This window comes from Pyrus communis, chromosome 14 (assembly GCF_963583255.1).
Source record: "Pyrus communis chromosome 14, drPyrComm1.1, whole genome shotgun sequence".
NCBI classification, from domain to species: Eukaryota; Viridiplantae; Streptophyta; class Magnoliopsida; order Rosales; family Rosaceae; genus Pyrus; species Pyrus communis.
Window position 1 is genome coordinate 20,134,911 of NC_084816.1, and position 72,089 is coordinate 20,206,999.

Genomic DNA, 72,089 nt, shown 5'->3' on the forward strand with positions numbered 1-72,089 from the left:
GGCAGTTCTCTTTCTGGGGGCCAGAAAGACTTACATAAGCATTTCAGCCTTCTTCTAACCACTGTCGTTTTTTGTTATTTTTGTTTGATTTATTTGCTGATAAAAATAAAAAAATAAAAAAACTATGCGAGAAGCCAAAAGGCTGTATAAGTGATCACTGAACATATAGTTTTTATACATAAAATGCTACAGATGTCGTATTATTATTGACTTATAGAAGACTTGAGTTTATTTATTTATTTATTTATTTATTTTTTTAAAGGAGGACAACTGGTGGCGAACCATGCACAATTATCTACTCTTTTGGGCCCGAAGGAGACTAGTTGGAATTGCACCTTATCCGTGGCCACAATCAACTGATTAATAGCTTACAAAATATCGAACACAGGACCTCCTATTATTTTTAAGGAACTGTTGTTTGCACTTTTCCACAAGGCCACTTGTCATGATTGAAGGAGTTTTTTACAGCGACAACAAATGCATGTGACATATGGTGTAAAAACTACATTAACTAATAACAAAATAAAAAGGAAAAAGAAAACTCTAATGTAATTTTTTTATTTTTAACAAACAGTATTATTTACACTAAAGAAAAGGATGGTGGATTAGCCTCACAATAAGTTAGCAATAATGTGATTCAAATTTGCATTTGGCGAGAATCGAACTTAAGACCTCTAACTTACAAGCGAAGAGGAATAACACTAGACTGTAGTACTAAGTTAATATGGAGATTTTAGTTCAATAGTGTTGAAAAATTAGTTATTATTTATGGTTTTCTTGTAGGTTTAGATATTATAGTTTCTCACCTGTTATGGATTAAGATTTTGCTTTAATTTTCACTATAATATATAGTAGTGCTTGTATTAGTTTATTTCAACAAGTGATTGATAATGTAGTATTTCGAGTTATGTAGCCGTTTCAACAATCTATTTAATAAAATGATGTTTGTCGTTGTATTTCGTTTGTTCTTTCGTTTATTTTCAAATAAACATTTGTTTTGTTTAAAAATAACAATATGATAAAGAAGACATGAAAGTATAGATATTCAGATTGGACTGGTAAGGCTAAGATTGGCTAGGGGAGTTGCAGCAAAGAAAAGTGCAAGCTTTGAACCCAGAAGGGCACTTGAGAGGGAGAGCATTTAATGCAAGTGTACGAGCACAGCAACGAAACCTAAAGGGGTTGTCGTGCATCAGTTTTACTATTTTTTAGCACACAAATGTGGCATACTTGAAGATATTTAAGCTCCAAAATCTAAAAGGCTGCAATATGCCAAAAATAACAATTATTATAAATATATAATGTTTTGTAAAGCAGTGGCATTAACATTGTCTTCTTTGTATTTTCCTATTTTCTCTGTGTCCTTCTAAAAGTCATTTGGAAATACTTTCTTAAATGTCACTTCTCCTCAGAGGTGAAGCCAGAGAGAGAGAGAGAGAGAGAAATAAAGAGAGAAAGAGCCATGGTTGTACTTGTACCCACTACCTCCTCCTTCTCCTCAAAGGTCTACTTCTTTCCTGCAAATTGTGAAAATTGTACTTGCTTTTCCTTGTCTGATGTTTATACTTGATTTTCCTTATATATTTTGTAGAATATGATGAACAAATCAATCAAGGAATTCACTCATAATACAGACTTACCTCTTCCTGCACTATCTCTATTTCTGCCACTCACTCGTTTCTCTATATCGTATCATCATTTTCACAAGGCAAAAGCTTCCATCGATCCTATATAGCTTCTCCTGCCTCCTCTGATTCGTCTTCCTCCACCATGACTGCTGCTACCCTCTCTCTTACCACCAACTTCAACATCTCTCACCTCTTTTCAAGACTCACCTCCACACCCTTCGTGACCAACTTCGCACTCTCAAGAAAGATTCAGAGAAGCCCATGTCTGAATATCTGTTGCATGCTAAAAGTATTGCCGACTCCCTTAACGTCGCTGGTTCCGCCAATACTGAAGATGAACTCATTGAATGTCTACTAGACGGCCTTGGTCCTAAGTACAAAGAGTTCACCACAGCCGTTCATCTCCGGCCTTCCCTTTCGTATGATGATTGCTATGAATTGCTTATTCAAGAAGAGAATCCTATTAAAAAGATGTCCTCTTTATCGCTGTCCAGTGGTGTTGCCCTTGCTGCTTCTCGCCGTTCCGCTGGTGTGTCCAACAACAGCTCTTCTTCTAAACGCTGCTTTGGGCACAGGCATGGTCGTCCGCGTGGCCAATGGCAACCTCGTTCTGCAACTTAGAATTCTTCTCGGTCCACCCATGGTGCCTCTTGCGACAACCGACCTCCTCCCCACACCATCGCTGCTTCCTACCTTTGAATATATATGACTGCCCTTGTCAAATATGGTCACAAAGCCCGCCAGTGTTCCACATGAGGAAACTTTGCCTATCTCGCGACTATTGACACTCCCTTGGGTGGTCGATTCCGACCCCCACATGACCAGTGATCTCAACTATCGGCTTGTATATATTTTGTATGAATATGACAAACAAATGAATTCACTCATAATACAGACTTGCCTCTTCCTGCACTATCTTTATTTCTGCCACTCTCTCGTTTATACTTGATGTTTCCTTGTCTAATATTTATACTTGGTTTTCCTTGTCTCGAATGTGGTTTATCTCAGATTTTGATGGCCAGTGGTATTCTGGGCTCCACCTCCAAGGGCTCCCATCTCCTTTTCCTCTTCCAAGGGTGGCGGTGGTGGCGGCAACGGAGTCGCACCAGGAGGCGGTGGTAGCGACGGAGTCACACCAGTAGGAGGAGGTGGTGGTGTTGGAGGCCGAGAACGAAGGATGGTCGACATTCTTCGAAGAGTGAGACAGACCGGCCAAACAGAAGAGGAAAAACTTCTGATATCAATTAATATCATGTCTACCTCCTTCGGCTAGTTTCAGGGTATTCTGCGTGATTTTATTTGTGTACTGAACTTGCCGGAGGACACTTGGCGGGAATATTGGTGTGATCATGAGTTATACTCTCAAGCTTGGATTTCGACTTACATAGCTATTGGAGAAGCGCATGACAGGTTGAGTTGGATTGTACTTGAGAAATGACAGGTTGAGTTGGATTGTACTTGAGAGAGCTGGTGCACACTATCTCCAAGTGTTTGACAGAGATGCAACTAGAGGAGAGTTTGTTTTACTATTTGAATTACGAAGAAGTGAACTCGGTGGAATGACAGCACCGGAGAATACGCTTCAGGCAAGGATTGGTGAATTACACCTTGATCTCGTAGATGGGGACAACTATGAACTCTACTTTGTTAATGGCGCTCACACCTGGTCTAGGAGCTTGTTTGTGGATCAAATGCGTGTTCAAGGTTGGCAACTAGCACTCCGCGATCTAGAGAGACGCACGCATGGTGCTGGTTGCCAACCTCGAGCACGCATTTGATCCACAAACAAGCTCCTAGACCAGGTGTGAGCGCCATTAACAAAGTAGAGTTCATAATCGTCAACATCTACGAGACCAAGGTATAATTCACCAATCCTTGCCTGAAGCGTATTCTCCAGCGTTGTCATTCCACCGAGTTCACTTCTTCGTAATTCAAACAGTAAAAAAAACTCTCATGCAGTTACATCTTGGGATTTATGAGAGAAACAAACTCTCAGCGTTGTCATTTACCAATTGTCTTAGTTAGGAAGATGCATGCAACAAGTTAACGCGAGTTGTTCTCGATGGAGAATCTACACAGTATCTTGGGATTTATGAGAGAAACGAAAGAGCGGATTATGTGCTACTGTGTGAAGTGCTAAGAAGTGAAGTCAATAAACTGCTCGACTTGGAGAATATAGTGAAACCGGCGATTCAGGCAAGGATTGACGAATTATATGCTGGGCTTTTAGCTGTGCAAGACTATGAATTCTACTTTGTTACTGGCGCTCACACCAAGTCTAAGAATTGGTTTGTCAATCAAGTTCGCACTCGTGGTTGGGGAACTGTATTCGCAGACCTACAAAGAGTCGTGGTGATATATCAAGCGGGATGAACTTGATGACACACAAGTTTGAGCTTGATGACAAGTATTAACTAAGAGATGAAAATTGTTGCTTTTTTATTTATTCGGTGGTGGCACAGTTTATTGGGGTGCACAACTTTAATTAGTATGAATTATGCAAAATTAGGTTTTATATTATATATTTTAATGAATTAAGATGGCCTGTGCCATCCTTTTTGAATCCAAATACTGGCTGGATCCTCTTTGTGAGGATTCTAGAGATCTATAAATCGTGTTTGTTCACTGTATATTGTGCGGTCATAAATTATTTTAAATATTTTTATTTAAAATTAAACACAAGCAGTATCTGACAAAAAATGACTGCACGATGTACTATGAACGGATATGATTCACAAATCCTCAGGATCCTCACCAACAGATCCGGCAAGGATCCGGATTCGAAAAGGATGGCGCGGACCATCTTAATTCATTAAAATATATAATATAAAACCTAATTTTGCATAATCATACTAATTAAAGTTGTGCACCAAAATAAACTCTGACACCACCGAATAATAAAAGGGCAACAGTTTTCATCTCTCAGTTAATATTTATCATCAAGCTCAAACTTGTGTAATCAAGCTCCTTCCGCTTGATATGTCACCGCGACTCTATGTAGTTCTGAGAATACAATTCTCTAACCACGAGTGCTAACTTGATTGACAAACTAGTTCATAGAATTGGCGTGAGCGCCAGTAACAAAGTAGAATTCATAGTCTTCAACAGCTACAAGCCCAGCGTATAATTCAATCCTTGCCTGAATCGTCGGTTTCACTATATTGTTTAAGTCGAGCAGTTTAGTGACTTCACTTCTTAGCACTTCACACAATAGCACATAATCTGCTTCTTCGTTTCTCTCATAAATCCCAAGATACTGTGTAGATTCTCCATCAAGCACAACTCGCGTTAACCGTTGCATGCATCTTTCCCAACTTAAGACGATTGGTAAACCAATGTTGGGTGAAGATATTATGTTAAATATCGTCTTAGTAGCACTAGCAGGTGTGGGGCCACTTTCTATAATGCAATTTTAACTCGAATTGTTCAAGTTTCAATACTTTAAGTAGAGTTAGTGAAATAATATTGGTCACGTTCTAATTTTCTTTGTCTCGTTTGTTCGTTCACAATTATGTTGGATAACGACTTTGAAATTTTTAAGTAAACATGTCACATAACTCTCAGGGACGGGAGACGGATGCGTTGAAATTGTCTTGGCAAACAAATGATGAATCTAAGATTCTCGCTCGGGTCCTGATCTGACGGACACATGGAAGAGGTGAAAGACCATGCGTGCGTCTCTCCTTACTGGAATTGGAGGAATGAAGAAAAGTGAAAAAGAAGAAGAAACGAAGCATCTCTGGCTACTCCTGAAAATGTTGTGCGAACGATGAGTTATATAGTCTTTCCCAATTAAAGCTAGCCATCCTGCCGCAACGGAAACTTGTTCAATTTTAACATGTCATCCTTTTGATATCCACATGTATCGCGACCGTGGCTGAACTGTACAAGTTCTTAACTTGATGATTTGAGACAGCGGAATTTATCCAACATCACACACACGGGGAACATTGAAGTATCAGCGAATCTGGCAAAACATTAAACATAAATTAGTATCATTGTCTTAAGATCTTTTAGCCTAATGCTTCGCTGCTAAAACCATTCACAACAACAGTTCAAACTCCATATGCATTAAAGTCCCCGGGATATAAACTGTCGTCGCTAAAAGCAGCTCAGAGCTCTTCGTAAGATACGCAGACTCCTTTCTCTTCTCTGCTATAGGCGATGCAAAGAAATCCCTCTTTATCCTTGTTTTCCTCATCAATGGCGGACATCAAGGCACCTGTAACATCGGAACAATTGAGAGTTCTTTTAACCACAACTAGTTTGGAATGTTTTTCCTCCCGGCCTCAAACAAAAACAGGTTCCCCGCTTCTGCTCACCAGTCGGAGGTACACTCTTTTTGAAATAGAAAAACATTGGCCTTTCTCTTCCAATGTGTCCGATACATATCCGAATATAGTCAACCAATTCTCTAACAGGCATATCGCCATGGACTAGGTATCTGCAGCCACAAAAAAAAAAAAGCACGCGTCACTTGATACACACAAATGAGCTAACCAACAAGAAGCGTGTGCGTTTCCCTATTCTATATGCAAATCTATCATATGGTAATATGCAGTATGAAAATTGTTTGGTAGGAAAGCCTTTGCTACTTGGTAAGGCAATTCATCCAAACCATGACATAATTTAGGACCAATCCTAGGACTTCACCTATTGTAATAAAATACGTTTGTTCCCCTGCAAACAGAACTGAAAATATGAGGGGTCTATGTGCATCTCCTTACTGGTGTAATCATGTGCAAAGAGAACTGAACATAGTAAGGTTTAGACTCTATATATATACTGCACTTAGACAGATTTGTGCGAGATGTGGTGGCCGAGGTAAGTTCATGGAATTATAAGTTGAAAAACCATTTATTATTACTAAACAGATAACATAATAGTTGTTACTGACGGAATTATAAGTTGATGGAATCATAAGTTGATGTAGTTATAAGTTAGCAACTTAGTGTTGCCTCTAATTAAGGACTCTTGTCTTTTAATGATGTATAATACTATTTATCGTCCGCAATTTTCCTGCAGAATTTAAGAATTATGTGAGTTTAATAATAATAATAATAATAATAATAGATTAGTACTAAAATAACAAAGTGTGCCAACAATCACCAAAAATATCATAACATAACAACTTCATCAAAAATACCATCCTTACAAAAATACAAAATTTACTACACAATATAGGATACAAATAGTACAACCACATAAAACATGATTCAGGTTACAAAAATAAATCCCAAAAACAACATTAGCGATCCCCTTGATCATGCCCGATTTTTATCCCCATCAAGTTTCCGTTGCTTTTTTTCTTCTTAAAAAGAGGCTGTGAAGATGAGGGCCCTGCTCCCTTTCCTTTTGCAATTGAGCATGCCCAATTGTCACACACACTTGGACATGCCCAATTGTCATACATAAGGAGGAGCTCAGAACCGGATGCAAGATACAAACCAGATGAGGCCCTGCAGGACTGCAACTTATATTCGATTCACCAACATCCGGCAGACCAAGTTGAGGTGGGGGCAAATGTATCCTGCCACTAGAGGCACACACAATATTGAGATTTCTATCCTTGTACCTGCCATCGCAAGATTTTTGGTTCAACTGATGTTGCAAATAACAAAGAGGCAATAGCTATGAGACTGAAGATATTTTTCCTCGACAAAAACAAATACGTAGAGTTTAAGTAGTTCACTAAACCTTGTTTTGCAGAAGAGATTCATGCCATCTTTTCCTCCCAGCTATCATCCAATTCTCAGTATTTGCATCCTGGTGCACACTCACTAAAAATTATTAATGTGCTCAAGTTGTAGTCACCGAATTCATAGTGCACCTTAACAAATGACAGTGGAAACATATGCGCTAATTCGTCGATTGGACATGCAAGAGAGCACTCGAAGAGAATATTGGTGTGGGAATGATGTGTACTCTTACTGTCGGCATTGAACCTGCCTCGGGAAGTAGCGCGCAGTGGATTGAGCCGAGTTGTGTTGGATAGGAGTGGTGCACAATATCTTCGAGTCCATGAAAGACTTGTAACTTGGACAGAGTGTGTTACTATCTGAATTCCGGAAGAGCGAAATCAGTGGATTCCTGAAGCGCTTGTTTCACCATATTTTCCAAGGCTAGCTGACCATTGATTTCACTTCTCCGTATCCAACACACTAGCACGTAACTTGCTTATACATTTCTTTCTTACACCCGGAGATTGTTAGAAGTCGATAAGCACGGGAAAAATTTTTTAGATCTCGACGAGCGAGAAAATGAGTCTTTAAGATGGCTCTTCTTTTGAAATCACGCCCACGATTACCATCGTGCCTTGTGGGTTTACAACTTTTTTTCAGTCTCTTTACTTTTTTTCACAAAAATGTCAAATTTCTCGGGAAAACATTGCTGCATTTGAAGATTCCATCATTTCCAACATAGGTACGAATTTGCTCGACCTTTTAGCTTCTAGGTTTTATTTTTTGAACTACTTTGGCGATCTAGGTTGCCAAAAGGTCAGGCAAAGTCGTACTTATCTTGGAAATGATGGAATCTTCGAATGCGGCAATGTTTTCCCGAGAAAGTTTGACATTTTTGTGAAAAAAAGTAAAGAGCCGGAGAAAAAGTTGTAAACCCACCATGATAATAAACTTGGGGCGATTTTGTAAGGAGACACCATCTCAAAGACTCATTTTGTCGCTCCTCGAGATCGAACAATTTTTTCTCTAGCTTATCGACTTCTAACAATATTCTTGAAGAAGACATTGTAAGAACTTAGTATTTACAAACTAGGAACAATGATTATGAGATATTTTGATTTTGGTGTGCGACTTGGAATGCATGTTGGGTTTATATGGAGAAAAAAAAGAAGGATGAGGTTGTAGATATTGCCAAGTGGCACGACGTGATTAATTAAAAATCTTATCGAAATATATTCACATGGATTCTAAGCAGAGTGACACGTGGTGCGACAGAATTGATTAAAAATCTTATTGAAATCTACCCAAAATGATTTTTATCAGATAGTGACACGTGTGTGTGACATGATTGGTTAAAAATATTATGAAAAATATATCCACAAAGTTCTTACATAATTATGACACGTGACGCTACGGAGTTGGTTAAAAGTCTACTCGAAATCTATTCACAAAAATTATGCCTTCGGATAATGACACGTGACGTGACGAAATTGGTTAAAATTCCTATCCGAAATTAACATAAAATTGTCTTTATTATTTTATATATAAAAAATTATGTTAATAGTTAATACCAATAGCACGGGTAATTCAGCTTATAAGTATAGATATACCAGTTCGATGGATCTCTAGGCCGAATTGTACACATTGGACACGATGAACACTTGAAAAACCTACCTATTGCAAACTAATCTCAACTAAGCTGATTTTTCAACCATCAGATAAAAAAGAAAAGGAAAAACGCAATACAGATTTACAAATTCCATGGAAATGGAAAGGGGAAACCTAAAATTTTCTCCGTAAGCATGTCCAACCATTAGAGCGGAAATTATAAGGATCTAGAGGACTTGAATCCAGGAGAGGAAATTGGGTTGACAACAATCATGCCGGAATACAAAAGGAGGAGCTCAGAACCGGCGGCAAGATACAAACCAGATGAGGCCCAGCAGGACTGCAACTTATATTCGATTCACCAACATCTGGCAGACCAAGTTGAGGGGGGCGAACATACCCCGCCACTAGAGGCACACATAATATTGAGAGTTCTATCCTTGAACCTGCCATTGCAAGAATTATTTGTTCAAATGAAAATTGCAAATAACAAAGAGGCAATGGCTATGAGCCAGAAGATATTTTCGTAGATAAAGACAAATACGTGGAGTTAGTTCACAAAACCTTGCTTTGCAGAGAGAGAAACATGCCCTCTTTTCCTCCCAGCAATCATCCAATTCTCAGTATTTGCACCGACTTCATATAACACCTCATCCTGGTGCACAATCACTAAAAATTATTAATATGCTCAAGTTGTAGTCACCGAATTCATATAACGCCTTAACAAATGACAGTTGAAACTTGAAACGCAACCCTAATTCCACATCTACCAAAGTTAGTGGGATAAACTAAAAATTACACTTGAAGATAACAGACAGACGTCAGTTCATGCAGTGACGAGCAATTCTGATGGTGATTCATATGTCTCTACACAAATTTTATTATTTCCTTTCAAGTGAAACTCAATGACATACACCTTACCACCTCAGGTTTTTAGGTGAAACAACCAAGTACGCTGCAATTACATGAAATTCTTGTACACTTAAAAACAGTTGAACACCGAGTAAAAAGTCATAAATTATCAGCATTCTAAGATTTGCCAACCGCAATCTAACTTGTCCAAGAGGCTCAGGCAGTGACTTACATTGTTAGGAGAAACTTCATTTCCCTCAAAATCCTTCAATCTTTCAACCCTCCATTTCATGGTAACTGGCTGGCCAACCCTAAGGCCACCAGAAGAGAGAGTAAGAAAACCAACAGCCAGGACTGGATCAAGCACAGGCCTTTGTAAAGCAAGAGTGCTTCTGAAAATTAAGTCCTGTCTAGCACCCTCAGACCCAGAAGATTCTGCAGACACAGGTGGGTGTGCTCCACTGGTTCTATCACCAGAAATTCCATATCTAATATTTAGTATACTATCCGACTGAAGAGCCTTAGCATCATCTGCGGGAAAAACGAAATTCGCATCATCAGTTCTGTCAAATGTACGAAAATCTTAAGTATGAAAAGATTCACAACCAAATCCACATTTGCAGCAACGAAGACATGACAGTGACTTATTAGCGCTTGTTTTAACTTAAAGATAGGAGCTTAGAAACATGCAAATATGTATAACAGAAAGGAACAATACCTTCAACATAAGGCTTCGCTAAGCATATACTGAATAGCATTGCTGCTTTAGAATTTGGAGAAACTACTAGTGGAAAGTAGGCTGAAGTTGGTCTCCCATCACCTTGTCCGGTATTAACAAACCCATCTTGAAGATCAAGCCAAGCATCAAAGATGGTCACTGTGGCCTTCACTTCAGAGTGTAGAATGACCTGGAAGTAATCAAGTCAAAGAGGAACTAAATACTCATGAAGGAATTGATATTTATAACAAGCACACCAGAATATGAACGGCCAACCCCCAAGGACTCTGCAGATATTTCATACAAATAAACTCTCATGTTTCATGGATTTTTAAGCATTTATTTTGGTAATTGCAGTCCAACTTCGTACCTTTCCGGCATAAACTGAGATTTAATGCCATAACTCTTATTTGTATTTTACTTTTTATTGGTGCAGTCATATACAGGAAAGTCCCACAAAGGAAATCATCCAGGTTCGGAGCGGGAAGCATGCATTCTACTGGAGCTACCCACTTCGATCAATTAGCCAATATTTTGACCAGATATGAAATCACTTTAACCACAACCTAACTTGCACGAGATTCAACAACCAAAACTACTGGAATAGAAGAATAGTTTTTTAATAACTGTATTAAAAAACAAAATTATAACTCAAAAATATCTTTGTCTAACATGGTAGAAGGCAATGTGAAATCATATCCAGCCAATGCACAAAAACATCATTCATGCTAAGATAGTGGTTACAATAACTGTTTGTGGAAACAGACACAATTTCCATGTTTCAACACATAGGATGTCACACATGACACGTTGTATTATCTAATCACCTAGCCAGGGATGCACAAGTAAACTTACATACCTGCAGAAGCAAAGTATCATCATTGCATTTATCTGTTACTCGCATGCTCACATGGAAAGGATCGGTAAAATGCACAGCTAGGGTCCTGCACAAATTAATAATCAATAAAAGACATCTACAAATTTGAAAGCTAAGAACAAAAAGTAGACCAAAATCAAAGAAATATCAGCAAGGATGATGTAAAACGAGAAATACCTCTCAAATATCTGATTGTGAGATACACCAAATTCAAGTTTGAGTGCTATCATCCTCATTCCATCCACAATGCTCTGTCTCTGGGGAACCACTGCAATAAGACATGATGCATTACGTACAGGTAAGCAGTTGGACTCAATAAAGAGTATTTACACGTATAACACATATATCCACAACCTGAAGATGATCCTACTGTAAGCTTTTCACTGATAGCACGAACTGGAATCCATAAAATAGACGTTGAATTGCTTGCCCAATGTGGAAACTCTACTCTATCATCACACAGAGTCAACTTCTCAAAACTTTTATCGACAGCCAAAGAACCATCCTTTAGAGTATCATTGCAGTCGGTCACACCAACTGAACTCTTTGATGCATCAACATAGCTCTCCATCTCAATGAAATGTGAATCTTCAATTTTAAGACCAGGTCCAGTATCAACATACAAGACAGCACCTTTGAGAGAGTAGTTAATGGGTCTTACAATAATGCCTACCCACTGAGGTTCATTTATCAGCAAACCAGAGGAAACAGCTGCAACAAGATCAACCAGAGGTCTTGGTTTGAATACCTGAAAAACAAAAGGTCATTTAGAAGGTACAATACCATAAGTAAATCTTAGAAATCAACTGAAAAAATTCGTCTCGAATTTATGTACCACTTTTATTTACAATAAAATTAAAATACAGGGATAAACTAATAATTTGGCATATGATGGGTAACAACAAGCTATAAGTTCAGAAGTTGCACCTTCAAGATAGGTCTAGGAGGCTTTTCATAACTCATGAAATCCACACTGTCTTCAGGGCCACCCTTGGAAAAGCTATGAGATCTGAATCTTAATTGCCCAATTTGCCCAGTGAGAACCCCCAAAACATATGAACCTGGTTTCTGTGGGGGTAAATCCAGGGTAATGGTATTCCGACCAGGCTTTAATACAATTGCAGTAGAGCTCATTAATGCCTGAAATATCAGATGAAATAATCATATATAATGTTCACACAACAATTAGACCTGAAACGGTGAGATGAAAATGCATTGTAAGTCCAAGAAAGCTTACCTTAGCAACCTCATCAGTATTAAATATTGCATTCAAAGTGAGACTTAGTGAATCAAGAGTTATATCATCAGGAAAGCCACTCCAAAATGTTACTGATAGAGTACCAGAATCTCCATCACATAATTCTAATGGAGGCCCAGGATTGCCAGAAAATGTAATTAAAGATGACACATCTAGCGGCACCGGTTGCTCCATTTCGCCATGTGCAAGACGAACCACCTCTAACTGAAAATCTTGGCGTTCCTTTGTCAAAAACAAGCCTTTATCCAATGAAAGCAATCTCACACAAGATGATAGATAGCCAGCTTGATCATTGAGTATTTTCTGACACTCTGCTAAATTGGGGAGGACTTCTGCCAATAAAACCTGCCATCCTTCACCAGAGTAAAGTGCACAAACCTTTTCATATGACTTTGCTGCCAGATCAAAGTTTCCGTGCTTAAAAAAGACAGATGCTATTTCTCCATCAAGAACAACTCCATGTCTTTTCCACCAGGATCGATGATAATTGTCAGCAGCGCCTTTAGTTAGTTCAAGATATTTTTGCTGTCAAAACAAGACAAAAATATCAACAAAAAATTATGTAGCATGTATAGAGGAACTACTAATTTGAACAATCCTGCATGGATAGTAAACTAAAAGTGAGCAAGTGTTCATACCTCAAACTCCTCTGTAGATGACAAAGACTTCAACAGATTAGGATTAGAAACTGTATTGTGCAGAGCATATTCAGCAGCAACATAAATTTCAGCAAGCCTCATAGGTCGATCAATTGAGCTCTCAGAAATTCCTGGTGAAGAGTTAGTACGTGACATAACACTTGTTTGCACTTTTTGTAATGATGGCATCTTAAATGACACATCTGAACCTGAACTGTCATCATACATTGCGACTCCGTTACCACTCAAACATGCCATTTTTAATACATAAAAACAATAAATGAAATGAGAATATTTAGTAAGAGTATTAATAAACAAAGAACGATTAGAAACAGATGGCACTACATTTGCTAAAATTCTTGAATTTGCATTACCCGTCACTAAAATTTTGGCGGCCATCAAACATTTCAACCATATTCCCAGCAGAAAGGGAAGCTCTCCTCCGATTAGCCTCGCGTAATAGTAGAGAAGGTTCAAGAGGCAATGGTTTTCTCTGAATACCAAAGTGCTTTACTGATGGAGTTGACTGTAGAATCATCTGCAAAAGATAAACGAATACCTTTTTTCATCAAAAAGAGAAGAAACAGAAATGAATAACTTAGGTGGCGGAAAATGCTTTTGCATGAAAGTCAAAAAGCCAACTGAACAGTAATAAGAATACTATGGCAACTTTAGAAGATAATCATCATTAATCAATAATTAAAGGTCTAATTTCCTATACACCACCTTCGTTTACCCCATGTAATAAGGATGGGACGACACTAATACCCCCTTGTATTGGTTTGATAAGGGTGCTAGGCTCACAAACATATACTAAACCCTAAACCATTTCAAAATTGAGAAATTTGAGGGATTAAAAGATCTATTATGAAATTTTCATAAAATGGGTCAAATCTTCTGCTTTTGAAGGTGTAAAAAGATAATCATCACTTGAAAGTTAACGCTGATGTTTTTTGGTATAAAAGCACATCAACCTACTGGAAAAATATAAGGGAGTAAGAATGTCAGAAATCTGTAACAAGGAGTGGTTGCATAAAGCCTTTTAACATGACCAAAACTTCCAACCACAAGACACGTCAAATAGGAAGAGAAAATGAATGAACAATAAACAATAAACCTTCCAAGATAAAAGTTTATGCTGATTTATACTAATGTAGGCTAGACAGACATAAATTGATGTAGTCTCAATTAAATAAGTTTACACCTACATATGTTATCCGGAATTGAATTAAAATATTAGCTTAACATTAACTGAAGAAGTTGGGGTTCCACCATAAAACCAATTGGCAATATGGGGAGTAGCCCAACTACTTATAAGCACATGCAAGGTCCCTCCTCTCATCAATGTGGGATTTATTCTCAACATTAGCTAGTCCTATTCAAAAATAAAAACTTCAGCTAGTCTGATGCCAACATTGACTGTATTAAGAACTTACCTTTTCTTTTGCCAGCACCTCAGATGAAGCATCTGCTGGAACTGAGGGCCAAACTGCAGGCTTGGGCCAGGGAAGCATGCTGAGTGAAGCACTGTTAATTGAGTTAAAAGTAAAGGAAAACTAGTTCAGAAAAACATCTGCAACTTTTAGGTACGTTAAAGCTAATTGCAATGATTACATGTTCAAGCCTGTATCTAGAACGCTATAAGTTGTTTTCATCTTCAAAGATTCAATTGGTACCTATTTCCAGGACTCCTTTCTATATTCGTCCCATATCCGATTAAATATGCAAGCCTCATGAACTGCATAAACATACATTACAGCCTTTTATTAGTAAAGTGCAAGCATATTAAAAACGAATTTTCTAGTCAATGTTGTTTGCCGGTTGAACAACGGATAACATTCACTTGTATCAATGCACTCCAATAAAGGTATACGAATGGATTAAAGAACAACACAAAATGATATTTTAAGTTCCTCTATTGCATATGAAACACAAAGTACTTTTACCTTAACCCTGCATAGTGAATAAAGGTCACCTTGAAGGCGGTAGAATTCCTTTTCTATATCAGGTGCTGCAAGTCCTTCCTTATAATGTGAATCAGTTTCATTGACTAAGGACATGCACGCCGTTATCACCCAAACTTCACGCATACAAAATGGTAGAATACTCTGAGAACAACTCCAAAAAGGAGAAAACAGGAAAGGTGAGGATAAAAAAAAAAAATGAAAATAGAAGTCAGATATGATCATTCAGAATCATACAAACTTCAAGATATGAAAAACACCTTTAAACAAAATGAATACCAGATACCTCATGTACAGCCAGAAACTTTGAGAAGCTTATAATGAATGAGTATCCCCTTGATGCTACTTCAAACGGGCGATTCAGCTTGAATAAAAGCTACAGTTAACCATCTATTAGATATGCAGTTCAAATTTTGTTTCAGTAAATTAGGACATCAATTTCTGCATAAACTAGATTCTGAAGGCACCACCTTTCTCTCAAAGTAGTTTTTTCTGAATGGTCGTATTATTTTTCTATATTAAGTAAATGGTCACGGAACCTTCTTTTATGTCCACGGTAAACTTGTATTCATCACTTAAACCACCGTGCAGTCAATGTAATTGTATTAAGTTCTCATTCTTCATTTTTATCAATATAATAGGCACAAGTTTGAGTATGGAGTAATTTACATCTTACGAAACTATGAAAGGTAAAGCCACAGCATTCCATGAAGTACAACATTAGGCTGTTGATGTTGAAAAAAAAAAAACTACAGATGGAAATCATTTTAGTGACATAACAGGATAATTTTAATTCATTTTTTTAACTGATTTAAGGTCATAGGCTTGAATTGAACAACTGTCTCACATACCTTTGATTGGCAGGCAAACAGATACTGTCTAAATTCAAATTCTCTAAATGAGTCATCTTGAACAATTTGTGTCAATGATTTGTTTCCAGAATTGAGCAATGCTGCCTGATCATCACCATGGTCAACTCCTCCGAAGTCCTTCCGTATTCCATTCATTTCAACTGCATCATATGAAAATGATTCATTATTGGTCTTGTATCTAGGGCAAAAAAGAAAGAGAAAAAGTCCATTATTGATCGAAATCTTATAATTTAAAAGCACTAAGCTTATAATGGAATGAAGATTTTCCAATTTTTAGTTTCATTAAGTGGCGGGAGAACTTAAAAGCTCACATTCATGATCTCCCACTCACTGCTCAGCAGACAATCATCCTCACCAATCGTTGGACCAAAATCAAAATGCTGACACTTATTCAAGAAGAAAAAGTCTTTATTGAGATTTGTATATTAGGCGATGGAATTTAAAAAAAATGAATTATGAGCATGGCTCCCACAGAATATGGATCAAAATAGAGTGCATGTTTGTGTGTGCGTTAATGATGTAGATTCTTGTTTCCTTTGAGGAGACATGAACAACTACAGGATTGCAATAAGCAATTCAATGAATCATTTCTACCCGATTTGACTGCACAAGAATTAAGACATGAAGAGAAGATTACAAAAAATTAATAATAAATAAATAAATAAAAACTGGTTTAGTGTGAAGAAGATAGACTCGTTAAGGAATTCTTCTTTTACAGGAAACAAATATTTTATGAACATCTGGCAGTCATAGAATAAAAATAATGAATTGTCTCATTATCACAAGTAAAATGACTAGTACAGCAGTCAACGGTTGCTCATATCTACGATACAAGGCCCCCAATTCATGAAGATCGCTATACCTTCACAAAGTAAGTTTCAAAATAAAGTAAGCGTGTCATAAAGTAACACTAACTATACTTGCTGATCAATTATTAAGGACTTATAAAAATGTAGACAAATAAAAGTTAAAAAGATCCCCCATGCATGTACTTGAAGGTGGCATTTGCAGTTCCATGTGAAAATAGGATTCTCATTAGCAAACATATGTAGAAGCCATAACATGTATGTCAACACCAAAAGTGATAAATAAGATATATGTGTAACGCACCTGTTTCCAAATAACAAATTTCTAGCTCATCATATTCACGTAAAGAATCTTCATGAAGATGAGCCATCTCAAACATAAAAGCCAAGCTTTCCTAAAAAGAGAATCAATTATGGTAAGACGCCAGAAGATGATCAGTAACATAAATTATATGGATCTAAAAACACAAAGGTTTGTGGTTCTTGCGCCTCATAATTGCCTAAAGTAGGATTTGAAATGTACTTTTATAAGACCAAAAAGTATTCACTATTCAGTAAGCTTTTGAATACAATTGATGTATGCAAGAAATCTACATTTGAATCAACAATCTTTTAAATCCTTTTTGCCCAAAGCAGCCTTAATCAAATTCTTCAAATCCAAAAATTGAGAAAAATGGAACTACCTTCAGAATAAAAAAATTGCAGAAGTTCCAAACTGGCATGAAGCGTTGTTCACTGAGCTTGCGTATCTCGTCCTCATAAAATTGTACACGCCTATCTAATGTATTTCTGATGCACTCCACTATCTTGGATTCCAAATCTTCCCAAAAGTTTGCTTCAGGTGAATATAGATCGAACTTGCAGCACCTGAGCAAAGCACAAGTTGATCAAGTAACATGATATTAGGTGAACTAAACTTTAAACAAATACATCAAAATATCATTCAACTTTATATTATAACCTGACACTTATATTTGATGGTCAACTCATGTTTTACGGTAGACATGATACCAGATGCAACTTACTGAAAAGAAATGAAAGAAGATATTATACGTATAGGTATTTTTAAAACTCAACCCGACCCAATTATAAATATGCTGGTGATGTGATCAGTCTACAATACTGAAAGAAAACAAGATGCTTGCCAAGTCCATCTTTAACAACCATGAAGGAAACAGATGAAATCGACAAAAAAAACATTCTTTACCCTTCTCCACATTTTGGCTAAAAGGTGTAAGTATATGTTATCAATTTAATACCAACGTTGTTAAATTTGTATTGTTTAATCTGTTATAGATGAAAAATTCTCAATATCGCATGTTGACTTAAATAACAACAAAGCAGATGATGTAAAGGATAAGTGTTGTCCAAAAATACCGACTAATCTTCTTATTAGAATTTTGAATGCATTTTGGAAATGCGCTCTCTGGAACACCTTAATAGAGGGGAAGAAACTAGGAAAAGCTCAATGCTCACCAATATTTTGAGTATAAAATAATCACAACACTCACCTCTCAATACTACTCAGTCCATCAATTAAAAAAGCAATCATATTTGATTACAACAGCAATAAACTCACCTTTCTCTCTTCTTGGAACTGAAATCAACTTCAAGTTTGGCATAAACTTTACTTGCCAATTTGGTGGCTTGATCATTATTCGGGTGAGCCTTGGATATAAAAACAATAAACCATTCCCGTTCATCATTCTGGACAATTAACTTTAGGCGCGGTTTAAGGATGGTCTTGAACTCATCAAGATCCTAATGAATAAAGACAAAAAACTGTTAGTTAACTATAAGATTAGCAGCATACAATCAAACAGATCATGGTTTGGTCTTATGATAACGATAATACTACCAGCGCATGGAAATATTGATAGAAAAATGTTGTACCATACACTTAAATGAAACAAGTTTCATTCCTACATTTTCTATCAAAACCTGACAAATGCTCAAAGACACAGAGCTAGCTACTTTCTCAATCTGCATAAGTTAGTAAGCAAAGTACCCTTACAACTATCTAGTACAAAAGATGTAGACAAATCTGACTTCAAACATTTAATAGCATAATAGTTGTTGTCTTTAGAACACAATAGTCATGCATATATTTTATCAAAAATGGATAGCTAAATGGTTCCCCATTTGACAGATATTTTTGCACAGATGATTTTAAAGTAGATCTAAAATAATGGAAGCTTTTGGATCACCGAACCATGTTTCTCATTGAGCTCCACGTGTTCTTTGTACACACAAAAACATATATCCATCCATATAGAAATACACACACTAGGACAACTCCTCAGCTTTAAAATAATCCAGCAACATAGCAAGTAAAAAAATGAGTAAACCAGCCATTTTATTCAACATGACAAAGCATGTGGAAAAGAACTACAATTGAATTTATAAAAGAAATTACTGAAATTGTTTAACGTAATAGAAGTACAGTTGGCATATATAAATATATATATATATATATATATAAACTTTTTTAGAAAGAGACAAATTTTTTATTTTCTTTTTATTAATAACTTGAGGTATCAAGATCTTCAATCAAAGGCACGTGTAGACCCTACAACCAGAATGGCTGGGACTAACAATTGGAGGTTTCCCCATAGGAGTGTATGCATCCGAGGGAATTGAACCAGAGACCTTTGTTTACTAAGCTTCTTATCTTGGCCCTTACTGAGAGTGGACTAACCCATGGTGTTTATAGATACAGATATTATACATTGGTTACGAAATAATACATCAAGATAAGTGAGGTGAAGGAGATTGTATCTTACCTCACAGGTGACAAGGACCGCAGTTGCATATGGCTCCCGGAACCAAAATAATGATTGCTCTTGTGGGAACCGGCTACGAAGCCTCGAGTCTGTGGTTAGTATGAATTCAGCAGGAAGATTCTCTACAAATACAGGATTACGGGTCTTGTTATTTAAGCAAGCCCTTTTAAATGGCAAGTGCTCCTCAAACCCATTCTTGACAGTAGGCCACAAGTCGCTCACATCTTCAACTGCAAATGAGCTCATGGTTAAACTGTTAGATGGGAACACGAAGCAAGGCCAGTGACATAAACCATTACTGCAAAAAACACATATTAGCTATCCGTTTCACTCGCTGTAAACTCAATACAGACTAAGAACATGACAGGAATATTCGCAGAAATTGTCAAGGGATCGGTCAAGTAGCAATTAGGCTGTTAATGGGTTCCCACATTAAGCATAATCATATACTTTTGTAAGATAAGCATAACCATACATGGCTGAGAACACAACAATGATCACAAATAACTAAATATAACTTGTCATTAAATGAATGGCGAATGCCGCACAAGCTGTTCGATAAAATACAAAAAGCTAATAAATGATTTCTAGTACTGGAACACCGAAACAACAAACTTTGCGCATTGTGCAAAAAAATCGTTCCCATTTATGGAAATTCAATTGAAGAACTACTAGTTCCCGAAAACACTCCGAAACTGACCAACTAAAGGCATCATTTTACAAACAGTAGGACGAAAACTTTGCATTTTCCGCATCACTTTAATTGCTAATTAGCTATCCCCGTACTTAAACAAATACGCATTTTTTTTCTTCTACTAGCAAATAGCCCAAATTAACACCTTTAATTACTTACACAGCCCCCAAATCTCAATCAAGAAGATCAGTAACTTCAAATGAGCAATTGATGAACAAAAAGCAGAACAAGAATGGTTAAGCTCGAATTTGAAATTACAGAAGAAAAATGGAACCCAGAAATTGATTAGTATTGTCGAATTTGGAGATTTACCTGCAATCACGAGATGATCGAGGGAATTCTTGATCGTCTGGAACTGAGCAAGGTAGTTCGCCATGTTCGACCTCGATCTATACCAGATGTGTGAAATTCTTCATGATCCAGATATATATATAGAGAGAGCGAGAACGAGACCTATACGTACATATACATATACATATACATGTAGAGAGGGAGCGCTCTGAGTGAGGTGATGGTTGGAAGTGTGGGTTTGCTCTCTCACTTTGTAATGGAGAGTTGGATCGAAAATTCTGCAGTGCAACTGTGCAACCCGCTTCTGCACCGGTAGTTCCGTTTATTTTCAACGGTTAGATTTGGATGCTTTGATCTAATGGCTCATAATAAACTTGAAAAGAAACTTTCTTTGTTTTTGTTGTAAGTACTGTGTTTATTTAAGAATGTGACTCTGTAATTTAAATAGAATTTCAGAACAATTTGGAGATCAAGTTTTTATAGGTTTTGTATTATTTGTAAGGCGATAAAATAATTAGTATAAATAAAGATATTAGGCATGAAAAATAACAATTACAATTTATCAAGTCCTCTGTTATTTCTCCTCTCTTCTCTTTGTCACACCCTCTATACTTTTTCTCAAATAGTTAATTTCACAACACGTCATCAGTATGAATAACTTTCGATGTTGCACTTAGAGTTAGAAATGAATTATTTTGGAAATCAATCAACTTAAATTAAGTGGGAAGTTTAGTTTCATGTTGTTGTTATTTTGATTAACTTGTTACCTTTATTGAGTTGACGTAGTTGATAATTGATGTCTCTTGCATATTCTTTAAGAAGTATTCCAAATTTGGTAAAGTTGCAGTTTATGTTGATGACTTGAATCTCACTAATCTTGGAAGAGCATAAGAAAATTGCATCACACCTGAAGTTGGAATTTGAGATAAAGGATACCACAACTTAAAGTCCGAGTGTTGTTTCTAACGGTAGTCTGCTTTACTTGTCGAACCACACCCAAAAGGTGTTGCTTTTTTTACTGTACCTATGATTACCCAAATGCTAGATGCAAATGAGATCCTTGAAGATGTTTAGAACCCAAAGTTCCACATCTAAATTCAATTTGCGTTTTATTGTACTTAGCTTATTACATTAGGCATGACATGTCTTTTGCTGTTAATCTGTTGGTAAAGATAGAACATTGTTTTTTCTAAGTATATTCATCAATTGCTAGTTAGATTCGTTTATGGTTAACTCTTTTTTCCTCTTACAACACATATTGTCCGACAGTGGTTGTAAGTACAGTCAATATTTAAAAGAAATTTGGTTATTTTTCTTTCTTATTTACGAGGCAAAATTCGGGTTAATTATACAAACACCTCTTGAGGTTTTTCATGTTTTCACAAAAAAATTCCTTATGTATAAATCAGTACACTAACACCGTACAAGGTTTTAATTCACTTCTACATAACCCCTTTAAGGACATATTTACCATTTAATTAATTATTTAAAATGAAAAAATCTTATTTATAACAGAAAAAGATTAATATTACATTAAACATTTAAACAAACAAAATAAACCCTATGCATCTCCTAAACCCTAGTCCTGCATCTTCTTCTTCCCCTCCCTCCCATATTTGTTTTCCAGCAACCATCTCTCTCTCTAGTTCTTTATTTGGTTTCGACCATCTGCTGTTGTGGCTTTTGTGTGTGTGTGACAATAATGGATATTTTTTTTAGTCGAACAATAATATTAGTAAGTTAGATGTTAGACGGGATTCGAACTCACGTTATCATGCAATAACACAACATCTTTCTACCATTGTGGTAAAGAGCCACTTGCGTGACCATAATCGATTTGACATTCTTGAAACATTTATGTTAATTAGGAGTGTTAATCACTCTCTCTTTCCCAATTTCAGCCTTTTCAAATCGGCAACCGACCGAAAACAATTATAAAAAAAGAAAAACTGAAATTTCTAGCCTTTTTAATTCTCGTCAAATAAAAAAAAAAAACAATTGAAAACAATGAAGCTGAGATAATGGGATCACCCCGGCTTGCATGGAAAGAATTATAGCCTTCAGTTCCCCTTTTTTTATGTTTAACTTAAAATATTAATTTGATTTTTTTATATTTATTTATAAAAGTTGTTTTTTATTTTTAAATAATTAATTAAAAGGGTAAATTTGTCCATGTGGAAGTGATTAAAACCTCAGAAGTATTAGTGTAATATTTTAAAACTAAAGTGCTTTCGTAAAAAACAGAAAAACCTCATGAAGTGTTTGTGTAATTAACCTGATAAAATTCACATCAACAAAGAATATGGGTCTTTTTTCATATTATCATTGTTTAGCGTTTGCACAAATAACATAAAATTAATTTGTCACGCCGACCATGAGGATTAAAAAATGTCTAACATTTGTTTATAAATTAATGAACGCGTGTTAAGAGGCTAGTGTACTTTAATTTCCCAAATTATCGTTAAACCACAATAGAAAACTGCACTTAATTTACATATTTGCCCAAATATTTCATACGTTCCCTAGTCCCTTATATTATCTTCGGGGCATTGTAGAAACTTCACATTCGCAACCATACAAAATACCCATCGAAGTAATTCCAGATAGGCTTTAGCGGATGAGTCGCGCCAAATCGTCTCTGCAACTCCCAACATCAAGCTCCAGCCATGGCATTCCCTATATCCTCCACCATCGTCTCTCACAAGCTATCTCTCAATGTTTCCATTGCTCCCTCTACTCGAAGGCAGAATCTGAAGCCAACCCATTTCATATTTGGCTTTAATCCGAAAACTCCAGAAAGATCGGGCCTCTCCAGGGTTCATTGCATGTCCAATAACATTCACCCAAAGGTTGGTCTTGATCCTAGTCATACAGTTGATCTTTTGAAATTCTCGTTTTTGGATTTTCGAAACCTCTCAAATTGTTGTGAAATTGTGATTTTTATGTGAACTGTGATGCCTACATTGTTGGAAATTGGAATCATTGTAGTAATGTAGGTCTTTTATGTAGTTTTATTTTATTTATGGTAGTTTTGGTTAGTTTGAATTTGGGTTTTGCTACGGCGATATTGAAAGAGAAAGTCTACATTTGTAGTTCTTGGCCTCGTTTGTTTGAGAGGATTGGCTTGGATAGAACTATAAGACATTTTAAAAGAAGAATGGGTGAAAAAGTTTCATATTTTGTCCAAGTTGAAGGGTACTCATGAAGAAAAGATATTTCTAGTTCCCCACTAATCTCCACAAAATGATAGGTTTAAAAATGAAAACTTTTCTTCATGAGTAACCTTCAACTTGGACAAAATAGGACGACGTCATCCATTTCTTCATTCAAAATGCCTTATATATAGTGAAGAGTCATATCTAATCTAATCCCTAATCCCTAATCCTCCCTAACAAACGAGGCCCTTTGGTATTAAAATATTCTGTTCTTCTCCTCTTTAGTGTTTTTATTAAATTCAGATTCTTTGAATTCATGCTGAACTAAAGGCGGTTATGTAAGGGCTGCATCCCAATTGAGAGTGCTAGAATTTAGGACATTGAAATTTATTGAGGCAAATTTGCACTTTATACAATTGGAAAAGCTTTTTAATTGGTCCCCTTCACCAGATTATAATGTAAGTTGCACTCTTAGCACATGCATTCAGGCATGTAGTTTCACTAGTGGCAGGGGCTGTAGACTTCATGCCGGCTTAGTTTCCCCTATTTGTCCTGTGACGGCTCTTGTGAGTCATCGCATCCACCACTTGAATTTACGGTATGGGGTTGGCTCAAGTACTAGAATGTTACCACAAATTCTTGGCGTGTGGAACATGCCAATTCCTTTTCTCTTAAATACTATTTTTTGTCTGACTTTTTTTTCACTGGATCTGTTATGAAATGTTTGGTATCAATGATTACTGCATGGAGCTAACTGAAGTAAGTTTTTGCCACATCATATTTACTTTGTTTGATATAAGATGGTCATAAGTTCAATAGTTCTGGTGAAGAACACAATGCAGTAAACTATATTCTGGAAGAACGTTCGTTTCTTTTTACTGGGGTATGCTTTATAAGTATAAATTTTTTATTTGTTTCTGTCCGTTCTTGTAATTATTATATTTTCAAAAGTTAGTGTTATGCTATTATACTGACTTTTACTTGCCATGACAAGGGAGTCAAATGTAGCTCAGTCACTTACCTTTCTCAGTGGCTTAAGACTTTTAAGTACTCGTTTGTTAGGAATATATAAAACTATTTCTGTTTGTGAGGTCTTTTCTTCTTTGACACGGGCTTTCAGTCATGCAGGAACTCAAAGATCAGCATAGTACTCTTACCAATTCCTCCACATCAACTTCTCCACTTAAAAACAAATTTGAAAGTCTGATTGCTGTGATCCTTGTGTTTGTCCAAATATCTTCTCCACTTCCTTTGGTTGGTTGGGACGTTTTGCCCGTATTGTCACCTGCAAATGCAGTTCTTTATTCACCAGACACCAAGGTTCCTAGAACAGGGGAACTGGCTTTAAGGAGGGCTATCCCTGCAAACACGAACATGAAAACCATACAGGTAGGTTCTTGTTGATTACTGATTTAAATAAATGATCTCTTACCTTTGACATTAATCTGTTTTGGATCATCTTACTTCCATTTCTAGGACTCTCTGGAAGAGATTTTGTACCTGCTAAGAATTCCACAGAGAAAGCCTTATGGAACCATGGAGGGAAATGTGAAGAAAGCTTTAAAGGTATCTACATAATACATAGTTATAATTTAAAAGAAACATTTTTAGATGGAATGCATATGATGCGTTAGTTACAAAGGGAAGTAACTGTTAACAAGGGATAGGTTATAGTTTCTTGCTATAGATTGGATTGTTATCGAAATTAGTGTTATTTAAGAGATTTTTCTTTCTTTTCTAGCTGTCACGGCTATTCTCTATCATTTTATTTTAAAACGTTGTTATATTTTGAGATGTCCGATCCACCAAAGGCCTCAAGCATGCCCACCGGCCAGAAAACTAAGCATGCCCACCGGCCAGAAAACTATGTACTGCTTACTCAAATTTTCCCCTATATTGATTGTATGGTGAAGAGCTTTAAAATATAGAAACCATGTTCTCTTTTCAGTAGTTCTATTCTGCAATTTGTAAGTTGAATTTTTGCAACTTGCTACATGGCAATGTCTGATGTGCATGTGCCACTTTCTATCATGCATCTACTGTGGTATCTGTTCAGTTATTACTTATATATTACATGTATCTATGTTTTTAGCAGTAGGACTTTACAATTTCTGAATTATATTTCCATATATTAGATAGCAACGGACGAAAAGGATACAATTCTGGCAAGTGTACCAACAAACTTGAGGGAGAAGGGTTCCACATTATATGCATCTCTTATTGATGGAAAGGTATGTGAATGTCCCCTTGCAAGAAAGAAAAAAATCATTACAAGGCTATTATCAAAATATCAACTTCTCCTGTGTCTCATGAGCACGTATGATATCTGACTGAAATAATAGAAGAAGAAAAGCATTGAAATGATTGTTATGAGGGTTTCATTGTTAAGTTTTACAATTTATCTTTTTGGATTTTTTTTTTTGGAATTGTAATATTTCACTTGACAATTGTTTTTATGTGATATACTGTCATTTTTAAGGAATTGGTCAGGTGCCAAATTCTAATTTTGTAAGGAAAAGCTTGTTTGCATTGTTCTAAATATATTAGATTATTACTCTTTCTGCATTCTTGCTGCTCATAATAAACTATGGAGAAGAAAAGAAACAGGATGGTTCTGCATGTTAGTTCTCATAACTAGGACAACTTGGTCATTATCCGAACTATAAGAATGTTTTTTAATTTGCCTTAGTTTGCCAGAACGGATTGCAAACTCTTCTTCAATGTATAAAGGATAAGGACCCAGATAAAGTATCAGTGTACCTTGCATCTTCACTGGATACAATTGCAGAGCTGGAGTTATTGCAGGTACCTACAACCAATCAATAACATAAGATTCAGTCGTTTTCCTTATCTTATTTTGTTGGTCTTATTGGACCCCGGTGTTTTTTGTTCTTTCGGTTTTGCCCTCTTTGGTTAATAACTTCTTTTGATTATGAAAACAAAACATTAGATCCTCCTTTTTATGCTTGATAACTATATATCTGAATCAACAAATGGAAGCCTCATCTGAAACTACAGGAATAATTCCTAGAAGTTATTTTAGGAAACATGCAATTTCTATTTTATTTGGAAACATGCAATTTTTATTACATTTTGCCCATGTTACATGGAAGAGATAGTTATTTAATTCAGACAATATGACATGCCTAAAATTACAATTTGATATTGTTCACAACAGGCTCCAGGCTTGTCATTTTTGCTGCCCGAGCAGTACCAGAGATACCCAAGGTCGCTCTTTTCTCAACAGTGTTTTCCTTTTTATGTATCGTTGTCTGTTTGGGGGATCATATTTTAGTCAAATAAAAATTCAAAATTAAACTTTTTAGTACTTATCAATTCAAACACCTCTTTACAAGACATGAGGGTATATTATTTAATTTTTGATAAATTTGTCATTATAAAAATCATGTTGAAATTAGTTCGTGTATCTGATAGAGTTTCTACTAAGCCAAATAAATTGATGTTAGTTTTGTTAGCTTGATATCTTGGTCCATTCTTTACTAACCTAAGTTAAGATTCCGGTTGGATTTTAAGAATCTAACATGGTATCAGATCTCTGATAGTAGGAGATGGAGAGCCTAGGTTGAAACTTTCAATCCCCTGTTCCCCACTTCTTTGTTGATTCGTAAGGTGCAGGATGGGGCTGCACCTGTGTTTATATCTGTATTTTTCTGCCTTTCTGTGTGCCGGATGGGGTTGTACCTGAAGGAGGGTTAGCTTGCAATATATTGTTGGCCCATTCCTGAGTTCCTCAGTAACAACTTAAGTTTTTGGGGCGGAGTGCTCGTCTAACACTTTTGAAGCAGGTTCTTTAGAGCTTCTTGTTTCATATGTAGCATAGGTCCCTAGAGTAAGGATATAATGATGCTAAGTGACAGAACTTAAAATATATGAGTTTTCCAGTAAGTCCATAGGAATTTCATCAGTCTGCTTTACTAAAGTTAAAATATTATTTATACGTCGCAAAACTATGCTTGAAAGACCTCCAAATGTGTGGTAATTTGGTAAATAGACTTTGCAAGGACATCATCTGTGTTGTAAGTAGAATATCAATATTTTGTTTTGAGACATGTAGGCTTATAGGGAGAGGAACTGTTGAACTTACAATTGAGAAAGGTGATGGTTCGACATTTTCTCCAGAAGCTGGTGGTGAAGCAAGAAAGACTGCTACAATTCAGGTATAAAATATTGCACATTTGGGTAACAGATAACTGTATGCCCTATCTGGAATCTTCTAATATTATTCTTTCTTATATTTTTTGTTTTGCATAAGTTCTGGTTGATATTAATGCAGTTTCTTGGTGAATGAGACAAAATATTCTACTAATAGTGTTATTTTGGAAACTATTTTCACTCCATCGAGACTTGATACACTTTATATACTATATACTTGATATAATATTTGGTTGTGGATGTGTTGATGCCTATAAGTTGGCCAGAATTCATTGACAACTGTTATAAAATCTGGAAATATGAGGAATGTCATATTTGGCTTGTTGTGTCCATTTACTTTCATGTTTATTTGTTGAATTTGATTACCATTACTTTTAGCATTATAATTTATACCAAGGTAACTTTCATACATCTTATAACAGATTTTGTAAGTCAGTGTATTAGAATATGAATCAGTTTTCATTTATCCTAGGATTTCAAGTCAAATACATTTATGTTACATACTTACATTACATGCTTGATAACAATGACTTAACAGGGCAGGGATTAACAGTAGGAAGCAATAGGTATTCATCTGATCAGTAAACCTTTGTACAGGTTGTTATAGATGGATATTCATCACCGCTAACAGCTGGAAATTTCGCAAAACTGGTAAGGTATTTGAACCTCCCATTGACTAATTTATTGTTTATACCATGATTGTAATTCTTGCTTCTTAGGGTGACACCCTGAGCCAACAAGGCTCCCTGCTTTGTGGGTCCTGCCGGGGTGTTGTTTTTTGTTTTTTGGGCCGGGGGGGGGGGGGGGGTGGTGGGGGGGTGGGGGACGTTTATCATACTACCCTTGCTTTGCAAAGAGTCTGTTTCCACGATTCATATCTGTGATCTTTCAGTCAGAAGGAGAAACCTTTCCCTTGATCCAAGGCTCACCCTCATTGTAATTCTTGCTATATCATGTATTATCTTACCACATGATATTACATGCTGTGGAACCGTCTCATTTATCTTTTTATGCTATAAACTATCAATGAAAGTCTAATTATATCAAGGCTTTCGGTATTGAGCAGTTCAGTTGATGCCATCTAAATTTAAGTCTTCGTTTGCAATAGTGGCATAGTGATTATGAATTTGTATTGAGTTTCATATGATTTTACCCAGATGAAGCATGCATAAACAATCCAAATTTCTTCAGGTAATTGATGAGGCATACAATGGGACAATGCTCAGCTCTACCGACCAAGCTATTCTCTCATACAGTGGCCTTGACAAGAACAGTGGTATCAGTGTTCCTCTAGAGATAAAGCCATCTGGGCAATTTGAGCCCTTGTACAAAACAAAATTAGATGTGCAGGTATCTTTATCCCTTGTACTATTACAACTCCGTCAATTTTGATCAACAAAATGATTTTCCTGTATGCAATTGTTTTCGTTAGTTGATTCACATGTACTTTGTTTTTGTTTGTTCTTTTTCTCTCATGGAAGGATGGGGAGTTGCCAGTTCTTCCACTATCTGTTTACGGAGCAGTTGCAATGGCACATAGTGAAGTCTCCGACGAGTACTCATCACCATATCAGTTTTTCTTCTATCTGTATGATAAACGAAATGTAAGTGCAACACAGCACCAATGTTTAAATTAATTAAACAACGAACTTGGGCTTTGACAATCTTTAGAGTAACCATAAAGTGTTTTGAACGTCGAATCCATCACTTGTTTCAGAATTCTTCCATCTGAAAGTGACTTTGTTGTTTCTTCATGTCCTATAGGCTGGCTTGGGAGGATTATCATTTGATGAAGGAGAATTCTCAGTTTTCGGGTATGTTTTTTGACTACTAAACTGTTCTTGTAGGTAACCAAACTCGGGTTTAAAAAAAAATGATTCTGGGTTCTTTACTTTTCTGTCATTAGTTATTGGGGTGTGCTATCCACACACCGCAAATTACTTCTCACACATCCCTTGTTAATTTCTGTCCGTTGATCTTCAATTCATCCGATCCAATGGCCGAAAATTAGAAAGGTGTGTGAGAAGTAAAATGGAGTGTGTGGATATCACACCCCTAGTCATTAGCCATTACATACATTTTTAATAGGCCTTTTTAATGTGTAGATACACAACTGTTGGGAAAGATATTCTTTCACAGATAAAAAGTGGAGATGTGATCCGATCTGCAAAACTGGTCGAAGGTCAAGATCGTCTTGTATTGCCAGAATGACAAGTGATTATTTTTGTCTTATCAGACCAGGAATCTCCTTCATTCTTTGTATTTGATGTATTTCAGAAGGTAGCAGACTGATTTTCTTGCTGCAGATTGTGCTGTCAAAGTTTGTGTAATCTGTTTTTTTCTTCCATCTGAAGTTGAAGGTTCTCTTGTTAACATTGGAAAAACTTGCCCAAGGGTTTGACATCTTTCTTTGTTTATTCTTCACCCGAACCTCCAATTTTTTCTCCTTTTATCTAGTAAATTTTCATTTTCTTCCCTCTGTAAAGATTTGGAAAATTAATTTTAGTTGTTTTTTCTTCTTTAACGTCATTTACCTTATGTCTCGTTTGTTGTCTAGGATTGGATTAGATTGGATAATTTGGACAGTTCACTAGATTCATCCGGTATTGAATGAAGCAATGAAAGCCGGCTTTTAAATTTTTGTATAAAGAGAAAACATTGAAGTTTTGTTTAAGTTGAAGGTAGTAGATGAACGAAACATGAAGGAAGCTTATTTGTCCCGATCAAATTATTAGGCAAGACTTTAATTCTTGGAATGATCTACACACTCAACATGCCTCGTCATAATTAGGTCATTTAAGCCGAATGCATATGGGGAAATACATTTTGGCTGACAGTTACATTATTACAATGTGAGCATCCAACATCGACTATATTAGCAATAGTTAAAGACGCGCAAGATTGTTTAAACTATTAAAACTTTGATTCTTTAATGTGCGGTTCACGTTCATTCGACGAGACAAAACTTAACCAATCATATTCCATGAATGAAATAACAAAAACTTTGAGAAACAACAAAACAAGACTATACATTTGTGTTAAGGAGGACCATGGAAACTTGAATGGCATACAAAATTGCAGCCAAAAATATGCGTTGCAAAGTTATCTGGAATCTATCTGGATTGACTGGTATCAGATTTTAGAGAGATGTGGCTTTCATTTCCAGACTCTGCATGGGCTGAGTTCATGGGTCCAAGGGGCCCACAACCATGTGGATAATAAATTTGGAGGAGTACGTTGGGATACAGGGGACCCACAAAAATTACGTTGAGTAAGTGTCTGGGAGACTCATGCTGTCCAAGAATCTCGCAGGAACCACGAAGCAAGGCTGAATTTTGGCCTTTGTGTCCGATGAATTCCGTATTACAAAAAATAAAAATAAAGGCCTAATTACTTTTTGGGAAGTTCTGTTTACGCCCAAAAATTATCTCTGGACATCAATTTTTTTTATTAGTGTTATGGTATTAAGGAGTTAGACAGTTAGTGGTTAAGTGAGATGAGTCGGTGGAGATTAAACTTGCACTAGGGACATAGAAAAAATTATTTTCCTACGGTAAAACTTCATCTGCATAAATATAGAAGATTTTAAAACAAAGATTTGACTGAGTTTTTTGTGCTTGAAACTTGGAATCGGAAATAACTCAAAACAAATAGATATGTTAAGGAACAAAGTATTAAACCCTCAAAGCTTGTAGATGCTATATTCATACATTACAACTTCAATATTGGCATCACAAGTGTAGCGCTTAATTAAAAAACTCTTGTATAGAAAGTGAAAGGAAAATGGATTTTTCACCGGAAAATGGAGCTTTGCATGGATTCGAGCATGCAAAGCTCGAATCTTGGCATAAGGATAAAAGAGTAGCACGACGTCGTTCTATTGGGAATATTCAGGTCAACGTCCAATTATTTGCATCTCTCAAATTTGTTAATTTATCCATTTTTTCTGGTTAAACAAACAATCATTTTTTTCATGTGGCCTGCATTTCATCACCATATTCTCCCTAAAAAAATCAACATCCTGAACATCGCACCGCACCATAAAAATCTACACCACATTCTTTTCACCAATTAAAATCCTACACGATTACATCCCTCTTCAAGATCAACCTCAAAACCTCCATCCACCGTTCATCCCAAACCATCTACAAGCCCAACGGCTGCCTAACCTGAAATCATACTCCCGAACGCACTTGATTATAGGCCTCGCCACCGCTACCATATGAAAACCAATCGTATTTCCCCATTCCAACGCGGCGAGATACAAATTTCAGACTCTACTAGGTGCCCCTCTCCCTCCGACTCAGTCCCAACGGTCAGCCATGGCCGCCATACACTCCATAGCTGCTCAGAGCTTCCCCTCTCTCCCAAACCCCAAACCCAGAAAACCCATTGCCGCTCACGTAAAACCCATCTTGACCTCCGGTTTTCCCACCTCCAAACTCCCAAAAAACCCAACTTTCACGATAAACAAACAGAAAAGCAGGTGGGTTTTGAACTCGGTGGTCGAGCGAGAAGAGTGCGATGTGATTCCGGTTCAGAGCTCCGACCGTACGGACCAGCAGGAAAGGGTGGTGGCGAGCAGGGTGGAGAGCGAAGGCGGGGATCAGGGGGAGTTGGTGAGTCAGGTGGGCGGGTTCGGAGCGAGTGAGGGGAGGCTTTCGTTTGAAGGGGCTGGTGGGTTTGGGTCTTCTGGGGTTGGAAGTGAGAGGGAGAGTGAGGAATTTGAGAGGCTGGTGGACAGGACTATCAATGCCGCTATTGTGCTTGCAGCTGGTACTTTTGCTCTCACTAAGTTGATCACCGTCGACCAGGATTACTGGCATGTAAGTCCATCTATCTAGTACTTGATTACTGTTTAATTATATTCAAAGAGATTAATTGCCAATTTGCCATTTTATTTGTTTTCATGTGTTTGTATGTGAGAACTTGATGTGAATTATGTTAAGGAAGATGTGTTTTGGACTTGGTTCTTAGTAAAGTTTAGTTCGATTTCGTTTTTCCTTCTAGTTCTTTGAAGTTGCTTATTTTTCTATGGTAATTAACATTGGGCACTTTTACACTCAGGCTTTATCAATTGCCTGTAGTGCTTTTTTTACTTTGAGTCTAAAGATTTAGAATTTGCAGTTTACTTGGTGGATTAAAGTTGAGCTGATCAGCTAATAGCTATGCCTTTGTGGAGCAGGTTGTCTGTCTTATGATAAGTTGTGAATGTGTTGGATTGATGATGTATATTTAGATAACCTGTTGTTATCGTTATATGACCATCATGAGAAGGCAAGAGTGAGGGGATGTTCTTTTGAAGGACCACAATTATTCAAACTTGTTAAATCCAAAGGGAAACATGATCTGAAAATGTTACGTTGTATCAGGGTTGATTTTTCACTATAGAATGACAATCATGGGGAGAAACTAGGTTACTAGGTCACAGAATAGTAGAGATGGAACAAGCATGGTGAGATAAATGAGTTGCTTGTGAGGATGGAGAACAAAAATAAAACTGAATTAGATGTAAATGATTGATGGGGGACATGGAGATTACTGCCATTTCTGAAGTTGAATTTGGTGTAGAGGACCTGTCTCTTATGGTTAGAGCTGTATTAAGGATGAAGCAATTGGCTCTGGCCGTGTAGTTTGAAGTTATCTTTAGAAAATTTCGTCATAGGTTGTGATTTGTGATTGAATGTCTCAAACCATTTATTTATATAGGGTTGGCTCTGCTTCATTTTATAATTTTCGTTTCTATGTCCATTGCGCTTTTAGCAATTTTTCTGATGGGATTTATGTGTTGGTACTCTTTTCAGGGTTGGACTCTATATGAGATCCTCAGATACGCACCTCAACACAACTGGAGTGCTTATGAGGACGCTCTCAAGACTAACCCAGTTTTAGCCAAAATGGTGATTAGTGGTGTGGTGTACTCTGTAGGGGACTGGATTGCACAGGTGTGTTGCTGTTGTGAAGTAAAAATTTTAATTCCTACTGCTGGTGAAGTTAGTTCTTGACAGTGCATAATGCTTGTTTTATTTTTTTATTTTTTTTGTCAAAGCATAATGCTTGTTTTATGATTTTTGTAGTGCTTTGAAGGAAAACCTCTATTTGAGTTTGACCGTACACGAATGCTCAGGTCAGGTCTTGTTGGATTTACTCTCCATGGTTCCCTCTCTCACTACTATTACCAGTTTTGTGAGGTAAAGTTCTTCTGCAGTTGTTTGGCAATTTTTATTGTAGAAATTCCTATGGTTCCTTAAACAACTGAAACTTATTTCAGGAGCTTATTCCCTTCCAAGACTGGTGGGTGGTTCCTGCCAAAGTAGCCTTCGACCAAACTGTATGGGCAGCAATTTGGAACAGCATTTACTTTACAGTAGTGGGATTTCTGCGTTTTGAATCTCCCATCAGTATTTTTAGTGAACTGACAGCGACATTTTGGCCAATGCTAACAGTAAGAGAACCTTCTGCCTTTTTGTTTTTAAGAATTACTATCTTTTCATGCTCTCTTTAGTGCTTAGAGTCAAACGACTTGAAATTTAATTTATTCTATATGTCCTCTAGCTTGTGGATATTTGAAAATCGGGACCGTCTAAAGTCTTTGATCAATTTGAACCTTAATCGTTGGTTTTATACGATAATTATAGCAAGGTTCTGTCAGTTGTCAATCAAAAAATGTTTATGTATTCAACTATATATTGGCATGCATATTTGTGTCAACTGTTTCCTGTCCATGTAGTGTTAACACTTTTTCCGTTGTGATGTAGTTTTAACCTTGGAATAAGAGTTGTGTGCCATTTATCTTGTCAATAGGCCTAGCCTTTAACTATGATCTTTGACCTTACCTTGGGTTGTTAGAAATGTTGTCCAAATGAACGTTAATCTATTTTGTCCTAATGTTTTATCTAGTGGGTATTGTTTCAAAGAAAATTAGAATTTTATCTTTTACAGAATTACATATATTGAGTTTTTATCTTTAAACAATAGTGTTTGCTTTCACTGGCCGTGGCTTAGAATCTGGCAGTGTGTATATATGGTAAAACTTTGTCGACCGTAAACTCCAAAAGGTGTTTTTTCATTCCAAAACATGCATTTTCCTTACTTAAATCGAAAACACACGAGGAAAAGCATGGATATTCAGAGAAATAAGTAGTGTTTGTCTTTTATGGACTGGGTCATGTCACATGGTTAAGAGAAATGTAATTGTTCGACCATTGACATATTATGGAATGATTTGTTTTGCAGGCAGGGTGGAAGCTTTGGCCATTTGCACATCTTGTTACCTATGGTGTGATCCCTGTTGAACAACGGCTCTTATGGGTGGACTGTGTAGAGTTAGTCTGGGTGACTATACTCTCAACGTAAGTACCTAGTATTGATTCTTTTTGTATTTACACTAGTAAGTGGAAAAGATCAGTGATTATGACTTACTTTCCTCCTCAAAGACAGCTAAATAAGTACCCTTGCTAAAATTCTTCATGCTTTCTTGCTTATTTAGTGTATATATGATACGCATGTTTCTACGGGAATAACGGTTGTCTGGCTGAACTGAATTGTGCACTGTATTTTGATGTTTTCTTCACAAATTTGAGGTATATGGCAGATAAAGTGTCTACCTTTTTATTTAGTTTAGAGTGAGTCTGGTTTCGAAGGGTCAACCCTAACGGATACCTTTTTTCCCTATTTAGTGGGGGCCGGGGTGAGGGTGTACTATGCGTCGCTCTTTAGAGGAGACATGCTACGTCCAGTCCACATTTTGTTTTGCTCTCAAATAATATAGGAAACATTTAACCATGAAATTCTTTTTGAATTCAGAAACCTAGGTTTTTGTTGGGTAGTTACAAAGTTCGTTTTTGAGAACTTGTGTTCCTAATGTTGTGCTGCAGCAACTTTTTTCATGTCTTGGGTGGGTTTCATGTCTAACATGGCTTATAATTTCTGTTTGCTAGTTACTCAAATGAAAAATCAGAAGCAAGGATTTCTGAGGCACCAGCTGAAGATATTTCCAGTTCGTCGAACACAAGTCCTCTTGAGGTACTATACAAACTCTTTTGCACTGATTTTCTTGTGTATATAAGAGCTGCAGATTACACTAGTTGCTACAATTTTTTGATTTCTTCCCCCTACATCAGGAGTAAACAAATTGAAAACGGCCAGAAAATCAGAGACGGATACTTCCATGAGGGAAATTGTTCAATGAGTGTGAAAAACTAAAGATCGACTCCATGAGGACCGTGACGTTGAAGGTGAAGTACCTAGCAATGTGGAAATGTGCCTGGGCAGGTTGATTATATATATATATATATATATATATATATATATATATATATATCAGGTGTATACGTTAAGTGCCACCAGTTTCGTTTACATATGCATCGAGTTCCTCGTATATAACTTTAGATCATTTACCTAATGTATCTCCCAGAAAAACAAATTAGTGTAAACAGAATATTATATGTATAGTTTGGGAAAGATGGATGGAAATGTTCCCAATTTAGATGCGTTTCCATGTTCTTGATGCGTCTTCTGATTTGACGGTATTGGTTTTTGCTGGTACTAGCCTATCAACACGAGCCTCGTTGTGAGATAGGAGGTTTTACTACTGAACAGTTGTGGAAAAAAAATTGTGGAAGAAGTGGATGCTAGGATTAACGTTCCCCATTGAATTGAACACTGTGTGTCGCAATTAGCTTCGGGGGAAGATCATTTAACTTCCCCGTACAGCAGTTTTACAAAATAATGCACCATGCGTCGCTGCACCATCTGTCGCATCTATGGAAGGTGATTATTCAAGCAAAATCGTCATGTTTCAAGTGGAATGCCTTATTAAAAGGAGTCTGATATCCACATACCTCATTTTACTTTTCACACATCTTTTTAATTTTTAGCCGTCGGATCGGATGAATTGAAAAAGATCAACGGACAGAAATTATCAAGAGGTGTGTGAGAAGTAAAATGGAATGTGTGGATAGCACACCCGTATTAAAAAGGGTTGATTTTGTGAAAAATCAATAATAAGTTACAATATTAACAATAGAATAACAATATTTATGTTAATTATAAATAAGTCAATAATGTATTGTGCTCTAAGTCTGATTTCATCTTCTTCTTCTTCTACTTCTTTGAGATTTCTCTCTCTATAATTCTTCCATATTTATGAAAAAGATCTCTGCAACCAAAAGACATTGGTTTGCATGACCTCTCTCTTTGTTGTTTCATTAACCTCGATTGAAATATTAAGGTTGAGGGATTTGCAATTGAGGGATGTGGCGGTGCTGGGGCTTATTTTGGAGAGGATAAGGTGAGGGACCTATAATTGGGGGCTGTGGGTAGGGTGAGTTATGGCGGTGTTGGGCCTGATTTTGAGGTGGGGTTAATTTGGAATTTGGGGAGTTGGTGGTTCGAGGTTGAGAACTTCGAAGTGAGGGAGAGAGAGAAGAGTTGAGGGGAAAAGAGGAAGGATAAGGGATTTTGACCGTTAAATTTGTATCAATGGAAGAGATATATCGGTCGGAGGATCTCTATAAAATTGATCCGGAGAAGATCTAAATCCATATTTATAATAGCTTAAGCCCATATGACATTCATAGAGAGAGAAAGAGAGAGAATGATAGAAGAGTCAAATTCTAACTATTTTATAATGACTTAAAGCCTATGTTGCATTTATCATTGATCTATGCATAATTGATAAAAATATATCATTAATTAAGTCCAAAACAAAACATGTCATTGACAAATGGCTTAATAGTAAAGTTTTTATTGACTTTTGGCTAGATTACCTATTAAAAAGTGGGAGGTATTTGATTATATAAATTGAGTTTCTAACAGATTAGGAGAGCTCTCGCTTTATAAGAGTAATATTATTTGTATTATTTCAACTCACCCGCATATTTTGAGTATGACATGAGTAGATTCATCTCTATTAAAAAGATAATACGAATAAATTATTATTTGTGGCTACAACAGCCCACGTGACAAGCTAATATAGTGCCATGAGTCTACTAAAATTATAACATATTATGTACCCTCATATTATTTAAATTTAACCAAAGTTACCAACGCTAAGTCCTCTAACCCAACATATATGTTGTAATTCGGATGGATATATAACAATTTCCTTAGCAGGTTGTACTGTCACATACTATTTCTTTCATTATGTATGATTATTATTAATTTTTTTTTTTCAAAATAATTATGATTATTTGAGATGATTCAAATAGTTCCATTCTTTTTCAACATGCATGTCCAGTTAAATTTTATAAAGTATAACTACTTGCCAAAACAAAGCCAATTATCATATTTGCAGGAGAGATGCATTGAGTGAACAAGAATCTTTCACTGTCAAAACTAATATAGACAGATTGGTGAATAATTAATCATCCTCTATGGAACAAAAAACAGCAATTAATTAATAAATTAATTACAACAAGCCGAGCCAAATCGGTGAATAGTAAAATAAAGGTTTAGCGAGCTCCTCCTTTAAGCCATAGACATGTTAGAAAGCCGACTGGGCATCGGTTGGAAATTCCACCACCGAAGACTTAAGCTACGATTTGGTGTAGGTCTCAACGCCCTCCTCAAAACCTCCTTGTTTGCATAGTTCCTCCTCCACTTTTCGCCACCCGGAGGCACTGCATATCCGTGCCGGCTACACCTGTTCAATCCGGGACGATTCGAGCACGTACATACCTGTTTCCGAGGCCTTGGGGATGATGATGATGAGGGTGGCGCTACCATACAACTCTTGTTTTGAGCAGTGAGTGTTTGTAGCCTTTCTCCAATGTACTTGTAGTGAGGGTTGTTCTTTTGCATTTTGTGAACTTGTAAAGCCAAAGGAGAAGAGAAGAATTGTGCTCTGTGTAATATGATCTTTTGTATATGATATATTTATGTGAATATAACACGAGTAATGTGCCTGGCCTGTGGAGATATATATGATGCTTGTACGGTTGTATATGAGTGACTATATTTATAGGGGGAAGACATTTTCCCGGTTCAAAATGGTTGTGCTCTGAGTGTTTGACCAGTCGATTATATATTATATTTCTTGTAATTCCTCCTTGGCTTGGTACCAAATGAAGGAAAGGGATCCTCTCTGGATCCCTTTTCGCCTAATCCACTTAATCTAGGATCCGGATCGTTGAGATTTGATTCAACAACTACAAACATGAGACATCTTTAAAAGTGATAATAACTATAGTCGTTGGATCAAATTTCAACGGTCCGAATCCCAGACTAGATGGATTAGGTGGAAAGGGATCCGGAGAGATTCCCTCTCCCCAAATGAAGACTTGGTGTAGAATATTGGACTTTTTATATTTTTTTAGTTTTTATGTGCAGGAGGACCAGAAACATTTGAACAGGGAAGTCTTGTCAAAGTTTGATGAATGTTCATAGCATGTATGGGGCATGTCAAACACCTTAAATGTAGCACACATTGGCTCCAAGAAGTTGGCTCTGCCTGTTATGACCAAACCTAGTTGCCAGCTTAGTACTGGTGTGGTTCTAGTTTCTCCCAACATTTCCACTAAAATAATATTAGCGTCGTGTTATTTTTAACTTGTTTGGGCATGATTACTTTACACATTGGACTATCATATAAGAAATAATTTACACACATTATTTTTTCATCTTTTATACATTTTTTTAGTCATTAAATTGAACAAATTGAAAAGAAATTAAATATTTGAATTAAAAAAATTGGGCATGAGGTGAAAAATGACGTATAAAAATCACTCCACATATTATAATAATCAAGAGTTGCATTCCCGATTAAGGGAATACACAAAATAACGTATCGTCATCGTATAAATTTCATAATTAGAAGAGTTCAATTTTAAAATTTTTGTTTTTATGATTATTTTTACAAAAAAATCAATCGATTTGAAGATCGTTAGTTGTCCATATGTATCAAATAAATAAATGGTTCATCATGGCTAGATGATCTCTGATCCGAATGTTTTTTATTTTATAAAAATGATCGTCAAACAAAGGTTAAGAAATTAAATGATTTCAATTATGAAATTTAAATGATGAAGAAACATTGTTCACAATGAAATAATATATGAGCATTTCCACATGAAGAGATGCAAATATTATCCTTTAAAAATTATCGTTCATACGTGTGTGAGTGCTTATTGGTTGGCAATTGAGTAAGACCTGGTTTGATACTGAGGTGATTCTGAAAAAAGTTGGTACAAAAAAAAGCTGGAAGCTGTTACAGTTTTGGGTGAAAAAAAGCCAAAAACAAGAAGCTGCAAAACCCAGCTTTGAAAAACTGGTTTTTTTTCACATCTGTTTTACATAAAAGTTTACCAAACACTATTATACTGCATTTTTTTTTCTTTTCAAAAGCATTTTTACAAAAAAGTTTACCAAACACTCTGCTATTTTATTTCACAGCTACTTATTCTCACAGCACAGTAGAAACAATTTTTTTTTTCAAAGCACAGCAATACCAAACCAATCCTAAAACCTCAAAATGAATCAATGATTAACAACCATCTACAAACGTGTGAACGACTGTCATGATTACTACTCCATAATCATGAAACATGCATGCATGATATAAACAAGTTTTGTACCATATGCATTACATAGAACATGGGACTGAATCATTGCCTTCTAATTGGTCTAGCCTATAGGGTATTTTTCTGCCTAGAACAACTTCGGAATCAACTGTCAAATGTCGTTGGAAGTTGGACTTTTTATGCCACATTTTTCTAATGAAGACTTTTAGGTCGCTTTGTGCATGTCCATTATCCAAACAGCAAAAAAAAAAAAAAAAAAAAAAGAAAAACAAGAAAATGATTTCAATGCGTCGCTTACCATGGATTTTTTACTATTCAATCATGTCCTAAATATGGTTTAGAATTAGTTATGATTGGCTGAGCACCAACTCATTCATTTGAAACCCCATATTCTTTGGCTGTGAGGACCCTATTCTTAACCTCTTTAGTAGGAGTGCAACTTTATTTATCTGGTACGAAGATTCGGACCAAATGATAATTTTGGGTTGGTTGGGTTTGAGTTTGTGAGGTGCTAATTCGGTTGTGTCATTTTTAGCTAAAATACAAGTAAAAAAAGGATTTGGCGACATAAAAACCACTCCAAATGCTGCAATGTAAACTATACTATAACAAACACAGCTGTTTTAATAAGACACATATCATGTTTTAATTATTAGATCGGTAAAAATCGGACAGTTGAATAATAAACAGTTTCTTCATATGAAATTACAGTTTCTTCATATTAAGTAAATTAGCATTATGTTTCCTCTTAAATCCAGTGAGGCCTTAATAATGTGGTAGGTATCTTGTAACTTAAGATACTTATATTCCCCTCTACATATTATAGACTAGCACATGTGCGTAGTTAATTGGTATTTGAGATATTGGCTCATACCCCTCAACTAGTAAAAGATTACTCTTATATTCATTTTTTATACAAGCGATATTCTCCACTATATTAATCTAAACTATGAAGGGGAGGATTCGAAACTGAGTGGAGAGAGAAAAACACACTGTGCTCTAGCCAATTAGCTAAGCCTCAAGTTTGCATTCTTATTGTAGTTTGAAATGTTGAGTTACGTGATTGTTATATGGTGGTTAGCTATTGCCATTTATCTTGACAAGGCGGACTTTGTCAACTGTTCCGGTGCCTATCGAATTGACTTATTCCCATAGTACCTTAGATGATCTGATTCAGAATAATTAAGTCATTTTGACTGTGTTGACCAAACTGTATAGATTCTAAGTTGCCCTAACATTATTTAATTCGAATGCATAACTTTGTGGCAGTAGGTTCTGTGATCTACCACAAATGCAGCCTCAAGTTTGCATTCTTATTGTAGTTTGAAATGTTGAGTTACGTGATTGTTATATGGTGGTTAGCTATTGCCATTTATCTTGACAAGGCGGACTTTGTCAACTGTTTCGGTGCCTATCGAATTGACTTATTCCCATAGTACCTTAGATGATCTGATTCAGAATAATTAAGTCATTTTGATTGTGTTGACCAAACTGTATAGACTCTAAGTTGCCCTAACATTATTTAATTCGAATGCATAACTTTGTAGCAGTAGGTTCTGTGATCTACCACAAATCCAGTCTTCTTCACATCGGACTCGTGCATTCTGATTTGATTGTACTCGCTGTATGCATCCATGAAGCTCAACAAATCATGTCCAGTTGTGGAATCTACGACAAGTCGATCTGTGGTAGCGGATACAAATCTTTCGGGTAAGCTTTGCTAAGGTTTGTGAAGTTTACACAAACTCTCCATTTGCCATTTTTTTTCTGGACCAACACCACATTGGCCAGCCATTTTGGGTGATGGGCTTCGACAATGCTTCGACAATGAAATTTATGAACGTCGTCCAGATCCCTGTCTGAGAACATGATGATAGTCTTGTCAATCGAGATAGGTTCTTTAATCGAAGCTATCAGTTAAGGCTTTTTGCATGCGATCATGCGCTCTTTTTTGGTGGATCCCAGGTGATCTTGTTCTCCATAATTGAAATTTATGGCTAGCACTAGTTTCATGGCTGACCTTTCTTCATCATCGAAACCTTTGCTGACACATTCCGACACAGAATGTTCACCTGGACTCCGAATTGAGCTGTGTTGGCCGACACCAAGAAGGTGACGAAGCCATAAAGTGTGGTGATGTGGAAAAATGTGAATAAATTTAAACCTAAAAATGCCTAAATATAAGAGTGTGCTAGTGAGCGGGAATGAACACATTCCACACGTGATGTTAGAGCATAAGTAAAGTATAGTAGAGTAGATTGACAATTATACCATTAAAGGTAATTAACCTTCTATACCAAGATTTAGCAAGAGCAAGAATCCTCGTCGATATGAAAGCTCAGCTACTAAAACCTGGAAGGGCGAAAAACAAAAGTGAGTGGGCCTAAAAAAAAGCTTTGTAAAACCTTTTCCCCCTCGCCATAAAACAAGTATAGTTTTGAAAATATACATACTACGTATAGTATGAAAATACATACCGTAGCATGCAATATCTCAATAATTCAATACGTCAAAATTTTTCGTAAATAAACACCTAACGTTCGGTGTGACATCCCACATCGCCCAGGGAATAAAGATTCAAAATATACCTAAATGGGACTAAGCTGTGGTCGGAGTTGGTCGTAAATGGCTCGAAGCTGCCGGATTGAGCTGGAAAACTGGGGAACTTACCCCCGCATTGCTTTATGCGTCTAAACGTCACCAAAATCCATCAAATTTACCCTAATCATACTAAAAGCATGATCTATGAAGATCTTCGGGGTTTTCGAGGCTCACCTTGTTAGAAAAGTCAATAACTCACCATATTTCATTTGGGAACAATAATGAACAGTGGCTTAAGCCACTGCAGGGTGTGAGGCCTTAGGCCTGGGTTCGTGTTCACGGTAATAACGCGCCGTAAACAAATAGTGGTCAAGATGGTTGGCTGTGAAACATAGCGCCAAGGGTCACCGCTATCGTCTCCGAGCAGTGAACATAGTGGGTGAGGGAGACAGAGGGTCCAAGTGATGGTGTGACTCTGGGGTTCCTTTGTGTCTTTGTAGATGAGAGAGTTGAGGGTGTTGATCTGGTGAGTGGTCAGTCTAGCTGGAGTAGCAAGTTGAAAAAAAAAAAAAAAAAAAAAAAAGGTGACTCCATCGGTTTTCTACTGAAGAGAGTTAGAGAGGAGAAAAAGTTAGAGAGTTGAGTGAGTGAGGGAGAAGATAGGCCAAAAAGGTGGGAGAAAAAGAGACATGTGGCAGACTGAAAACAAAAACAATAAAATAATAAGAAAGAAAATATCTAGTATAGTGAATTTCCTAAATTGACCTTCGCTTCATAATTCCATAAAATCTTCATCGTATCTCTGATTTCGATTCCGTTTGCGCGTACGTATTCGTACCATCAAGTACTTCAATATTATGGTAAAATAATAGCTCATACCCATCCTTAATTTTACGATTTTATTAATTTTTAAAAAGTGAATTGATGAAAATGCCCCTAAAGGCGAGATTATTGACTTTTGTTTTGGTGACGAAGCCAGCACAGCTCGATTCGGAGTCCAGGTGGAAATTCCGGGTCGAGGTGTGTCATTTAAGTCCTTAATGTGGTTCCAGAGCATCCTACATTTCTTTGTAGTGTGCCCTATGTTTTGGTGGAAGGTGCAATACTTATTGGGGTGTCTCCAAGTGATATGTGGTGGGATTGGTTTAGGCCTTACATGGTATGGGTTGTCTTCGATTTCATGAAGGATAATACTGATAAAAGTGTTGAGGGGTGTGTATTGACGAGGTTGGGATTTAGCTTCCTTAGTTGGTCGATAGTTTCTCCGAGATGCGGGTAGAGTATTTTCCTTCCAATCTTGCCTCTTATGAGTTTTGTCAGTCCTTGGATACATTTCGACTTCCTTCTTCTTCTTTTAGAACTCATCATCCTAAGTGGTAATATCATCCGCCATCTCGAGGCATTCCGCTTAGGTGATGTTTATCGTATTTCTTTTTCCCAAGTTTCTTGCTCGATTTCGACTTGATGTATGTCTTCTCTTAAAGGTTGTAGTAGATATCTTATCATCCGATTTTTCTATGTTAGCTAGCTCCGTCTGGAAACATTTTATGTAAGTTCTCAAGCTTTCGTCTTTCCTTTAGTTCAGATGGTACAACACGCCATGGCATTTGTGAACATAATGATAAAATAAGAAGTTATTAGCAAAGATGTCTGCCAATATCGCAAAGTTTTTTTTATAGATCATGGGAGAAGCTCTGCTTACCAGTGCATTGCACTTGTCTCAAGCGTCGAGGGGAAGATTTTGCACATAGTAGCCTCATCATGACTGTAGAAGACCATGACATTTTGGTATTCCATGATGTGATTGTCTGGATCAGAGTCCTATTTTAGGATTTCATCTGTGGAGGGATAAATTTATTCAGAGGCAAAATGGCTGCAATTTCATCGAATAACGGATCAGATATCCTCTACGTGATTCAACTGAGGATTCTTGCTCGAGATGCCTCTCGATCTTCCCTGCGATCCGAGTCGTTGGTCATGTTTTGGAAGCGGGTTCCTTAAGGGTTAAATAGGAAATTTGGTAAGATATGTCCTTCCAATTAAGTGTGTGATTACTTGGAGCACAAGCTAATTCTCATAATATCAGGATTTCCCAAGTTCTTTCCTAATCCAGATGGGTTTAAAAGATCCATTTCTTGAGGGCTAAGCAAGTCATTCCCAACAAAGGCAAACCTTGTTTACCTATCCCAGTACACGTCAGAATGAGTTGCTCAAAGAATACCATAAAATCTAATCGATATCATATTTGTCATTTTGACGGTGTAGATCTAATCATATAGACTTAAGGGTCCAAGGTCTGATTTAAGATGATTCGTTCCTCCGGATCCAGAGATTCGGTCTTTACTACTTCATCCATCTTGATCTGATGGTTCGAAAATCAGAGAACCACGATTAAGAATCTAGTACATGATATCTATAATAATTGCATATGGTGCTTTGTCTCAATGGCGGAAATAAATGATGCCTATGCATCATGGTGTAAGTTTGATTCCCACCGATCCTCCTTCTCCTAGCAAATAACAATTTAACTCATTAACGTTATCGTTTGTTAAAAAAAAAAAAAAAAAAAAAAAAAAAAAGAAGATATCAAAGATAATTATCTTGACGGTATTTTCATGTAAAATCTTGCGATTTTATGCAGACTAAGGAGATGATATTTTTATGTTATATGTACATACAACATTTATTTGGTTAAATAATTTAATATGCTATTTATATTGTCAGAAAATCAATACTAGTAATCTTAATTTAATGGGCTAACTACATTTTACACCGTTCAAGTTTGGGGTAATTTTCAAATTAGGCAATGAGGTTTTAACCTTTTCACATTGCATCTTGAAATTTTAAATTAAAACTGTATCAATCTTGCCTTTCACTAGTAAAAAAAAAATCTTGCGCGACGAAACACACATTGTCGCCCAAAGTCACTTTGCATGACGAAACTCTAAACGTTGTTGTGCAAAGTCTTGCGCGACGAAAAACACATCATTGCTCAAAGTGACTTTGCGCGACGAAACTTTAAACTTCGTCGCGCAAAGTCTTTACAAAAATAAATTATTTTTTAAAATCTTTGCGCGACGTAATTCAAATATTTCGTTGCCTAAACCAATTTATTTTTGTTTTTTTATTTTGTACATATAACACTTAAGAAACTGAACAGTATATATATTTATTAAGTAGCTTTAAATTTATTATTGTAGTTCAGATCGGGTTTTTGTTAGAAAAATATATTATTGTAGTTCGGATCGGATTTTGGTTAGAAAAATATATTTTAAATTGACGATCGAATGAGTTCATTATATTCATATAGGGTCAAGGAGTGTAGCTATAAAAAAATCCTCAAAAACGGAGTTGAAATAACCATTAAATCATGATTTTTCGTTTATAACCGTCGAAAAGTTTTGTCTCATTCCTTGATCTTTGAATGTTTGTTTTTTTGCAATTTTTGGCGTATATGATCTTGAAGTATATACAAACAAGTTTGATGGTTGGATCGTTGAAACTAGTTTCGTAGAACACGTATCCCATCAAAACAATAGATTCACTAACACTTAAGAGTTTATTTATACTTTCATTAAGTATAACATAAGATTTTTTGGTATCCACAAATGTAAATATTTTAAATTGAAGATCGAATTCAGTCATTGTATTCATATAGGGTCAAGGAGTGTAGCTGTAAAAAATCATCAAAATCAGAGTTGAAATAACCGTTAAATTGTGATTTTTCATTTATAATCGTCGAAAAGTTTTGTCCCATTCCTTGATCTTTGAATGCTTGTTTTTTGTGATTTTTGATGTATGCGATTTCGAAGTATATACAAACAAGTTTGAAGGCTGGATCATTGAAACTAGTTTCGTAGAATTCGTATCCCATCAAAACAATAGATTCACTAACACTTAGAGTTTATTTATACTTTCATTAAGTACAACATAAGATTTTGTGGTATTCATTAGTGTAAATATTTTAAATTGAAGATCGAATTCATTCATTGTATTCATATAGGGTCAATGTCACATCCCGACCCGGGGCGGATCATTTCCCAGGCCTGCTCCACCACCGTAGCACGATATTGTTCGCTTTGGGCTTACCATTCCTTCATGGTTTTGTTTTTGGGAACTCACGAGCAACTTCCCAGTGGGTTACCCATCATGGGATTGCTCTAGCCCCTTTCTCGCTTAACTTCGGAGTTCCTACGGAACCCGAAGCCAGTGAGCTCCCAAAAGGCCTCGTGCTAGGTAGGGATGAGAATATACATATAAAGATCACACCCCTGGGTGATGTGGGATGTCACAATCCACCCCCTTAGGGGCCCGATGTCTTCGTCGACACATCACAACCAGGGTTAGGCTCTGATACCAAATTGTCACATCTCGACCTGGGCGGGACCACTTCCCAGGCTCGACTCCACCATAGCACGATATTGTCCGCTTTGGGCTTACCATTCCCTAACAGTTTTGTTTTTGGGAACTCACAGGTAACTTCCCAGTGGGTCACCCATCATGGGATTGCTCTAGCCCTCTTCTCGCTTAACTTTGGAGTTCCTACGGAACCCGAAGCCAGTGAGCTCCCAAAAGGCCTCGTGCTAGGTAGGGATGAGAATATACATATAAGGATCACTCCCCTGACCGATGTGGGATGTCACAATCCACCCCCCTTAGGGGCCCGACGTCCTTATCGGCACACCACGGCCAGGGTTAGGCTCTGATACCAAATTGTCACATCCCAGCCCGGGGCGGATCACTTCCCGGGCCCACTCCACCACCGTAGCACGATATTGTTCGCTTTGGGCTTACCATTCCCTCACGGTTTTGTTTTTGGGAACTCATGAGCAACTTCCCAGTGGGTCACCCATCATGGGATTGCTCTAGCCCCATTCTCGCTTAACTTCAAAGTTCCTACGGAACCCGAAGTCAGTGAGCTCCCAAAAGGCCTCGTCGAGGTAGGAATGAGAATATACATATAAGGATCACACCCTTGGGTGATGTAGGATGTCACAGTCAAGGAGCGTAGATGTAAAAAATCATCAAAATCAGAGTTAAAATAACTGTTAAATCGGGATTTTTCGTTTATTCATATAAGTGTAGCTGTACACATGCGTCGCGCAAACCAATTTATTTATTTTTATTTTATTTCATATTATAAATTTAAAAATATAGTTGTTTTCATAAGTTTTTATTATTTAAAAAAAAATTTGTGTGACGAATATCAATATTTCGTTGCCTAACCATTATTTACTTATTTTTTATTTATTTTTATATTTTATATTGTTAAACTAAATTATTTTTTTTATTTTTTATTATTTTCTTTGCGTGACGAATACACATTTGGTCGCCTAAACCTTATTTATTTTAACTTATTTATATTTTAAATTGTAAAATAAAATTATTTTCTTTTTTATTATTTATAAAAATTATTTTTATAAATTTTGCATGACGAACCAATATTTCGTCGCGCATAATCTTTAAATTTGGACGGGAGCCAAAAATGGGATCCGGAAATATTTTTTTTAAAACCTTTTTTAAGACTTTGCGTGACCAAGTGATGGGATGCGGAAATATTTTTTTTAAAACTTTGCGCGACCAACACTTGGTTGCGCAAAACTCTAAAAATTTGGGTAGGCACCAAAAATGGGACACGGGAATTTTTTTTTGAAAAAAAATATTTTTTAAGACTTTGTGCGACCAATTTTTCGTCGGGCAAAACTCTAAAAATTTGGGCTGGCACCGAAAATGGGACGCGGGAAATTAATTTTTTTTTTTTTTTAAGACTTTGCGCGACCAATATTTCATCGCACAAACTCGTATCCTTCGTCGTGCAAAGTGGTTAGTTTTGAGTTTGGTGCGGGGTTTGGGGTCGAGCATAGGATGAGAAGTGGAGTTTGGGGTCGGATTTGGGGTATACCAATTTTAGGGGAGATTATGCCAATTTTGTGTTATTTTTCTGTTATTTGACCATATTTCTTTTGTAGGGAATCGTCGAGACTTTGATGGCTAAAGTTGAGGATTAGGATGCTATCAAAACATATCCCCCGCCACTACCACCACAATAGACTTGTATTAGGATTTTATTATTGTACTTTGTTAATTTATGTGTACATTTTGAATATATTATATATATTGGATAATTTGATCACTATTTTTCATATGTAATTTTATTTTGAATATGTCAATTTAAATTAAAGTAATTAAAAAAAATAAAATCATACAATTAAATTAAATTCAAAAAGTAAAAATTCAAAAAATCTTGTGCTACCAAATTTTTGTTGCGTAAACAATTACTATAATTAAATTAATATAAGAGAAATAATAAAACAAAAAGTCAAACCTTGCGTGACCAAATATTTCGTCGCGCAAAATATTAAATTAATTTATTTTAATTAAAAAAATTAAAAACAAAAAATTAAAATTTAAAATATTTCATCGTGCAAAGCTTTGTGCGACGTTAATCTTTGTTGCGCAAAGCTACTTTGTGCGACAAACTACTTCTTTGCGCAAAGTAGCTTTGTGCAACAAACTACTTTGTCGCGCAAAGTAGCTTTGCCTGGCGAAGATTAATTTTCGTCTCACAAACTCTATCGTCACGAGCTTCGTGAGACGAACCATGTGCGACCAAACTTTCGTCATGCAAGGTTTTGCGCAACGAAATTGTACTTTGCGCAACAAACTTATTTCATCATGCAAAGTGTTTTTTGTAGTAGTGTTTTTTCTAACAAACTATTTGAATGTTCATTAAACTAATGATATCGTGAACGTGTACCTCGCAATTGGGTTGACATATAACCCACACTTGTACCAAATTGACTAAAAATTCATCACTTAAATGGAGAATTAAACTTTCAAATAGACATAAGGTGTTAATTAATACAACTACAAAACCTTTGGGGTGCAATGTGAGAAAATTAAAACCTCATGACTTATTTTAAAAATCACTTCAAACCTTAATAGTGTAAAATATAGTTAGCCCTAATTGAATTTATAGTAAATATCTTTCTTTTTTTAAGAGTCTGACATTATAACTCATCACATTGATTGGTAATAGATCACTACCACCATGTAAGTCCAAGTAATTTGGTAAATTATAGTAGCATGCTAAATTGCAATCCTCAAAATTAAAACCCGTTCGAATTGGGTCATTTCGGTTATCATCAACACTCAATCTACGAGCCAAAACAAATAAATTCCGGTCGCAACCCACCTTTTAGTATCAGATCTTCTATTGGGAGATAGAGGCCTAGGCAATGTAAGATCAATCAAGAACTACCCCACACAACAAATTTCAATCAAAACTGGTGTTCTCTCTTTATCTGTCCGATTGATTTATTCAACTTCATTTTGGTTTTTTGTCTTCTATCATGAAAAAATCTTGAAAACGAAGACCAATAATTAACTTTAATCATACAGCTTTTAAATCCTGGATCTGCTTGCTTTTAACAAGAAGGAGGAACAAAGATCTGCTCTCTTCAATTTCTTATGAATATTTTTTAAGGTTTTTGTTTTTAAAGATATAAATATTTGCATATAATAATGTCACACAAGAGTATTGATTTACCCTTGCATAGAGGTCATAGTTAGGTTCGATTCCCCCTGTTGTATATATAAAAAAAAAGTCATGCTATTCACACACCTCCTTTTACTTCCTACACAATCTTGTTAATTTTTGTCATAATATTCTTGAATTTATTCAATCCAAAGGCCAGAAACTGAAAAAAGTGTGAGAGATAAAAATAGTTGTTTGGATAAAATCACCTAAAAGAAATTGTCAAATAAGTATATATATCCAACAAAGCAAATGAGAAAGGATGCTAGGGGGAGAATTGGAAATGCAAACCATCGATGGCATTGTCTTCAATGTAATTTAGATAGCCAAACATATGGAGTCGAGTATTCCTATGCAGCTATGCTTCTTTGTAATGCAATAGAGCAGCTCACTCTGTGGTTTAATTTGTTATCATAATGGCGTATTGATTAAGTGCTCCTTGTTAAATGCAATGAAGCTACTCACTAGATAACTTCGTTTGTCATTTGAAATGGCATATCTCATTGATGGGGATTTAGTGCGTCCTAGCTAATTGATTATTTAATATTCTTGTGAAGAATGTTGATGTTTGTTTACGGAATCTTTACGACAACAACAAAACCTTACGAATTCTTACAAAATCTTTGAAGAAGAAAAAATAAGCATGGGAGAAAATATTAATATTTCAATTAGACAAATGTAACATTGTAATGTATGGGGCTATATTTGTGGTTGGTTTCTAGGCTTTGGGAAAGCATCTTCCACAATGGGATCAAAGAAGATAACAGCGCATTTTCATGATCGCAATGATCTATACCAAATTAAGCTGCAATGATGCGAAATTTAACAAAGGTGTTTTGTGCTCTTTCCTTAGAGAGGTATGTAATTAAAGGGTATTTAATTTGTGTGGTTTTAAGATAATGATTCCTTTAGATGATTGCAAAGAATGGTCCCATATATGCAGTCAGCAAAAAAGAAAAGCCATTTGCGAGGTAGCCTCTTGTTGTCAATTTGTGTGACCTCAAGGTCATGGAATATACTTAACTACGTCTTATCAGTCCAATGAAAGAAAATGACACTCACTCTCTCGAATATCTTCAAAATCTTTTTCTGGAGATAAAGTAGGATTTTTTTAGGGGTCCTTAAACTTTACTTCATATTTAGTCTCGTCTGAACTCTCATATTACTTTCGCTAGTTCTCTAACTTAGCTATGTGTTGTATGAGTGGTCATTTCATTACACCTGTCTTCTTTTCCGTCAAATTTAAAAGTATAGTGATCTTTTCATACAGAAAAAAAATTTAATTATTCAAAAAGAGATGTCGCTCCTATATAAGGTTAAGAGGAGTTTCTCTTCAAAATACTCCGTGGCCTATTCATAAAATTTCATGTTTATAATCGGAACCATTTATATTGTAAATCAATATTATATCTGCACAAAATCAATTGAAACTCAAATCATTTAATCAAATCTTTAAAGAGTTCCAATCATAAGTATGAAGTTTTCTAAATATGTCACGAGGTATTTTAAGGTGTTCCTCCTCTATCCTTGAAAAGCAGAGTCTTTATGTTTAAAAAATTTATTTTCTTATTTTCTAGATGAAATTCCCATGTTACCCCTCAACTTAACGGAAAATTTGACGGAGTTAATAAAAATGATTGCTAGTGCAACTAATGACATACTTTGAGGATGAGAGAAATTATTATTAGAGTTCAGGAATGAAAACTAAACTCATGGTATTGATAACAAACCTTTGCTACTATTTAACCCTTTTCTTTTTTTTTTTAATATTTAATCAAAGGTTTTGTGTGAGGAAATTGAGGTAAAAGCAAACTCACCTTTTTCTACAAGCCCATATACTTGAACTTTCAGGCTTCTTCTTGTGCACCTTACTTATTATGGGTTATCTCTCTCAAGATGTGGATTACAAACACAAACAAGCTCCTATTTTTTTTACAAGTAACGATAATGATTTTTCATTATTAAATAAGAACAGTTACAAGGGTTGTCATATGAGTGCAATTTCTAATGACAATATCTTTGATTTGGAAGTAATTCGCACAAACAATCATAAAAAATAATTTTAATTAAATAAAATTATGCTTAATTTTTACAAGCAATAATTTATATTTAATTTATCCAAACTATAAAGGAGATTTCGAACTTAAATTTGGAAGGAAGCACACTAACAGCCAACTTGGCTAAACCTAGCGTTTAGAAAGAAAAAACAAAAATCACATCTACAATTATTCCTCAATTTCTATACTCACTGCCTTTCTCCTCCAAAGGAGACATGAAAAAGATTTAAAATCTACTTTGTAAGAAAAATCTGTTCAGTTCATTTCTGAAAATGTCACACCACTTATATTAAACGCTAATTTGACCATAATGGTATTCCAATATGTTTCCTTTAAATTATCGTATTTTTCTGATGCTTATATGTATTTCTTATTTTCAAATGAGTGATGTCGTGTAATTAATTAGTTAATTTCATAAAATGGATACAGTAGAAGCATGTTTTGGAGCCAGGGATAATGAGAGAAATTGGATAAAATGATTCAGACTAGCGAGGAAGCTAATACAGATACTTAGTGCTGAAATTCTCTCAAAACCAATAGGAAGTTGACAGACCACCATTCATAGTCTAATCACCAATGAAGTTGAACCACTCAACGGTGAAGGTGCAGAAACTAATAGACAATTGAAGGACAAGAAATTCATGATTAGCCTTAGTACCGACATGATAATATCATCTGGTGACGATAATTTAGATTAATTTAACAATTATGCGTGATGAATAGCAATGGGACCCCATGTTCTTACTTCAAATTAACGACATGTTTATATTCTTTTCCAGCCAACAGTAAAATTTCTGTAAAGTCGTAAAGTAGGGATCAACTCCATTTTATAATTTCGGAGAGATTATTACTTAATAGATATGTAGTTAAAGAAATGTTACTTATTGACTTATTTATCCTAATGAATGTTGTATTTTTTAAATAGCTTTTTTTCGGCTATAGTATTTTATTTCTTCCACTTGTGTTGCCGCATACTCAAGAACTGGTATTAACTCTAAAAATTAAAGCATCATCCCAAAAACTTTAGAGAAACATTTTAGTTCATCTTGAACTTTTGTTTGTGATATTCATATTTTTGTACTCATTGACAATTATTACTATGTGGAGGTGTGTGAAGTTTATTTATTTATGGAATAAATAAATAGTCCCAAGTTAGGACCAAGATTTTTTGTGACTTTAAAGAAGTTATTTATTTATGGAATATTACAATATTAAAAAAAATTTATCGTGATATTATCTAGTGGTGATAATTTTTAATATTACCCTAAAATCTAAATTGAAAGTTTGCCACTTAGTACTACTATCTAGTGGTATTCCTCTTCATTTGTAAGTGAGACGTCTTGGTTCGATTTTTGTCAAAGATGAATTTGAACAACATTATTACTAACTCATTATGAGACTAAGTCCATCCCCTCTCCTTAGTACATAGATAATATCGTTTGTTAAGAAAAGAAAAAAAAAATCTAACTTAGAAAGGCACATACATTTTTTATCGCTTGAAAATTTTGAAACATGATACAAACCGTACATGCAAAACACAAAGCGTACATGTCAAATTTTACACCGAGAACTGTTATTGCGTGAACCCAAAATGATCATTTGAAAGTTTGGAAAAATGAAAAGGGAAAATAATATCACAAAGGCATAGATATTTTGGACATCACTTTCAGATTGCATGTTCTTTCTTTTTACAATTTACTTAAATAGATGTAAAGAAAAGATCCTTACCTTGTAGGGGTTCATGGTGTTGAATGGGAGAGAAAGCCAAAACCAAGCAAGCAACTACTACCTAGCTAATTTTTCTGCTCATAACTTCAAGCACATATATGATGTTCATGATCAAGATGAAAATTTAAAAGTATAAATATGTCAAAGAAATAAAACGCAGTAGTACAATTATTGCTTTCTTCAATTTATAAATATAGTTGGGAAGATATAGAAGTTCTACAATAAGATCTAATATACAAGTATATATATATTTTTTTTTCCAACAACAAAAGGACCTCATCATCTCTAAATAAGGGAAAAAAAAAAAAACTAAAAGGAGCAAAAATAAGTATAGATTATATTTTTATCAGCTGAAGATATCCATGGCCTCACCTGAATTTATAGCAGCTACCTTTTTTGTCAAAGGAATTTGATGAGGCCACTCTTCATCATCATCTGGACCGTTTGATTAATATCCTAAGAAGCAAAATCTCAACCCCGCTAATTATCCAAAATCTATAGAAACTATTTATATCCTCTATCATCCCCCAATTAACAAGAGCATAAATATATAACATGATCATCATAATCTTCAAACCTTTGTCAAACGATCCATTGATCTCAAGCGCTAAATGATACGTGCCATAAATCATCAAATTCATCAACCCTCTATCCCAAATTGGATTCAGAATACCAATTCATTCCAGGCAGTTGATACGGTGTCCGGAATATACCGTCGCCAAGTGACCCCAGAACTGCATGTTGGTGCAATGGTGGAGTCCGTGGAAGCTGGGAAAGTAGATTGGCAATAGAAGTAGAATTGTTATTAGTAGAACCACCATTAATCCCATCACCATAAGAATTAGTACCATTGTCCAATTGGTGCAATTGTATTCTCTTGCTTGATGAAGGATCAGCAGCCGTCTGATCATCTTCCTGATTATTCCAGTACAAAGATGGAACTATTGGCCGTTTTAGTTGCAGCTGATGAGTAGAAGCTGATCCGTCGGTGCTGCTCATTATCCCATCAAAAAATATTTGGTCATTTTCCATGAAAGGCGGTCCATAACTCGAATTAGATTTTGGAAAGTGCAGCTTCATATTCTGATGGTGGCCCACATGACTTATGGATGGTGGCATCAATGGTCCCATTATGTCCTCCATGGAATCCTCCCTCTCATGATCCATCGGCCTATGCGTGTTGTTCTTCTTGTAAATTCTACACAGCACCCAATCATCAAGCTACATGAACACAAACATATTAATCAATTTACTAATCTTCAAATTAAATTAACAAATAAAAGGTAAGTACCAATTATACCATGGGGTACAAAAAACCAATTTAAATATCATTATCAATTAATCAGTTAACTATACACGTGCTTAGTGCTGGATTACCCTCAAGGAGTTCTTCTTGTTGCCCAAGTCACACCCAGGTGGCTTGTTGTTGGGCTTGTTATCAGCAAGCCTGTACTCGTGCATAATCCAATTGGTTTTAATTCCTTTTGGGGGTTTTCCTCCATAGAACACAAGTGCTTTTTTCACACCAACTTTCTGAGTACCGCCGGAAGTCAGCACCGGCTTATCAGTCCCCGTCGCTTTCCAATACCCGGAAGTCGCTGCCCTATTGGGTCTCGCTCCGTTCGGGTACTTCCGGTCCCTAGGACTGAAAAAATACCACTCTTGCTCTCCAAACGTAGCCTTAGCTGCACAAATAAAGAAAAAAGAAAAAAGAAGAATACACATATTATAATCAGTATTATTGTTGTCGATAATATTATACACACTTCTTGTATGCAATAATTTTATACACTTGTTGTATGCAATAATTTTATGCACATGTTGTATACAAGAATTATAATTTCACGCATACCTGGGAGCTCCCAGGGGTCGAACTTGTAAAGGTCGACTTCAGCGATGATAGCAACCGGGAGGGGAGCGGAGGTGGCCTTTTTCTTGAGATAGTGGACGACTAGCTCTTCGTCCGTCGGGTGGAAGCGGAACCCGGGCGGCAGGTTTGGCTGCGGAGGTGGCGGCTGCGGCTGCTGCTGCTGTTGCTGTTGCTGTTGTGAGCCCGCGGACGAGTCGGTGCTCTCCATCTTTGGTTATTGGGTTCGGAGGGTTTCTGTGCAGCCAAGCACATATTACATATCACACAATTTACATATAGACCTTCAATGTCGTTTGGAGGTGGCCGACTGCCAGGGCCCCTGTTTTAAGTATGTGAAGGGGCAATATTCCGCTGCAGTTGCCTGCATGGTTTTTAAACTAGGGAACCAATAGTAAAGGCCACGTAATGGGATCAGGGTAGATTAGCCATTTTATACGATGTGTAATTACTTCGTTAACCATGATTAAGGAAGGGGCCTAATTTTGTGCATGGCATTGAGAGTGACTGTGTGGTGGTTAGCACAGGAACAGGTAGGGAAAGTGAGATCAAGGGGATACGGAGGTGATGGAAAACCCAAGGACTAAGCGAACTGAAAAGTGGGCCGTTGATAGGCCGACACGTGTAATTCGAAAACGAGGGAGAGGTCGACACGTGTGGTGGACGTTCGGTGGGGCCCACGGACCACACAAGGCAACAAAAATATATGGACGGATAAGCCTGGGGCGGGAACAAGCATTACGCTTCTGATGTCATGCCTTTTTTTTTTTTTTTTTTTTTTTTTTTTTTTTTTTTGACAGAAGCGATAAAAAAAAGATGTCATGCTTTTGTTGCGCAAAAATACCACCAATTTTGCCGAGGACCCCACCAACAAACCATTGGAGAGACTACATGATGAATTGGACGAGAGATTTTTGGCCGGAATACGAATTAGAACATTGTATGTCATAATTTAATTGGAGAAAAGTTTTTTTAAGTGTTCTTTTAATAATATAATGATATATGGTGTTATGCTTTTGTTACATTGAAAAATTTCTCTAGTTAAACATAATCCTATCTTTGTTGTAATTAATTCTCCATTTGTTCTTCACTCTAATCTTTTCATCTCTTTGTAAAAAGGAGATAGCTAGTGGTAAGTCACGGTTATCCACCTTTTCCGGTGGTCGGAAGATTCATAAAGGTATTTCAATCTCCTTTTGACCATAAGTCTGACTTTCACACCAATAACGAGTTTCGAACCCAAGATTTCCATCACTTAGCTAGGTTTGGATTAAGATTTTTGTTTTACAATCTAATATATAAAAAGCTATCACGTGCCCGAAATATACGTGAGTATGGAGATAGCATATAACATATTAATAAAAAATACATACGACGCTCTGAAATAAAAGTGAACGAATTTAAAAAGTCGGATGTTGAAATTACAATAACAAACATGATTTTTAATAAAACAGTTTAGTTTAATAGGATATGACATTGATAAACAAATTGCATCAAGATGACATGGATTGCTATATGTATACAATGATTATATTGTATGAATACTTTTCAATCTTGTAGATTTAGTTGGGGACTAATAAATTACTAGAACGTGACCCACATGCTAATTACATGAAAATGTGGATTAAATGATAGGTGCAATACTGGCGTCATGTAAACAATTGTGGTCTTGTGATGTGCTCATGAGGACATGACAATCCCTGTATACCCTACTGATAATTGGTATGTATCATGGGGTCAGTTGGTGTTAAGATGTCATATATCAAACCCTAGGAGTCTCCTTTCCCTGATGTATTTTCTGGAAAAAAAAAAGTTGAGAAAATTATTGGCTTTCAGAGGATTAATTGGAATATTATAAACTTAGTACTACCAATTGACTTCTAGGTGTAATGTTACGTAACGGGTGTGGTAGTTAAGCACTTAATTTTTTAGACCAAAAAAGTGAAATTAAATATATCATCCATTCAACATTTGATGAGATACATATATATATATATATATATATATATATATATATATATATATTTTTTTTTTTTCTTCTAAACAAACGATATTATCTACACTAAATGAAAGGAGGACGGGTTTAGCTTCATAATGGATTAACAATAATAAAGTCAAACTCGCATTCGGCGAAAATCGAACCTAAAATCTCTCACTTACAAACGAAGATGAATACCACTAAATGGTATACTAAGTGACAGTTATATTAGTATTTTGTAGTGATTCGGAATTGATCAGAAACTCATGGTACCAGTAGCATCGGTTGCAGGGGTTTTCACACCAAGAAATATTATGGGGCTGTTTCAATGTTTGTTGTGGAGACAAATTAATGCTCATCAGGAGGTGAAAAATTGTGTGAGGTTGTTTAATCACATGATCGTTTAAATGGCAAAGTACTACAATTGCATAACCGAAACATTTTATTATTCAACGCTGGCACGTGATAAGAATATAACCCTACACAAGTTCTGACCTGCTTTACCATCCAGCGCAAACAAGAAGAGAGAGCTGAGAACTTACCATGGATTGGCTGCTGGGAGAGCCATAGTTGGGTTCAAAGCACCTTTGAGAGTATTTGACCACGTACCAACCAAGTGGCGATGGCTCAAGAACTATATTGGGTAGAGGCCAAAATCATGATGGATGACTAAGGAGGTGGGGTCTGAGTGCTGGTTCCATCGACAACAAAAGGGCCCCAATGGGTGTCACTTCTTGCTATCCAATATTACTTATCATCCTCGGAAGGGGCAAATCCTAACATCACAAGATCACATCTTTGCATCTTAATTAATTCTCACACCTCCGCTCATTCATTCACACTCACACAACACACACATAAAATGTAGACACAAAGTCTCACACTTTCAAAAGATCAGGTCCCTAAAAAGAAGGGAGATTTCATTTTTGAGATCCATTTCACGTTCAATTTTAATGATTCGAACTGTATATTTTGTAAGTCTCGATTCATTGATCATCTTTGCAAAAATTTCATTCAATCCGAAATTTTTTTATTTATTTAATTGTCACAATGAAATTTCAAAGTTTCTTAAAGCATAGTATTCGTCGATTTATTTTGTAAACTCAATTAGATGCCTCAAATATAAGGTGCAATTTAAAAAATAGACGGTTTGAATCGTAGAAGTTCAATGTGGTGTGAGCACGCGATAACTAATTCCCATTTTATGATAAATAAAAAAGGAGAAATTAGGTTCTCATCCTTCATCTTCCTACTCCATTGATTAAAATCCTATTTATTTTCAATTTTTTATCAAGGTCCTTAGGTATTAATAACATCATTAATTATTTTCAATAATAAAATATTTTTTCTTTCTAAATACATTCATTTAATGTTAAAATGTTACAATTAGTATATTTATATTTATGACTATATTTTTTATCATATATTTTTAGTTTTAGTTTGTACCCATTTTTAATTTGTAATTCTTTTTTAACTTATACCAATTTTCTTTTAAGTTTTAATTTGTACCCATATATTAATATCTTTTTGTGCCCATATTTTTTAAAGTTTATTTGTATTTGTACCCATATATATTTTTTTTATTTGTACTTTTTATTTTGCTAAATGTACCCATGCTAATTATATGTACCCATTCATGTAAAACTTTTTAATCTTAAAATGTACTCATTGATGCTAATTATATGTACTCATTCTTAAATATACCAATTTGTTATATGTAAAATGTACCCTTTTTTTTATATAAAATCTATTAAATTTTTTTCTAATCCATTTTAAAACTTATATGGGTACATTCTTTTTCTTTGATTTTAAAATGTATCCATGTCAAGTTTAATCGAAGAAATTTACTAATGTTATTAAGCCTAATATCTTTCTTTTTTTTTTCTTTTTTTTTTTTTTTGATTTTGAAGAATGTACCCATGTTTTGATACAATAATTTTTTTGGTTAATTTTGATGAATGTACCCATGTTTATATACACACACAATAGTATATTTATATTTTAATATTTTTAATCCCACAAATTATGGTTTTTTTTATTTAAAATCTCATTTATATAAATGTCACATCCCGGCCCGGGACGGATCACTTCCCGAGCCCGCTCCACCACCGTAGCACGATATTGTCCGCTTTGGGCTTACCATTCCCTCACGGTTTTGTTTTTGGGAACTCACGAGCAACTTCCCAGTGGGTCACCCATCATGGGATTGCTCTAGCCCCCTTCTCGCTTAACTTCGGAGTTCCAACGGAACCCGAAGCCAGTGAGCTCCCAAAAGGCCTCGTGCTAGGTTGGGATTGGAATATACATTTAAGGATCACTCCCATGGGCGATGTGGGATGTCACAATCAGGGGGGTGGATTGTAATATCCCACATCGCCCAGGGGAGTGATCCTTAAATGTATATTCCAATCCCAACCTAGCACGAGGCCTTTTGGGAGCTCACTGGCTTCAGGTTTCGTCGGAACTCCGAAGTTAAGCGAGAAGGGGGCTAGAGCAATCCCATGATGGGTGACCCACTGGGAAGTTGCTTGTGAGTTCCCAAAAACAAAACCGTGAGGGAATGGTAAGCCCAAAGCGGACAATATCGTGCTACGGTGGTGGAGCGGGCCCGGGAAGTGATCCGTCCCGGGCCGGGATGTGACAAATTGGTATCAGAGCCAATCCCTGGCCGGAAATGTGCCGACGAGGACGTCGGGCCCCTAAGGGGGGTGGATTGTAACATCCCACATCGCCCAGGGGAGTGATCCTTAAATGTATATTCCAATCCCAACCTAGCACGAGGCCTTTTGGGAGCTCACTGGCTTCGGGTTTCGTCGGAACTCCGAAGTTAAACGAGAAGGGGGCTAGAGCAATCCCATGATGGGTGACCCACTGGGAAGTTGCTCGTGAGTTCCCAAAAACAAAACCGTGAGGGAATGGTAAGCCCAAAGCGGACAATATCGTGCTACGGTGGTGGAGCGGGCCCGGGAAGTGATCCGTCCCGGGCCGGGATGTGACATAAACAACTAAAATTTCTACTTTTTAATTTAAAAAATATAGTAACGTACATAGAAATAAATTATCACATTAATTTCAGGGACCTTGATCAAAAATTAAAAACCAACAAGGTTTCAATCAAAGAATATTCATAATTAAGGACAGCATCCAAAGTCTCCCAATAAAAAATCCCTTTCCTTAAAAAATCTGTTTAATGTTATAAACTTCTTATTTAACTGTGATTGTGTAAATCTTAGTTTAGATTTGATTCTAGTTATTCTTCCATATTAGGACTCGTATTCCTTGGAGGAGAAGGATTTCTTCTCTCTTATTACTATAAATAAAGGCACTATGTAGTGGGAATAACACATCCTCTACACAAACCTACAAACACATCTCTCTCTCTTTCTCTATATTCTCTCTGTGTCGCCGACCCCTTCTCCCTGTCAGTTAAATATAGGCCACAACATGTTATCAGTACGCTCCTACCGTGCGCTTAGGAATCTGATGTGGAAGTTTTCTACATCAAACTAGTTCATCAATATCATCACGCAATCAGGTTCTTTCAGAACAATAGTTTTTATCTCGATATTTTGCAGCTCTGATAGCATGAACATTCACCATAATGCATGACCCAACTTTAATGGCGTCTCCACCATCACAGGTGGGCCTGCAGCCCAACTTTGACTTTGGGTCACCATCTCGACAGCTTGAAGCTCATCCACCAACGTAGATTTATCGAGATTCCTTGGAATCTCATCAGATTTTTTGAAATTCTGATTCGAATTTCTAGGGTTTTGGTTGAAACGTTGAGATTTCTCTATCTCCGTTCATATTCGTGATCCCCATTGACTCACGAACTTGCCTCGAGAATTTTTGTCCCAAAACACGGCCGCCTGAAACAGCGAGGCCGGTCTTCTTCCCTGGCAAACGTTTCCTGCTACGATTGGGGTGTTTTTGGTCTCAACCCGAGCCCAATTAGGCCTTGGTTTCCTCAGCCTAAAATTATATTTTTTTTCCCTTTTGGGCTTGCCTGTAGTAGCCCAAACCATTAGCTCGGCCTAATTCGACACCAACCCGTAAGGCTATGACGTCCTTGTGCATAACAACTGCACTAGATCCCAGCTCGTAGTTGGTGAGTTGGTGCACCTGCACCATGACACACTTAATCACAGCTTCGCATAACTGTGGTGTTCCTATGTACCATAACGCACAGGTTGCGTCCCTCCGATACATGTGTCCAGAACGCAACAGATCAAAACTCTTTTTGGGTCTCTGTTTTTGGGCCTGATCAGCCCATGCCCAACCTAGCCCAATTCTTTGGGCCTGGAACTCACAGTTCCATTTTTCCCCAACCCACATGTGGGCTTTGGTCTATGTTTTTGGACCCTGAGGTTTAATTGTCTATTTTTTAAGACAATTTGGGTTTTATAATTTTTTCACCCACACTATAAATTTGACCCGAAATCCAAATAATTAATTCAATTATAATTCTAGACATGAAGTTCTATTCGCATATTTCTGTATATATATTTGTGTTTGTCTGCAGGAACATATGAACCTAAAGTTCATAATTATTTCGAAACCTGAAGTTTTCCTTAAAAACATCACCTATGAAAACCTGAAGTTTTTTCATGAAAATTTAAACCAATACATGTCTATTAAAACTTGAATGTTCTACTCCTATGTGAATAGATTGATTTTTTTCTTCATTACACTAACCACATCTTGTCCATTTATTTTGTGATAGGAACATGTCGAATTTGAACAAACTTGACTTCACCATTTTAGAGGTATCTGGAAGACACTACCTTAAGTGGGTCCAAGATGTAAAGCTCCACCTCACCGCAAAGAATTTGTGTCCCACCATTGAAGATGAGACGGACAACCCGGTTGGCGAAGCTGAGAAAGTCACTGCCACGGTCTTCATCCAAAGACATATTCATGACGTACTGCAAACTGAGTACCTTGCTGAGGAGGATCCACGAACACTATGGGTCGCTTTGGTTGATTGCTCTGATCACCAAAAGGATATCTTCTTGCCTAAAGCAAGACATGACTGGCAGCATTTGCGCTTAGAAGTTTGTCAAATGAATATAATTATGAAGTTTGTCGAATCCGATCACTTCTCAAGTTTTGTAACAAGACCTTGATTGAAGAAGATCTTCTGGAGAAGACCTATTTGACCTTTTCTGCTACTAATATTATCATGCAGCAACAATATAAGGCTTAGAAGTTCACTAAGTTTTCGGATTTGATCTCTGTTTTACTTCTCGCTAAAAAAATTCAAATGTTGATGAAAAATCATTAAGCTCGACCTACTGGGACGACTGTTGTGCCTAAAGCACATTATAGCACCAACAAACGCCCAAAACGCCAAAATACGCATGGTAAGGGTGGCTTCTAGGTTAACAAAGCCAAGGCTCATCTAAGGGAGGAAATCGAGCCCAGAAGCACTATAACCTTGCTCCCAAGGCCCCAAACTTCAAGAATAAGGGCAAAGCATATGAAATCATGGATGCAGACATATGCTATCGATGTGGTTCAAAGGACCATTGGTTCTGTGTTTGCCGTGCTCCCCAAAAGGTTGTAACTGAATATCATTTTCGTCGTAAGAAGTTTGAATCAAACTTTGTACAAGTGGATGAACCGAAGAGTACTAAGATGGAGGTTTCTGACTTTCAGGAGGATACCACTCCTATGGAAGATTAAAATCTTAGATATAAACTATTTTTCTAGTTGAAATTTAGGTAATGGGGCCGAATTCCACCTAGTGGCCAAAACCCCCCTTGTTTTTTGGTTTAATTTTGAACAATTTCCTTTATATGTGGATTATTTGTTGGTGATTTTCTTTTGGATATTAAGCTTTTATTAATTACCATCCTTGAATACTTAAATTGTTTTGAATGGATATTCATTTTAAGAACTTTATGCTTGTGACCGACTCAAATTAATTTTATTTTTATGTATGACTAGTGAGAAAGTTAGTTGTTTGGTAGATAGTGCAACCACACACACCGTTTTGCATGAACGCATCTATTTCACTAACTTTATACCTAAGAATGCACCTTTAACAACCCTTTCAGGCCCATCTAACCTGATCGAAGGATACGGTATAGCACTATAATGTTGTCCAATGGTACAATTTTGACCATTGATGAGACACTGTATTCTCAGCATTCCTGAAGAACGTTGTTGAGTTTCAAGGACAATAAAGATAATAATTACCATGTTGAAAACTATGTAGAAAATGGAGTTGAATTTCTGTACATAACTTCATACGAATATGGCCAGAAGCGTATTCTAGAAAAGATAGAGCGTATCCCGAGTGGTCTGTATACTACGACCATATGCCCTATAGAAAACCACTATGTGGCCGACCCTACCTCTGGGACCGCACATGAAATTACACTTTGGCATGATCGTTTGGGACACCCTGGACGAATAGCGATGCCTCGTATCCTCAAATCATCACACAAACATTCACTAACCTGAAGTTTAGGTTCAATTCAAGGAATCACAGGTCAAACCTGCTACATGGGAAAACTTATTATTAAGCCTTTTTATGACAAGATTCATTCGAATCCTCATATTTTTCTATAAAGGATTCAGGGGGACATTTGTGGACCGATTCACCCTCCATGCGGACCATTTAGATATTTTATAGGTTTGGTTGACGCTTACACACTTGTTGTCCACAAGGAATGCTACATTCTCCAAACTGTTGACTTACGTTATCAAGCTCAGGGGTCACCACCTTGATTGTCCAATCAAATCTATTTGATTGGATAATGTTGGAGAATTCACATCTAAAACTTTTGATGACTATTGCATGTCGGTTGAGGTTGAAGTTGAACATCCAGTACCATATGTTCACACCTAGAACAGCCTGGCAGAGCCATTCATTAAATGCTTACAAATGATTGCTCGATCGTTAGTCATACGTACCAAGCTCCTAATCGTTGCTTGGGGCCATGCAATATTGCATGTAGGTCTGCCTGAGGCTTGTTGCGACCCAACCTTATAGCGCCCTTTAGTTGGTTACTAGATATGAACTCGACATATTGCATCTGCGCGTTTTTGGTTGTCTAGTCTATATGCCGATTTCATAGGCCTTATGTACAAAAATGGGGCCTTAGTGAATGATAGGAATCTATGTCGGAAATGCTTATCTTTCAATCATTTATTACTTAGAACCTTTGACAGGCGATCTGTTTACCGCTCGTTTTGCGGATTGTCACTTCTAAGAGACAGTCTTCCAGTTATTAGGGGGAGATAAGAACGTCAATGTTCCTAAAGAACGATGCAAATTATCGTGGACGATTCCCACTTTGTATCATTTAAATCCCCGCACCACACAGCCTGAGACTGAAGTGCAACATATATTAGATCTTTAGAGCATAACTTAGAGCATGCTAGATGCTTTCACCGATCTAGCGCGAGTGACAAGATCACATATTCCAGCTGCTAATGTGCCTGGAAAGATGGATGTAACAAATGTACGACGGACTTCCCTCCTGGAGGCCTGGGACACCACTTTGGCCAATCCACGTACATTAGCGGCTAGCCAATCATTTGCCCCTACACAAAAACATGGCAGACTAGTTGGTTCAAGATTCATACCCCCGAAAGAGGAAACCCACGACAAAGGCACCTGAAAAGTTTACCATGAGTTTGACCGTTGTTTACTCATTCTATCCAATTCATGAGGAAATTCTAGATTATGGAAGCGTCCTTGAAGAGATGAATCCACCTCCAAGAATCGTGAGATTTCGGTCCATTATGCTAGCTTGGATGATGTTTGGTGTAGAAATAAGATGATCGTCGAGATCATATTGTGCGATGATATTGAACCTTATTCCGTTGATGAATGTCGACATAAAACTATTTGGTAAAACTGGAAACAAGCAATCCAAGTCGAACTCAATTCACTTGTGAAACGTAAGGTGTTCAAACATGTAGCTCATACTCCTCCACATGTGAAGCCTGTTGGCTACAAGTGGGTTTTCGTTCGAAAACGTAATGAGAAGAATGAAATTGTGCGTTACAAAGCTCATCTTCTTGCGTAAGGCTTCTCACAACACCCCAAGATTGACTATGACAAAACTTATTCACCCGTTATTGATGTGATTACTTTATCAGTTTGGTAATTTCTGAAAAAATTGAGTATGCAGCTAATGGACGTAGTAATTACGTATCTCTCTGGGGATCTTAATACAAAAATTTATATAAAAGTTCCTGAAGGACTTACATTGACTGGATCAATTATTTCCAAACCCCGGAACACGCTTCAATTCGATTGAGGCGTTCACTTGATAGTTTGAAGAAATCTGGAAGAATGTGGTATAACCGTTTGAGTGAGTATTTGACTAGTTAGGGATATATGAACAACGAACTATGCTCTTATGTGTTCATTAAGAAGTCACATTCCGGTTTTGCAATTGTCGCAGTATATGTCGATGACATGAATCTTATCGGAACTCTTGAAAGGCTCATGAGAACTGCCACGCACCTGAGTCAGAATTTAAGATGAAAGATCTAGGAAAGACTCAATACTATCTCGGTTTCGAGATAGAGCACTGTTCGGATGAAATTTTAGTACATCAATCGAACTACACGCAGAAGGTGTTGCACATCTTTAACGAGGATAAAGCGAAGCCTTCGAGTACTCCTTTGGTCGTTCGATTGCTAGATGCAAAATGAGATCCCTTCCATCTGAAGAAGGATGTTGAAAAGATTTTGGAGCGTGAAGCTCCTTATCTAAGTGTGAAAGGCGCTTTATTACACTTAGCTCAATGCACTAGACCCGACATTTCCTTCGCTGTTATTCTTTCGCTAAGGTACAGTAATGCATCAACATGCAGACACTGGATTGGTATTAAAGATATTTTTCGTTACCTTACGGGTACTACAGATCTTGGCTTGTTCTATCCCTACAGATCCTCGAATGATGTCGTACCCCCTTATCTCGAGTCGATTCTCGACTTGTTGGTTATGCTGATGCAAGATACTTATCTGATCCGCACAATGTGCACTTTCAAACGGGTTATGTCTTTACTGTTAGAGGCACCACAATCTCTTGGAGGTCAACTAAATAGACCTTAGTTGCCACTTTGTCTAATCATGCTAAAATTCTCGCCCTACACAAAGCAACTCAGGAATGCTTTTGGCTAATAGCAGTTAGGGGCCATATTCGAAGCTCTTACAATCATTACCCAGTCGTTAAAGTCCCGACAACGATCTATGAAGACAACGCAGCATGCATCGAACAACTTAAGAAGGGTTACATCAAATGAGACAACACCAAGCACATTATACCAAAGTTCTTCTTCTCACATCAACAACAAGAGCATCAGAAGATTGAATTTACGCAAATCCATTCACAAGATAATCTGGCCGACCTCTTCACCAAAGCATTACCAAAGGCGACGTTTCAGAAGCTTGTTCAAGGAATTGGTATGTGTAAACTTTCTAAGTTGTGACATTGCTAGTTCTTTTTGGAATTACGTCAAACTCAGGGGAGTATCCTGAAGTATACTTGCTTGATCTTAATGTACTCTTTTTTCTCACGATTAGGAGCATTTTTCCCACTGGGTTTTTGCTACCTAACGAGGTTTTGATGAGGCACCCACCTTAGGTTGATCATATCCCTAACTTTGCATTACTCACGCATTTTTCCTTAGACTATGGATTTTGTCCCTACTTGGGGTTTATACCATAGCCATAGGGTTTTTGTGAGACTTACTTCCTTATGCAATTTCCTACCTTATTTGAGAATAGCGTGTTCCCAAAATCAGTGATGACAAGTCGACTTCCTCAACCTCTACATGATGCCGAATCTACTTGAGTATTTACACACTCAAGGGGGAGTGTTATAAACTTCTTATTTAAGCGTGATTGTGTAAATTCTAGATTAGATATGATTCTAGTTATTCTTCCCTATTAAGACTTGTATTCCTTGGAGGAGAAAGAATTATTCTATATTCTCTCTGTGGCGCCAGCCCCCTCTAGGGGGAATAACACATCCTCTACACAACCCTACAAACACATAGCTTTCTCTCTATCTATCTCTCTGCGCCGCCGGCCCCCTCTCCCTGTCAGTTAAATATAGGCCACAACATTAAAAGATTACTTTGAATAATCAGTGATATTAATCACACAACTAGCACGTACAGTGCCTCATCTAACCCACTCTCAATTTTGATCATCTTAATCATCAATCTTAATTAGTCACACAACAATTTGATTCTCAATTGATGTGAAATAACTAAATTTACGTGGGTCCTTAACGAACATACATTATGCTCTAACTATTTTTATTTTTTTTGTTAGTGGGGAGCTTGATCCATGAAAATTAAGGAGGGAAAGTCAGTTATCCCCTATTTGTCAATGCAAAATTCCCAATCAGAAGAATTTTCGTGAGTGCATGTCCTCGATTGTGTTAGTGATTAAAGCTTTCTTATTAATTTTATTGCACTCGAATTCATACATTTGTTCTCTCTTTAATGTAAAAACGAAAAAAAAAAAAAAAATACTACTACTACTTGTAATCAAAGTATAGCAATCCTTAAAAAAAAAGTTTTGGATATATTGCCTAAATATTTTCTTTTACTGACCTACGAATGAAAGATTGACAAATGTCAAACTCAAAATTTTTATTGTGTTGTGGCCTGTATTTAACTGAGGGGTGCAGCACGGAGAAAAAGAGAGTGGAGAATGGACATGAGGAATTGTGTATTAGTTCCTTAGTCCTTATGCTTTTATTTATAGTAATAAGAATGAGAGAAACTTACTCTCTAAGTAATACAAAGTCTATTAGAAAAGATCTTCTAGATCCTAAAAGATTCATAATCTATCTCTACTTAGGATTTACACAATCACAATATGTATTAGAACATATGTCACAACACTCCTCTTGAGTCTGCAAATACTCAAGTAAATGGTGCATCTGATCTTCAGGCAAGTAGTTGATTACAACAACTAACCTTATAACCCGTGAATTACCAATTCTTTAATTATTTTTCTTAATTAAACGTAATTTCCCCCTGTAATTTTTATGCATCTCAAATAACCAAATCTTAAGCTACATCATTAACGCCTTTGAACTCACTCTATGTAAGATACCTTAGTTCTCCCCTCTTTTTATAATTTTTTTTTAAAGAGGAACAACTGGTGACAAGTCACAATTATTTACCATTCCGGACCTGGAGTTCTCCCCTCACTATTTCTATTTTGGTTTTGAACTTTTTTAGTACAAATTATATTCTACATTGATTTACATTGAAAAGAAAGAAAAAAGTTTAAAAACAGAACACACTAAAGTCATAATAACCAAATCAATTCACCACTTTATATTTATAACATAAAACCACATAAATCTCACACGCATCAACATGCCAGACTTAATATTTCCATAACCCCAACAAAAAAGAAAAAAAAATCATTATTCACACTTTAATTAAACTCAACTTTATACCCTTTGTTTGCTCATGTCCACTTAATTTTGAGCGTCCTCCAGACGTGTGCCCGCAAATGAACTAATCTTCTTCATTGACTTTTCCTCCCTTGTTCTATATGTCAAAAAAACTACTAGATATGTACCCTATGTATAAGAAAAAGAACAATCTCTTTAAAATTAAGAGAATAAAATATGCAACTGTTGCTTATTTAGTTATTTAACAATTAGTTGCAAACTTACAAAATGTAAAATTAATCAACACACACACACACACTTTCTTTGTGAAGTACATGAGACTCAACTTGTAATTAGGTAGCAAAAATGATATCCAATTCATATTTTCCTTTGCAATTACAAGGAACAGGACTAGAGATAATCTAGAGGTCTAGACTAAAATCCAATCAACCAATCTCTGTTGCTTGCAAAGTAGTTGCACACAACGGCCCAACAAAATTTCTCAACGTTGAAGCATGGGTTACTGTACAAGGCAATATTTCCTGCCGGCAAGCACCATATTTTTGTCCAGAATTGCCAAAATTTTAGCAAACCTTGTGACTACCCAAAACCGTCATCCTAAAATATCTCACAATTTCTAGCTAGATTTGTCAATTGAGGCCCCCATATGATAGATGTTCAGCACCTTACCATAAAATTTAATTTTGTTGGTTTTTCTGAATAATTTATTGAATCCCACAACCACTCATGTAATATTTTTCAAATTATCAATTAAAGAATTTATTAAATGTTATTGCCGCTCCAAAAAAGTCATCCTTAAAATATGATGTACTTTGACTCATCAATGCACAATCAATTTTTTTAATTAAACACGTAGTATATATAGGGCATCATTGTCACTGAGATATGTAGAATATGAAAGCTATGGAGCATGGAGGGTACTTGGTTATTATTGTTCTCCATGTGACTGTTAGAAGATGTATAGCTAGCTAGGGTACGTTGAGTCAATGGCAAAGAGATGATGTTACCATGCATATATGTACAAATAGTGGTATATCAAGTCAATTTTTCCTCTCTTGGTTAGGGTAAGCCTAACTTGACCTTTATCCTTTGTAAGTGGAAAAAGAGTAAACTTACATGTGCACATAGTACTTTCATGTTTGACCCGTGATCGTCAGGCTATCTCTTATTTTGATATGAATGACTAGTGCAAGAAGCTTAAACAAAATAAGCTACAATCACCTTTCAGACAATACTTAGCTAGCTAACCTATCTATTTCGATGTTTGCATATACTTTTCTTGGCTGTAGTATGATTGAATCAAGAGTATGCTTCCATATACTCTTTTTTCGACCAAAAAAAAAAAAAAGTACGAATTAGCAGGTATTTAATTAAATAATAAAGATCATTAATTGGTTTCAATTGAATTTTTACTATTAGTGGCAATACTTAACTTAAGGATAATGTAGTTATCACAAAATTATGCTTTCACATATCCCTTGACCATATAGGAAAAGTCTTGCATTATTCACGTGATGCTGGTGCACATGTTATGGAAGTTACTACAATGTGATGAAAGTTACAATAGGGAGAGGAAACGTAGGATGTGCAGAAGACAGAAACTGAATGAGTATGTAGAGTGTGGAGTTTTGATTCATGTATCACCCATGTAGTGCAATGTTACAAGCCATAAAACATATATATCTATAGTATAGGGGCGTAAGTTGGATTAGAAGTTTTGATTCCAAACTAAAACATATTCATTTTGAAGCAGCAAAGACCAGATCAGGAGAAGCGACTAGACTCGGATCTCTGGATAAGCAGAAGCATTAAACTCGGATCAAAACTCAGACCTTATAGTCTATACAGTTTGATCAACACGGTCAAAATGACCTACATGATCTGGATCAGATTGTCTAAGGTACTATCAGAATAAGTCAATCTAATAAGCACCTGAACGGTAGACAAGATATCCACAAAGATCTGTTGCGACAAAAAAGAATTTGAGGCGTCGTCATCATCATCATCTGATCTTGCTAGGTTTGGTAGGTTTATAGGAAAATTATATGTTGTCCCTCACATGCGAGGCACATGTCTTTTTTAACAATCTTTTACTAATTGTCTTGAATTGGCAAACGAATGTAAACACAAAGATCAATTTGGCCAAATTAAAAACACGGAAACTTAAATTAACATAGAAATTATTTTGACGTTTAAGTTTCTATTCTTTATTAATGTAAATTAAAAGTGGAACATAAATCATCCACCTTTATCATAATTCTATAAAAAAAATTCTCCCAAAACTCGAGTATAAAAATATCTCCTAACAATCAGGGTCCAATACTAAATCATAGCTAGTGACTATATATGATCTAGTTAAAACTATTTTATGTATAAAAAAAATTTGTACAAACACGCATGTGGTCCAATATTCTAGTGGATAGGATGTTGAGTTTCTACCCATATGTCCCCG

The 72,089-nt window shown here is 36.3% G+C and overlaps 4 protein-coding genes across 5 annotated transcripts; 2 read left to right on the top strand and 2 right to left on the bottom strand.

The window, feature by feature from the left end:
• Window positions 1-8,999: 8,999 nt before the first annotated feature.
• Window positions 9,000-20,945, bottom strand: LOC137715472 (trafficking protein particle complex II-specific subunit 130 homolog). Its single transcript, XM_068454813.1, has 21 exons — window positions 20,692-20,945; window positions 19,686-19,915; window positions 18,482-18,663; window positions 17,586-17,769; window positions 17,207-17,297; window positions 16,076-16,236; window positions 15,511-15,600; window positions 15,207-15,368; window positions 14,937-14,998; window positions 14,697-14,787; window positions 13,635-13,798; window positions 13,261-13,474; window positions 12,602-13,147; window positions 12,292-12,504; window positions 11,719-12,112; window positions 11,542-11,632; window positions 11,347-11,431; window positions 10,488-10,677; window positions 10,002-10,300; window positions 9,482-9,572; window positions 9,000-9,363 (listed from the first exon to the last, which is right to left on the bottom strand). Exons 1-21 carry the CDS (start codon window positions 20,753-20,755, stop codon window positions 9,188-9,190), a joined length of 3,780 nt encoding a protein of 1,259 aa, XP_068310914.1. The 5' UTR covers window positions 20,756-20,945; the 3' UTR covers window positions 9,000-9,187.
• A 2,324-nt stretch (window positions 20,946-23,269) lies between these two features.
• On the top strand, window positions 23,270-30,527 carry LOC137715908 (peptidyl-prolyl cis-trans isomerase CYP37, chloroplastic). 2 transcript variants are annotated; one of them, XM_068455267.1, is made up of 12 exons: window positions 23,270-23,519; window positions 24,954-25,214; window positions 25,302-25,391; window positions 25,961-26,056; window positions 26,523-26,630; window positions 27,004-27,053; window positions 27,901-28,003; window positions 28,596-28,649; window positions 29,190-29,348; window positions 29,480-29,602; window positions 29,763-29,812; window positions 30,104-30,527. In XM_068455267.1, exons 1-12 carry the CDS (start codon window positions 23,337-23,339, stop codon window positions 30,207-30,209), a joined length of 1,383 nt encoding a protein of 460 aa, XP_068311368.1. In that variant the 5' UTR covers window positions 23,270-23,336; the 3' UTR covers window positions 30,210-30,527. The 2 variants fall into 2 exon arrangements, with proteins under 2 accessions (XP_068311368.1, XP_068311369.1); XM_068455268.1 differs by having other exon boundaries at window positions 23,382-23,519; window positions 24,946-25,214.
• Window positions 30,528-32,239: 1,712 nt separating this feature from the next.
• Window positions 32,240-36,490, top strand: LOC137715051 (uncharacterized). Its single transcript, XM_068454269.1, has 7 exons — window positions 32,240-32,824; window positions 33,803-33,943; window positions 34,076-34,189; window positions 34,270-34,443; window positions 35,235-35,350; window positions 35,939-36,023; window positions 36,122-36,490. Exons 1-7 carry the CDS (start codon window positions 32,321-32,323, stop codon window positions 36,125-36,127), a joined length of 1,140 nt encoding a protein of 379 aa, XP_068310370.1. The 5' UTR covers window positions 32,240-32,320; the 3' UTR covers window positions 36,128-36,490.
• Window positions 36,491-54,545: 18,055 nt separating this feature from the next.
• LOC137715325 (NAC transcription factor 56) lies at window positions 54,546-56,587 on the bottom strand. The gene is made up of 3 exons (XM_068454611.1): window positions 56,235-56,587; window positions 55,760-56,067; window positions 54,546-55,603 (listed from the first exon to the last, which is right to left on the bottom strand). Exons 1-3 carry the CDS (start codon window positions 56,458-56,460, stop codon window positions 55,031-55,033), a joined length of 1,107 nt encoding a protein of 368 aa, XP_068310712.1. The 5' UTR covers window positions 56,461-56,587; the 3' UTR covers window positions 54,546-55,030.
• Window positions 56,588-72,089: the final 15,502 nt, after the last annotated feature.

Excerpts from the sequence above, each read along its gene's own strand:
- LOC137715325 (XM_068454611.1), bottom strand. The coding sequence starts at position 56,460 with ATGGAGAGCACCGACTCGTCCGCGGGCTCACAACAGCAACAGCAACAG. Across the intron at positions 56,068-56,234 it reads CGACCCCTGGGAGCTCCCAG|CTAAGGCTACGTTTGGAGAG; the intron begins GTATGCGTGAAA and ends TTATTTGTGCAG. Across the intron at positions 55,604-55,759 it reads ACAAGAAGAACTCCTTGAGG|CTTGATGATTGGGTGCTGTG; the intron begins GTAATCCAGCAC and ends GTGTTCATGTAG.
- LOC137715472 (XM_068454813.1), bottom strand. The coding sequence starts at position 20,755 with ATGGCGAACTACCTTGCTCAGTTCCAGACGATCAAGAATTCCCTCGAT. Across the intron at positions 16,237-17,206 it reads AATTTGTTATTTGGAAACAG|TTGAAATGAATGGAATACGG; the intron begins GTGCGTTACACA and ends CATATGATGCAG. Across the intron at positions 9,364-9,481 it reads TTCTCTCTCTGCAAAGCAAG|GTTCAAGGATAGAACTCTCA; the intron begins GTTTTGTGAACT and ends TTGCAATGGCAG.
- LOC137715908 (XM_068455267.1), top strand. The coding sequence starts at position 23,337 with ATGGCATTCCCTATATCCTCCACCATCGTCTCTCACAAGCTATCTCTC. Across the intron at positions 25,392-25,960 it reads ATGTGAAGAAAGCTTTAAAG|ATAGCAACGGACGAAAAGGA; the intron begins GTATCTACATAA and ends TCCATATATTAG. Across the intron at positions 27,054-27,900 it reads CAGTACCAGAGATACCCAAG|GCTTATAGGGAGAGGAACTG; the intron begins GTCGCTCTTTTC and ends TGAGACATGTAG.
- LOC137715051 (XM_068454269.1), top strand. The coding sequence starts at position 32,321 with ATGGCCGCCATACACTCCATAGCTGCTCAGAGCTTCCCCTCTCTCCCA. Across the intron at positions 32,825-33,802 it reads TCGACCAGGATTACTGGCAT|GGTTGGACTCTATATGAGAT; the intron begins GTAAGTCCATCT and ends TACTCTTTTCAG. Across the intron at positions 35,351-35,938 it reads TGGGTGACTATACTCTCAAC|TTACTCAAATGAAAAATCAG; the intron begins GTAAGTACCTAG and ends TCTGTTTGCTAG.